This window comes from Hydra viridissima, unplaced genomic scaffold (genome assembly GCF_058129835.1).
Source record: "Hydra viridissima isolate aposymbiotic clone 2 unplaced genomic scaffold, HvirCarnegie_v1 scaffold_6, whole genome shotgun sequence".
NCBI lineage: Eukaryota > Metazoa > Cnidaria > Hydrozoa > Anthoathecata > Hydridae > Hydra > Hydra viridissima.
The window spans coordinates 17,129,241-17,190,883 of NW_028324305.1; the positions used below are offsets into that span (position 1 = coordinate 17,129,241).

At 29.4% G+C, this 61,643-nt stretch overlaps 6 protein-coding genes across 10 annotated transcripts; 5 read left to right on the forward strand and 1 right to left on the reverse strand.

Moving 5' to 3' along the window:
* Positions 1 to 6,716: 6,716 nt before the first annotated feature.
* LOC145189928 (4-galactosyl-N-acetylglucosaminide 3-alpha-L-fucosyltransferase FUT6-like) lies at positions 6,717 to 9,310 on the reverse strand. The gene is made up of 2 exons (XM_080066656.2): positions 9,032 to 9,310; positions 6,717 to 8,863 (listed from the first exon to the last, which is right to left on the reverse strand). Exons 1-2 carry the CDS (start codon positions 9,142 to 9,144, stop codon positions 7,315 to 7,317), a joined length of 1,662 nt encoding a protein of 553 aa, XP_079922782.2. The 5' UTR covers positions 9,145 to 9,310; the 3' UTR covers positions 6,717 to 7,314.
* A 9-nt stretch (positions 9,311 to 9,319) lies between these two features.
* On the forward strand, positions 9,320 to 11,115 carry LOC149887311 (uncharacterized). The gene has a single exon (XM_090089465.1). The coding sequence runs from the start codon at positions 9,444 to 9,446 to the stop codon at positions 11,109 to 11,111; it is 1,668 nt and encodes a 555-aa protein (XP_089945591.1). The 5' UTR covers positions 9,320 to 9,443; the 3' UTR covers positions 11,112 to 11,115.
* Positions 11,116 to 14,621: 3,506 nt separating this feature from the next.
* Positions 14,622 to 17,467, forward strand: LOC149887312 (uncharacterized). The gene is made up of 5 exons (XM_090089483.1): positions 14,622 to 14,750; positions 14,855 to 15,200; positions 15,523 to 15,640; positions 15,734 to 16,025; positions 16,713 to 17,467. Exons 1-5 carry the CDS (start codon positions 14,722 to 14,724, stop codon positions 16,882 to 16,884), a joined length of 957 nt encoding a protein of 318 aa, XP_089945609.1. The 5' UTR covers positions 14,622 to 14,721; the 3' UTR covers positions 16,885 to 17,467.
* Positions 17,468 to 21,428: 3,961 nt separating this feature from the next.
* Positions 21,429 to 29,856, forward strand: LOC145190401 (organic cation transporter protein-like). 4 transcript variants are annotated; one of them, XR_016453083.1, is made up of 11 exons: positions 21,429 to 21,495; positions 21,652 to 22,293; positions 22,471 to 22,568; positions 22,838 to 22,934; positions 23,025 to 23,159; positions 23,929 to 24,118; positions 24,732 to 24,962; positions 28,396 to 28,603; positions 28,725 to 28,928; positions 29,385 to 29,591; positions 29,706 to 29,856. XR_016453083.1 is itself a non-coding variant. In XM_090089468.1 (10 exons), the coding sequence occupies exons 1-9, from the start codon at positions 22,113 to 22,115 to the stop codon at positions 29,593 to 29,595; spliced, it is 1,482 nt and encodes a 493-aa protein (XP_089945594.1). In that variant the 5' UTR covers positions 22,026 to 22,112; the 3' UTR covers positions 29,596 to 29,603; positions 29,706 to 29,856. The 4 variants fall into 4 exon arrangements, 3 of the variants coding, with proteins under 3 accessions (XP_089945595.1, XP_089945594.1, XP_089945592.1); XM_090089468.1 differs by lacking the exon at positions 21,429 to 21,495 and having other exon boundaries at positions 22,026 to 22,293; positions 28,469 to 28,603; positions 29,385 to 29,603; XM_090089466.1 differs by lacking the exon at positions 21,429 to 21,495 and having other exon boundaries at positions 22,036 to 22,293; positions 28,469 to 28,603.
* Positions 29,857 to 31,692: 1,836 nt separating this feature from the next.
* LOC145189802 (bifunctional purine biosynthesis protein ATIC-like) lies at positions 31,693 to 47,891 on the forward strand. Its single transcript, XM_090089464.1, has 19 exons — positions 31,693 to 32,281; positions 33,231 to 33,357; positions 40,495 to 40,571; positions 40,656 to 40,722; positions 41,130 to 41,218; positions 41,304 to 41,382; positions 41,479 to 41,551; positions 41,625 to 41,846; positions 44,410 to 44,470; positions 44,746 to 44,936; positions 45,131 to 45,220; positions 45,296 to 45,424; positions 45,856 to 45,948; positions 46,711 to 46,784; positions 46,872 to 46,917; positions 47,074 to 47,136; positions 47,297 to 47,356; positions 47,429 to 47,524; positions 47,647 to 47,891. The coding sequence occupies exons 1-19, from the start codon at positions 32,263 to 32,265 to the stop codon at positions 47,764 to 47,766; spliced, it is 1,776 nt and encodes a 591-aa protein (XP_089945590.1). The 5' UTR covers positions 31,693 to 32,262; the 3' UTR covers positions 47,767 to 47,891.
* Positions 47,892 to 56,553: 8,662 nt separating this feature from the next.
* On the forward strand, positions 56,554 to 58,884 carry LOC145190526 (uncharacterized). Of its 2 annotated transcripts, none has more exons than XM_080067412.2 (3): positions 56,554 to 57,554; positions 57,710 to 57,985; positions 58,092 to 58,884. In XM_080067412.2, the coding sequence occupies exons 2-3, from the start codon at positions 57,727 to 57,729 to the stop codon at positions 58,580 to 58,582; spliced, it is 750 nt and encodes a 249-aa protein (XP_079923538.2). In that variant the 5' UTR covers positions 56,554 to 57,554; positions 57,710 to 57,726; the 3' UTR covers positions 58,583 to 58,884. The 2 variants fall into 2 exon arrangements, with proteins under 2 accessions (XP_079923538.2, XP_079923539.2); XM_080067413.2 differs by having other exon boundaries at positions 57,145 to 57,554; positions 57,718 to 57,985.
* The last annotated feature ends 2,759 nt before the right edge of the window (positions 58,885 to 61,643 follow it).

The following is a 61,643-nucleotide window of genomic DNA, read 5'->3' on the forward strand; positions in this document are numbered from 1 at the left end:
TAGTAGTAGTAGTAGTAGTAGTAGTAGTAGTAGTAGTAGTAGTAGTAGTAGTAGTAGTAGTAGTAGTAGTAGTAGTAGTAGTAGTAGTAGTAGTAGTAGTAGTAGTAGTAGTAGTAGTAGTAGTAGTAGTAGTAGTAGTAGTAGTAGTAGTAGTAGTAGTAGTAGTAGTAGTAGTAGTAGTAGTAGTAGTAGTAGTAGTAGTAGTAGTAGTAGTAGTAGTAGTAGTAGTAGTAGTAGTAGTAGTAGTAGTAGTAGTAGTAGTAGTAGTAGTAGTAGTAGTAGTAGTAGTAGTAGTAGTAGTAGTAGTAGTAGTAGTAGTAGTAGTAGTAGTAGTAGTAGTAGTAGTAGTAGTAGTAGTAGTAGTAGTAGTAGTAGTAGTAGTAGTAGTAGTAGTAGTAGTAGTAGTAGTAGTAGTAGTAGTAGTAGTAGTAGTAGTAGTAGTAGTAGTAGTAGTAGTAGTAGTAGTAGTAGTAGTAGTAGTAGTAGTAGTAGTAGTAGTAGTAGTAGTAGTAGTAGTAGTAGTAGTAGTAGTAGTAGTAGTAGTAGTAGTAGTAGTAGTAGTAGTAGTAGTAGTAGTAGTAGTAGTAGTAGTAGTAGTAGTAGTAGTAGTAGTAGTAGTAGTAGTAGTAGTAGTAGTAGTAGTAGTAGTAGTAGTAGTAGTAGTAGTAGTAGTAGTAGTAGTAGTAGTAGTAGTAGTAGTAGTAGTAGTAGTAGTAGTAGTAGTAGTAGTAGTAGTAGTAGTAGTAGTAGTAGTAGTAGTAGTAGTAGTAGTAGTAGTAGTAGTAGTAGTAGTAGTAGTAGTAGTAGTAGTAGTAGTAGTAGTAGTAGTAGTAGTAGTAGTAGTAGTAGTAGTAGTAGTAGTATCATTATAATTACTATTATTATCATCACTGTCGTTTAGATAAGTTTATTCTACTTAAGACTTTAGAAAGGTAACTTTGCTAAGTTCTTATGGTCTTCAGTTATTTTTAATTTTAAGCAATATGGAAATATGAATGAACAGGGTTTTTTGAAAGATTTTTTTCAAAAGAGTTTGAATTGAACTGACTTTTGAAGTTTTGGAAAAAATCGAACATTTTTCTTATAATTTTTCACTGTTAAAATGTTTAGTTGTTGTTTATAAAAATTCAAAGTCGGAATTTGGAAAAATTTCGAGCTTTTCAAAAGAGAAAACTCCTTTAAAATCCATAGAAAGTTTATTTTAAACTACAAAGCAGTCGAATTCTGGTAAGTAGTTTTTACTTTTCAAATTCTAATACCCTTTAACATAACGTATATTTTTCGTTAAGTTTTTAAACATAATGGTAAAATAACAGTAGTTTGCGTGGTTTGTGATGTGCAGTTACCGTTATGTTACAAGCAATATAAATTAAATTATTAATTAATTAAATAAATAAATTAAATAAATAATTTAATATAAACCAACGAACAGTAATACCGGTATGAGGCTCTCATTCAAGTTATGCATTAAAATAACGGTAATTTCCCGTTATAAAACACGAAACCTACTTTATAGCCAAAAAAAGTATATAATTTAGTGTATATAAGTCTAAGTTTACAACTTTTTCAGAAAGTGATGACTGAATATCGATAAATTGATAAATTTTCAACTTAATTTTCACTAATGACGCGGGTTTCCTGGATACCTAAAACATATCCATCTTATTATTCGAAATAAGTTTTGTTAAGATAATTTATGCTTAAAATTATAAATTATGCTTAAATTTCTAGACAGTTATCAAAACAGAAGTTATCAAATGAAAGGCAGTTATCAAAACGAAAAATTATATCTTCAGTATAGAAAGATTTTTAATGTAATTTCTATCCATTAGAAATCGGAGATTTTTCCTGTATTTTAACATTTGCTTATCTCAAATTTGTAGAGAAATTTTTTTTAGGGAAATCCGTTTTTGGTGGTTTTACGACCTGAAAACGAGATAAGCATGGTTTATCTCGTTTTCAGATCGAGTTTATTCTATTGGATTTACAACTTTATTGCATATAAATTATCAGTAAGATGTTCAAAAATCTTTCTAGCAATCTTTTTAATTATCAGCAAGTTTCAAAGATCTAAACTTCAAAGAAACAAAAAAGATTGTTTTAGCTTATTGAGGAGATATCTGGTTGTTTTATTATTGTAATTTACGAACGATCTCTGTAAAAAACCTTGTTTTATCAAAAAGATTTGAGTTGATGATTTAACTGATAAGAGTTACACTTGTTAATTTCATAATTATCTCGAAGTTGTTAACTATCCTTTCACAATCGCTGAGTAAGAATCTTACTGTGGGCCCATTAAGAGAATTATATATCTGAAACTTGATGTCTTGTAATAAGTTCCTATGCAAATGCTGTAGACTTTATCTGTAGTTTTTACATATTTAGTCTAGATTATTTGAGAGTTACGTAAGGATTCTTTGAAGAACTATGTGTTTTGTTAATATATACAGCAAAGCAATCATGTATTGATTTCTTGAAGTGTCAACTGCATTATATGAAAGGATATTTTCTTTTAGTTATATTCACTTCTCTCCGTTTTTTTTTTTTTTTTTTTTTTTTTAAATATATGTTTAACGGTTTTTTTTTCAGGCTAATACATATCTATCAAAAAGATATTTCAAAAGTTGAAATGGAATAAAATTTTTGAAAAGCATTGCTTTTAATTTCCAGATATATTTCTGTGAAAAAAAGTTCTTTGGAAATTCTATAAAATTTCTAAAAACTTTTGGGATTCTATGGGAGCAATATAGTACTTCCTAATGATTCGTTAGAATTCGTGTAGACTTTAAAAACAGAACATTTTGTCTTGGGTTCTCAAAATGGATTGGTGTAAGTGAACACAAAGTTTGCTTTTAGTGCAAATGTATTTCATTTCTTTCAGAAGAATGTTTTTTTTTATTTGTTTGAATTTAACTAGTTTAGTCAACGCAAATGGACAAGCATTGAATTTGACGGTCCGCAACTTACACGTTATAAGATAGGTATTCTGAAACCGAAATCACTATATTCAATTACTGTTAATAAGGAGAGCAAAACAAATTAGGAAGAACAGGAAAAAATAGTAAGAACAAAACCGGTAAACAATTTGACAAAAAAAACGAAGTGGCCACCTACGAAATCAACCACCTACGAGAGGATCGCTTTTTTCTTACAAGTAGTGAGCATGATCGACGACTTAAAGCATTAGTTACCCAATTAAAAACTTCAGAAAAAAGCCTCAGTGAAAACCCGGTGTCATGTTAATATTTTACTCCGTTAAAATTTTACTGCGCTCGTTATTTTTTTACTGTCATCAAGAAAAGAAGAGATGTTAAAGTTGGTGGGAGGGGCGGGTAAAAATATACATGTTTTATAAAACTAAAGGTACTTCAATTTTTCGTCCTATGAAACTTTTATTATTTAATGCATACATTAAATGATAGTTTACTTTCCAGGCTAGATTTTGATTCACTTTTTTATGTAAAGTTATGCATTTTCCCTTATTCTTAGCATTAGAAGATTTTACATTTAGGAACATATATCAAATAAGTTTACCAATAACTGAAGGCCATAAATTATTGACGTATATATCAGACGAATGGGTTCAGATATACTTCCAATAGGACTGTATATACTTCTAAAATAACATGAAAAACAAGTGGAATCAACAACATTTTATTTCAGTATAAATTTTTCTCACTTTAAAGTCTTTAGTGACAAAACAACATTAAAATGATTATTGTTTTTATTTTCTAAAAGAATAGTATGAGATGTTAGTTGATCAAGTTTAGTGGAAGCTGGATATTTTAGCCATGTTAGTTTTTGTCCTGTGAATGACCACACCGCTATATCGATTCCAATAAGATTTGCAGTACCAAGAATCTCTACATCTGTAGCCCATATACCATCTGCGGCCATGTCACTTTTGGCGAGATAACTTTCCACGTCATCACCTAAATATCCTGATAAGAGACTGGAGCAGGGTTCTGTTGTCATGTGTTTCACAACCAAATCGCGAACACATACATGTTGACATTCAGAACCTGACAGCAAAAACGAAATTGCTCGAAAAAAATAATTTCCATCAGCTTTGCATGCATGCATTTTCAAAGGTACATCATTTTCTTTTCCATCAATGAGATCTGGCATAACAAGTATTTTGAGAGCAAGTTTTTCAGCAATTTTCTGGCGAATATCTTTGGAGGGATGTTTCATTAGGTTGAGGTGGCGTTGAAATTCATCTTTATCACCACATTCTGAAGATAATTCAGCAATTTTTGAATTACTTTCCTTTTCAATAAATGGTTTAAGATGATGTAGAGAATATTTTTTTTGCAATGTGTTATCCCCTTTACTATTCCTTAATAAGCATGTAGAATTTGATAAAATATCAAGAATCTCATATGGACCCAGCCACGAGAAAGTCATTTTTGCACCTTTCCTATCATCTCTTTTAAGATTTCTTAAAAGTACTTTCTGACCAACACAATACTTTGATGCTGTTGCATGCTTTCTGTCATAGTCAATTTTTTGTTTCTTTTGTGAACAAACAATATTTTTCATGGCTCTTTCTTCAATTCCTCTTTTCATTTCTAAAGCTTTTTGTAAAACCTCTTTATCATATACAGGATTATATTCATCATCATTGAGTCTATCTATGTATTTTACATCGATTGGAAGGCAGGGTTGTCGGTTATACATAAGGAAAAATGGTGAGTACCCCATTGAATCATGCACTTTAACACGTAGAGCAAAAAGGATTCCATCTAAAACTGACACCCAATTTTGAACATTTTCATTTAAGACCTTAATGATTGCTTTCTTAATTGTTTGTTTCTGTCTCTCTACAAGGCCATTGGCTTGTGGATGGTAAGCCGAGGTAACATGCTGCTGAGTACCTGTCATGTCATGTAATGCAATGGATACAGAGTTTACAAACTCCCGACCTTGGTCATTGATTTGTATTTTAAAACAACCATGTCTGCATATAACCTTATAGAGAAAGGATGCTACTGATACTGCTGTTTTGTTTCTTAGAGGTTCAGCTTCAGTCCATTTAGAAAAATAATCAATAAGAACAATCACAAATTTGAATCCATTCGATTCAGGTAACTGAATTAAATCCACACCAACTTGCTTCATTACTTGTTGTTCCACTTTAACAGGTTTTAAAGCAGGAGAGACTTTAAGATTTCTGTTGGAGGTTTTCTGGCATCGCTCACATTGATTTATATGCTTTGTGATATCCTCCACTATTGAATGCCAAAAAAATCTTGAAGATATTTGCTTTCTAACAGCATTAATACCAAGGTGACCGGCTAATGCAACAGCTTTCTCTGAAGTTCCAAGACCCTCATGAACTTCTTTAACTATGTTTAATTGCTCTTCTCGATCTATTACCACAATCACCTTCAAGAAACAAAAGTTTGTTTTTAGACATTTAAATAAAAACAATAATTAGAACTAAAAAATGTTTTAAATGTTAAAATACTTTTTGAAATTTTGAATTAGTTAAAAAGTTTTTCTTACCATGCCAATATTTTTTTTGCAATACATCAATTTGTTGTCTATAATTGCAAAGTTTTTACATTGCCTTTTAAAGTTTGCCTTTTTTCCTCTCTCATTTACACCTTCAGGAAACTTTTTGTCATTCAAGTATTTCCTGATATCATGAAAGTTAATATTTTTGTACATCTTGAAAACGCCAAAAAAATAAACGCCAGAAACTGTATATTAAAAAAGTCAGTAAAAAAATAACGATAGCAGTAAAATTTTAATGGCAGTAAATTAAAAACGCTACACCGGTTGCTGATTGCGGGGTTAAGAGGTTGGAGAAGAGATTGTGGGGTTAAGAGGTTGGAGAAGAGATTGTATTTTAAAGAAAGAAAACTTAACTGAAGGTAATTTAATAGCGACTTGCATGAAAAACCAAAACAGCCCCATAAAAAAACAGTAGACATGTCCTGAGTTCAAAATTACAAGATGTAAAGCCTAAACATGCATCCAAGCTAGACATGAATTTCTTTTTGTTGAAACAGGAAGACGAATTCAAAATTATGGCGTGGTTCTGCATGATTGACTGAGTTGTCAACGATAGAGCATTTGTAGGATTTTTAAACCGGGTTGACAAAAAAATCCTACAAATGCTTGTTTATGAGAATATTTAAAGGAAGCATGGAGATAAGTAAACCTCAATTACTTCTTTTTAAATCAGTAAATTGAATGCCAAAACTATGCAATCAATAATAAATACATGTGGACATATCGAAAATATAATAAATCTAATTTAGTAATTAAGTATTTAGTTTGTATTAAGTTTATTTTTATAGCATAATGGATTTTATTTGCAATTTGCTATAAGAAGAATTCAAAGGAGAAAAAAAGAAACATTAACCCTTTCCGAGTGTAGTGCATATTGTTCCATTTGTAGTTTAAACCATAATCAATAAAATGAATTTTCTGACTTGTTTCAAATCCATTTTTAATTCAGCTTTACTTTGTTCTGAAGTTTTTCAGTTCGGATGCGAAAGATAAAATTTTTGTATGTCTGACTTCTTTTACATTAAAAGTCTTCATAGGAATTCTTAAAAAATTGAAGCCATGTTTAGTTTATTGGATTTTATAAACTAAGATGAATTATAATAAAAAATAACCTAAAAAAGACTGAATTTCGAAGAAGACGGTGAATTACGAGATTTATTTTGACCAAGGAACACAGAGAAACATAATACTATTTAGTGAATAGAATTTTCTACACTTCGGACAGAAACAAGCATCACAAACAAACAAGCATTTGAACAATATAATTTACAAATTTGAAAAAACATTCTCGCGTTAAAAAAAAACCGTAAAAATCATGTACCGATTAAAATAACAGTATAAACTCAATAATTTACAAGTGTAATGAGAAACGCATGGAAAATGTTTTTAAGGAATTTAATAAATATATGAATTCAGTTATCAATTTGTGTAAAATGATATCATTAAAATTTAACAAAAATTGTAACGAAAAAAAAGTAATAAAACAAAAAGTTCAAAATAATATCAAAAGAAGTTGCTAAAGAGGATACTTGCAAAAGCTAATCAAAATAAATCTCAATTAATTTTTTTTCCCTACGGAACTTTTTTCTTTGCAAAAAATTATTTTCAAAAGAACTATTAAATATATAAATACATAAATTAGATTAAAAAAAGAAGAGTAAAAAAAAAAAAGAGTAAAAAACAAAGGAATATTTTCTTATCAGCAAAACTAATTTATCAATCTCCTTTAATTGTGATTCACTTAAGACTGATATGATTGAGATAATCTCATGATTATAAAAACTATATCAAAAATTAACTTTCATCAAAATTTTTAGGAATTATAGACTTTTTCAGAAGTTCGCTTTCTTCTTCTCGCTTATTGGGATTCTCCCAATCAAAATTTTCAGGAAACATACTTCTTTTCAAGTTACTTTCTGGCATTTCACAATCAGTATATGTATTCCAGAATTCAGATAAACTCCAATATGTCTTCTTTGGCAAATCAGCATTTAACATTTCACATATTTTACACAAAAAGTAACTTTCAAATGGCCAATCACCCACCATTGGATGCCATATCTTATATTTCTGTTTCCAACTGAAATACTCATTATATGCACTATCATTTTTATCAAGGTAATTCAAATAATCCCCTAAATCTTTTGCTGAGGAAAATTTTGATGCATCAATGAAAGATCCTGGAATTGCTAATCTGGGGTCACTATAATCAGCTCCTCCTAAAACTACAGGAACAAGACCAAGTTCTAGATACCTCCAATACTTCTCTGATATATAATCAGTGCAGATACCATTCTCAAAGGATAAATAAAACTTATATGGTTTCAAAGTTTCTGCTGGACACCATCGAGAACAATTGATCCAATTTTTAAATTTATCTCTACAACCACCACCAACATAAATATCAGTATACTCTTGCAATAATTTAGCATACTCCAATCGAAAAAAGAAATTGCAATTCGTAACTAACCAAGCAGTAGTCATGGTTTTTAATTTTGAATAGTCATAATTAGCAGGAGGACGGGCATCACTTTTACTGAGTTTTCTATACTGCAAATAAGGGAGATAAATATCACTATCTTTCTTGTATGTCATGGTCCAATTAAACAACCCATTATATGGCACAATATTAGTGTCAGAATTCTTTGGGGTCTCTGAGGTAAAAAATATCCATCTCTGTTGAGGCGTTCTCCAACTATTTAATGTTTCTAATGTGTCAGGACCGGGCATGTTTCTTTCATGAAAAATAACAGCATCTGAAATTTTGAATAAGTTTTTGTCATAGGTCACACGACAATTTTTTGCTTTGCAGAGAATGCTCTTGAAGTAACCTTTTGTTTTACTCTTTGGAAGATTTGGCCAGTCATCAAACTTATGAAGTCCAGTATATATAAGTATTAACTTTTTCTTTGAAGATTTAGAATTATTTAGTTTGTTTTCATTTTGAACTAATTCATCTTCTACAAAAAGGTCTTTTTCAGTCTGATAAATAGATTTACCTTTAGATTCTTCTCTTGCATTAACAATCTTCACAGTACTTGAAACAGGCTTAATAAAACCAGTACTGCTTACACTAAGGGTTGTTAACTTTTCTGTAGTACTAATAGTTTTAGTAACAGAATTCATACTTAACTTCGCATCACTGGCACTTGTATGTGCTTTCTTTTTCTCTTGATTTGTTTTCTTCTTAACTTTATTCAATGTAACATCAACTTTGGTTACAAGTATAGATTTTGAGTTTAAAAAATCATCCCATTCCTTTTTTAACTTTGCTGTATCAACTGTCTCAAATTTTTCACTTTTAAAAGTTAAATTACTTTTTGGAATATCATTTTGTGGAGATCTATATATATAAAAATAAATAAATAAATAAATAACCATTTTTGCATATTTTTTTTTAATTAGGCATGTGTCTGTTTAGTGTTAGGGTCGTGTATGTAATTGAATAAAAAAAAATTCTCTCAAAATATTTAAAAAGAGAATCTCTGCTTTTAAATTTAAAATAACTTACTTTTCTCCGATGACTCTATTTATGAAGTTGTAGGGATGAACAGCAAAGTACAAAACCATAAAAACAATAACTAACAGCGAAATGGCAACAGCACGATGAAATAACTTCATCATTTTACTTTATTGAAAACATATTTTCTATTCTAAGCAAATAAATGTACATGCTCAGGGAAAAATTAAAATTTTGGTAGTTCTCTAACTTTAACCACTGCTTTTAATAAAGAAAAAATATCCAGTTTTAACTTTTAGTTAACAAAACCCGGATTGAGAGCGCTTTTAATAGACATTTCTCTAATTCGATTGCGCAACTAATTTCTCAGCTTGAAAAAGAGGCCAGTAAGGACAAAAATGTAAACAAATAGCGGCAAACAATTTAAAGGATAATTCTTAATAGATTACTTGTCTAATAAAAAATGAATGGATTTAATAGTGACTGCTTTAAAGATAAAAAAATTCAAAATCTAATATTAGATGATATAAATAGAGATCTGAAGATAGAATTAAATACAAAAAAAGATGTATCGTTAAAAGAAGATATGTGCTGGGGAAAATCTCTTGAGTTTCTCCCAGTGTTCACCAGACGTGAAATTGATAATCATATGAACAAATGCGGTAAATTAAAAGGAAAAACTATTAAAAAAACGTTAGAAAGAGGACTGAAATTTAAGCAAGAACGTTACATTTCTACAGACAGCTTATTTACAACACGAACACTCAAACACTTCATTGCAAAATGTACCTGTCGAGCAAGTATGAAAAAAATGATTCGTAAAATGCAAATATATATAAATCGCAAAAATAGTCAAGTTGATAAGGCTTTTTGCAGTTGCCCAGCTGGATTAAGTGGTTATTGCAATCACATTATGGCTTTACTGTTAGAGTTGGCAGATTACTCATTAAATTCTTTTAAAGTTGTTCCTTCTGAAATCGCTTGCACAAGTACTTTAAGAAAATGGGGAGTGCCTGGTGAGAAACAGAAAAAAATATATCCTGTAATGAAAAACGTACTTCATGCTAATTTTACAAAAAAAGGGATTAACCCAACAGTATATGAGGCAAGACGTAACTTCAATTTTATAGATAACTTAAATTCTGTAATGAAGCTACAGAATAATTTAAAAAAAATTAACCCAAATATTGGCTATGCTCATATTATACCAAATAAAATTCTCATTGATTCAGAAATCACAAAATTTGGCATGCAGTGTTTAGGATCCCCACTTTCATATCAACTTTTACCAGTTGAACGAAATTTTATTGTTTTATCACACTTATGTCAAAATGTTGAATGCGAGTCTATTATAACTTCTAACCTTACCTTACCTAGTAAATTTTTAGATATACCTGATACATGGAATTATTCCCCAAAAGAAATGGAGTTTATGAAAAAAATAATTGTCTCACAAGAAGAAAGTATATCATTACAAAAAAAAACTGTAAAACAAAGGCAATGTGCACAATGGTTTAAGGAGAGAAAATATAGAATAACATCATCAAATGCACATAAGATTTATATTAGGAAAAGTAACTTTGAATTTTTGATAAAACAACTTACAGAAGACATTAAAAAATCCAACAATGTTAAAGAAATGCTAAATCACGGTAATATTAATGAAGACATTGCAAAAGAAAAATTTAAAAATGTAATGATTTATCGATTAAACCAAAATATCAAAATACTTGAGACTGGATTATTAGTTCAACCATGCATCCCTTGGCTTGGTGCAAGTCCAGATGGACTTGTTTTAATTGATTCAAAGCCATGTTTAATTGAAATTAAGTGTCCTTACACAAAAAGAAATGAAAATCCTAATGATTTAGTTAAGGAAGAAACATTTTATATTGGTTCATTACCTACAGGAGAATTATTTCTAAAGAAGGATCACTTATTTGGCTATTATACACAAGTCCAAATGGCCATGGGTTTATCTGGACTAACTCATTGTTTGTTCATAGTTTATGTTTATAAAGGAATTATTATTGTAAATGTTGATTTTGATGAATTTTATTTTTTAGATGTTATCGATAAGTTAAGCGATTTTTATAAAAAATATATTTTATCATTCTACGTTTCTCAGTAATAAATATTACATATCTTATATTTTTACTGTTTTATAAGAGGATCCATAAAGTTACACAATAAACAGCTTACAGTCCAGATTTGATTAATTGATCCATATAAAACAAGAGGTATTTCATTTCGTATTTGTTTATTTTTCTTAATTCGTTGTATGGCACGTTCTACATGAATTCTTAAAGCTGCTATTGTTTGACTTTCTATAACCTCTTCATGTGATAGCTGATCTCTCCCATTTAAAAAGGCTGGAATATTCAGTGTTACACCTAAAGGCTTAAGCAGATCATTAATTAAAAAACCCCTATCAGCCATTATAGAATCACCACTCTCCCATAGCTCTTTTTGCAAAAGTCCTGATTGCTTAACTATTTCAATATCAGAAATAGAGCCAACAAATAGTTCACTAACAAATGTTACTGCACCAGAAGGAGCAATGCCAACTAATCCTTTATAGGTTACGTGATGCTTATAATGTGAAAACAGACTTCTTTGAATCGTTAGGTTGGAAGGTCTTTGACAAAGCAACTCAGTACAATCAATAATAACCTTCGTTTGAGGATATGTCTCTTTAAAGCATTTTGGCATATTATGTTTAAGTTGGTCTAAATTTGGCCAAATTGGTATAGCACCAAGTTTAAGATATATAAAATTTGACCATGTAATAAGGTATCTTGAAACAGTAGATTTTGGTGTTTTAAATAACCAGGAAGTAAAACTTAAAGAAAAACCAAGTCTTAGCCATGTTAAAAACATAAATAGTTGATCAACCGATTTCATTTTTGACTTACGACCAGGTTTGGATTCCGGTGTAGAATATGAAGGAGATGAAAATAATTCTTCAGGTAACTTTTCCTCAGAGTTATGCTCAGGATAATAATATTTCATGTTTTCACATTCATTTCCAGGATTTAAATATTCAAATAAAATGTCAAATTTTTCTTTTTTCATGCCAGTAAATGAGTTGAAATACTTATCATCTTTTTCAAAATTTTCAAAGCTAAAAATATTATTTTTCAACTGGTCGTTTATTATTTTTAAAGTTTTATATTCTTCAAGCAAGCTTCTGTAACTTTCATGACATACTTCTATTTTTTTTTCTATGATTGTTTTTTCGGATAATAAAAGTTTACAATTTTCACAATCTACGTTTTTGGTCGAATCGATTATTGTATGAGTTTCAGTATCAATATCAGTTGTAAACACTGGATATTTCGACTTTTTGCATGGAGATTTTCTAGGTAACTTATCTTGTGGTGTCTTGAATGAAAAAATGCTAGGAACTTCATTCCCTGATTTTAAAGTTTTTTTACCGCATCCTGAACTAACTTTTATTTCCTCAGGCCTAAAGTGAAATTCACACACTTTCGTGTGTTTCATAATTTCAAATTTATCAGCACCTCCTTTACGTCTATATTTAAATATTTCCTTACACCAAGCTCTGTAAACATCAAGTTTTTTTTCTTTGTTAGGGAAAGAAAATAGAGCAATGTTAGTCTTTTCCATATTGTTGTTATAAAACGAACTTCCGCACAATGGAATACAGCAATACATCCCTCTTCCACCTTTTTTCTCTTCATTTGGTCTGAAAATGCTTGAGTTGGAATAAGACATCTTTTGGAGCGAAATTATGTTTTTAATTTTATCATTTCGAGAAAGAGTTTGAATCTGTTTACATTTTTGTCCTTACTGGCCTCTTTTTCAAGCTGAGAAATTAGTTGCGCAATCGAATTAGAGAAATGTCTATTTGGATTGTAAATGAAAGCGCGTATGTTGTACGGACCGAGTGAAGTTGCTTAGGTTTCAAAGAAAAAGGTAACTAAGAAATCATGATGGAAGTTCGATGTCACTAGTAAGAATCAATATTACGAAAACCAATTATACCAATTTTTGACTTCTTACGCTAATGAATTTAGGGTATGATATCACATGCTGATATTTTACCTCAAAAAAGATAAAACTGATTTCAAATTCCCGTATTTATTTTTTCCCTTATGTGTCAAAATGGGATAAATACGTAAAATGAGTTAAAATATATCTTGTGTGAAGTAAGGGTCTGCGTCTCGGAATCGTTTTCTCGAAATGAACCGGAACAAGCATAACAAGACGAGAAATGTCCCGGAAAAAATTGACGAATAAACTGTCCCGGAATAAAGTTAAAAACCGGGACAATAAATTTTCTTTCGGAATTTAAAAATTGCATTCCGGATATCATTGTCTCGTCTCGTCTCGAATAAAAAAATAACGAGACGCAGATGCTTAGTGTGAAGAAATTGAAAGCCGAATAAAAAACATGGTGTCGCGTGTCTGCTAATGATCTTTTATTTTGACTAAGATAATTTTTACCTCAACTTTCAAGTTCCTTGAATACAAAAAAGAGATATCTTTTATCTTGTTTATATTTGATAATTAAATTACTTGTGCAGTTTATATCCTTTCTGGTTCACGTGACAAGGCATCAATTTAGCATCAATAGTTAAACATAGACTATTCTTCAGGAGAAAGTATTAAAACAGTATGCGGGAAAAATTTATTCAATGGTATTTATTGAGAATTAGAACAGTGTTAATGGTAACAGGGTTAGCATTAGAAATTTTGATAACCGGACGTATAGTACAGTTTGTTGCTCTGGATCAAATCAACAGAGAGTCACTTTTAAGTCGATTGATAAATTGCTATTTGAATGCTAACATTTCATTCATAAAATAACCGCCCAAAAAAGGAAATTTTTGATGTTTAGGACATAAAATACTTTAACTTTTAATGTTTTAATGTTGAACTTGGTTTTGTTTGATTCATCATAAAAATTTGAATATTTTGGATAGTTTATGGCTTTGAATAAAAAAAGCAATGACTCAAGCAACAACATTAAATCAACGAAGCTTTGCTTGACTTGCAACATGATATCTGAATATTGATTAAAACATTTTACTTCAAATTTTTAGGACAACATAACCAGATGAAGGGAATGAATGCTTGAACTTTTTAATTTGAATTGATTTATTATCATTTATTTTTTTTTGCCATAGCTCTACTCCATGAAAATATGCAAAAAGAAAAAATAAAACAAAAAATATTCCAAATAGAAAGACTTAATGTAATTGGTTTTCATGGATTTTAATTCATTCTCTTCATTTTTTGAGTTACCATATAGTATCCAAATTTCAAAGCTTAAATCATACTATAACTTGAAAAATTGTGTTGCAAGTGTAAAAAATGCTTGATAAAATGCTTGATTTTAACATGATTTTTATTTTTATTTGCTTTTGTATGACCTGTTTTTATAAAAGACCTGCTTTGCGATATTTACGTTGCAAGAGATCTATCAGCTGATTAAAATCAATTATTCTTGAGTTTTAAATCATCCAATCAGTTTCGTCGATTGGATGATTTAAAACTCAAGAATAAGTCAATAGTGCAAGTGTAACGAATGTTACTAATTGAATTACATAATGAAATAAAAGATTTATGCAATTACATTATTATACATAAATCTTTTATTTGCAAAATCTGAAGTAGTATATTTATTGAACAGACCAATGTTAAATTTTTCAAAGTTTTGTCCCTAACTTTTATAAACAAATTCTACTCTTTTGTTCCGGATTTTTTCCGAAAAAATGATCACCAAAAAAGAACAACTCCTATGGTTACCCTAATAATTTTTTTAATTTCTTTATTTAAAATTTATTTGGTTTACATTTTAGAATTATTATTGTTTCTAAATGATTTTCATTACTGCTGCTATTTTAGGATAATCATTGGTTTTCTATATGCAAAAAGCGTTTCAACTTCTACGTGTTTCAGTAAAAATCTTTGCCGCGAACAAACATCTTCATCATCCAAGTATGGATATTTTAGTACAAAGCGCATATTAGGAACTAGATTAAACTTTGATGCATTTAAAACGTCAGTTGAAAGTAGCGAACAAAGTTGTTTAGTAAGATGCATGTTGAATACCAGTTGCTTCTCAGTGAATTTGATCAAAAACGTCACTGCAAACGCAATTGATATGGAATGTCAGCTGCTTAGCCAACAAGCCTACTCTTACAAGGAAAAACTCGTGAAGCAAAATAATTCTACCCATCTTACTGCGAAGGTTTGTAAAAGACTTTTTCTGAGCTACGTAAAAAGTCCACCGGGATATAAATTCTCGAAGGTGTAAGGCCATCACGTTATAAGGCCATCACGTTGTAAGGCCATCACGTTATAAGGCAATAAAATAATAATCAAAAATATCCTTCCGGTTACAGGTTTACTTAGAAAAATTAAAAGTTTTAGTGAATTAAAAGAGGATCTAAACCTTCTTTCCACCAGTAAATTTTCCAAGCCAAGATTTTTATCTTTACAAGTCGCAAAAAAAACCAAATCTTTTTATCACCCAAACTTTAGTTTTAAATTTAAGTTTTTTTGTTTCGCAGAACTCTGGCTGTGATAAGAACATGTGCCTGAATAACTCGACTTGCATACCCAACTATAACAACGACACCCATACTTGTACGTGCCTTGAAACCTTTAGAGGTGTATCTTGTGAACAAGGTACACGTATAATATTAATCTTTTAAAGTAATTGGAAACTTGAAACACAAATTAATTTTTAAATAATTCAAATTGATATAAATATCTTTATAGAGGTAAAGGTAGCATTGTTGAGGTATAACAGAAGTTCTACGACTGGATATACCGTTGATGATTTCATGCAAGATGACAACTTTAAACAAAAAATTGAAAGTTCAAAGTGCATCTTTCAACTGGCTGATTCAAACACAGTTAGAACCAATCAAATAGGACATGCATTTACTTTCTTTACTCCCCCACAGTCTGGTGCATACCAATTTTTAATGAACTGTTCAGGTTTTTGTCGATTATATATCTCTACTCCTGGTAAGCAAGATCGAAAAATACTGATTGATACCGAGTCAGGGTATACAAATTTTTTCACTGATCATTTTCATTTATCAAGATATTTTTTGAAAATAATCATTATTGTTCATCACTTTAACATAACTGTTTTTCCTTCGTTGCTTAAGCAACGGAGTTTACATACCCTGAGTTTAAGCAACGGAGTTTACATACCCTGAGTTTAAGCAACGGAGTTTACATACCCTGAGTTTAAGCAACGGAGTTTACATACCCTGAGTTTAAGCAACGGAGTTTACATACCCTGAGTTTAAGCAACGGAGTTTACATACCCTGAGTTTAAGCAACGGAGTTTACATACCCTGAGTTTAAGCAACGGAGTTTACATACCCTGAGTTTAAGCAACGGAGTTTACATACCCTGAGTTTAAGCAACGGAGTAAAAACTGGATCCAGTACTTTTAAATTTTTTCTAATTACAAATGTAAATCAATAAAAAGTTAAAGCCAATTGTAAATCCTCTCCATGATGTTTTGTACATTTGAAAAAACTGTATGAGACTTCAGTTTATAAAAAATATTACAATTTTTATGAAAATGATAAATTGTATCAATTATTTTTATGAAAATAATAATTTAAATTTATTAATTTATTATTTCATTATAATTGATTTATAATTAATCAATTATTAGAAAATAATAAATTTACAACAAATTTACCAATTCTTTTTGTAAAATTAGTTGTTAATATAGGTTAACTGGTCTAAAAGTCAACATCGATAAATTCAGCACCAGATTAATTGAAGTGATAATAATTGTAAGCAACAGCTCAACTTATGGATCTTTTGAGATTGGAGTTAAGCTTCCCAATGGGTCGATAACGCAACCAATTGAAAGTGAATATCTTTCATCAGGAATATACTAAAAACGTATGCAATGTTGTCATATTTAATATATTAACTGGTCTAAAAGTATACATCGATAAATCCAGCACCAGTTTAATTGAAGTAATAATAATTGTTAGCAACTGCTCATCTTATGGATCTTTTGAGATTGGAGTTGAGCTTCCCAAATGGTCGATGGATCTTACATTACTATATAATGTTATATTTATTATATTCCATTACATTTATTATATGTTATGAAAACTCTGATATAAATTTGCATAATCTTAATAATGTAAATATGGATGAAACCAGTTTGACATTTTTTTAACCAACGAGGATTTTTCCAGTTTAAGAAATAATTTGCTTTAGAATAAAAATATTATTATTATATACAATTAGTTGATTTACAATTGTTACGTCACCACATGATTTTTTTGTAAGTGGTGTTTATGTGCATGTTGATCACTTTATTTCAATACACGAAGTTGTAACAAAATACACGAAGTTGTAACAAAATACACGAAGTTGTAACAAAATACACGAAGTTGTAACAAAATACGCGAAGTTGTAGCAAAATATTGTTTTAAAATTCGGTTAAGGAGCTGTAATCGGAGAAAGGTGAAGAGACATATGTTGGACAATATTTTTTTTTTTTATTGGAAATTAATCCCTAACTAAGCTCCGAAACTAATCCAAACTGAGCCCTACTCTACCAAATCCAATCTAGGCTTCCTTAGTGAAAACAATTGTTAAGTAAGTGCATTTAATTTCGCATCACATGTATCGAGGTTTATACAATATTTAAAACGTGCAGTGATATATACACTATAACACATAAAGATATATACTCTATACCACAAAGAATATATACACTATACCACATAGAGATATATACACTATACCACATAGAGATATATACACTATATCACATAGAAATATATACACTATACCATATAGAGATACATACACTATACCACAAACAAAATAGCTTTCTTAACTATCCTTAATGCGCAAAATGATCATTAAAAGTCATGCATATCCTGAGTTTAAAAACGTTTAAGTTCCTGCAGATATTTTATACTGAAGAGACAGGTAGAAGAGTCTTGTTAATGGGTTGAATTTTAAGCTTCTGCTCTTTTTAGCTGGTTTAGTCAGCGTTTATGAATGACTTTTGATGGGAATTTATCAAATGTGAGTGTTCTTTAGAAATGACGACTTACTAAAGTGATTGTGCTTTAAAAGTGCAAGAGACCACAGAGTTTGAATGTTCCTATGCACTAGGGATCTGCAAATCACAACTTTTTCTTCAAATCGAATTCCTAAAAAAATTTTTCAAAATTGAATTTAACCTTGAATTACGTAACGTTTTTGTCTTTGAAGCAAAATTTACTTAAAAACAACAGTAGCACACAAAAAAAAAACATAGTTTTTAATTTTTATAAAACACATAACCACGTACTCGATGCAAATGGTAAAATACTATTATATAGCAGTTTAAAAGCAGATCTTTGTTAATTTTTGCCCATATTTATGTTTCAGCATTATTGTTTGAGAGATTTTGACAGTCAGTAAGAATTTGTCTATCAACTGAATTAACTCTTTCTGATGAATAATTTGTTGCGTGAATTGCAAGTCTAAAACTTGTATTTCTTTTTTAAAGAGACCTTTTGCTTCTTAATTAAAGACTTCTTTTTTTCTAAAAAGGACTGCAATTTTTGAAAGTGACCGAGCCTTTGAAAAAAAAAAAAAGTAGCCATTTTTCACTGTGCATCTTTTTAAAATGGATTCAGCGTCTTCTGTAATGAAAGACGCTCTTTAATACAGTTTCTTGAAAACGAACAACTGTTTTTGAAATTAATTTTGTAGTGTGGTTTGGAATTTCTGAAATGGATGTGCAAAATTTTTTAAAAATTACAAGGTTCGAGCTTTGGCCAGAATTAGAAAAGTACTTAAGTTCTATTTCCATAATTGAACAAGATCAAGATCATTCTTTTCAGGATTGAACTACTTCGATCACTGAAAAGAATGTTTTAAATGTAAGTTAACTTCTTCTTTAACTTATTCGGAAATGTCTGGAAGTTTCCTGGGCTTAGAATTCCCTTGTACATCACACACTTTCTTGAACATTAAATCTAAATTACTTTTACCTGCTCTATTTACAAGACTCTGTTTTCATTCATATCTTGAATTTCACACTGGGATTCTTCAGTAGTCTTAATGCTGTTGGTATTTTCAGAATTAATCAGCATTGATTCCACAAATAACACAGCTTTGTTTTTTTCTGCATCCAAGAATAAGTAATGTTTGAATCGAGGATCTACAGAAATAGTTGCTAACTAGTGATCCATAATCAGATCAAATCATATCTAAAATTGCTTCAGAAGTTCATCATAAAATTGTTGAAGACCTGGGGAGTATTTGGCCTTCAGTTCCTTCTTCAATATAAAAATTGAAGGAAAAGTTAAACTTACGCTGGCATTTGAATCAGTACTTAAAACTGTAGTTGCTTCTGCTGTCGATTACAAGATGGGAAGATTTTCTCTCAGCGCATTATTATCTCAGTGTTTGAATAAGAGGCTTTAGTGGATTTCTTGCACATTTCTCTTTTGAACCACATCCCACAAGTGCAAGTGCGACGGGATCACAGCTCTGGCCAACCTAATCCAGTTAATAAAATCTACTGTTAAAGCTAGAAATAGCATCTAATGGTGTTTTAGTTTCTTTCATTTCTTGATCAGTCTGACATTTGGCTGTTGTTTGGCCAACTGTTGAAGAATAGAAAAAGCTAGCAATGTGGTGAACATGACCAATAAGGTTTGAATCATCCTCCGAACATCTAAGGCAGCATTTATTGATAGCTACAAACTATGAGCAACATATCGTTGCTAATTAATCCCAAACTGTCTAGCTGTGCAAGGCGCTGTATTTGTTCTGTAGTTGAAAAAAAAACGAAGAGCTCAAGTCGATGGCAAATTTTGCCAACTCTCCTCGAAAAATCTGTTCTGAAGCTAATGATGTGTAGTCAGCAATTAAAATTTTCAAGATTTACCACTGACTGACATTTGGACTGCAAAAACCAATCAGTTCCAGAAACGTAATGGATAATAGGAACAAGGTAATTTGTTTGGTTCTCTACTTTCCATTAGTCAAATGTGTTGTTAGGTCTTGAGCTTTAATTATTTGCTCTTTAGGTTTTTTTTCAAAATGCTCATGAAGAGCATTATTCATGTCAAAAAGCCGACGTGAAAGAGTTGTTGAATGTGATGAGTTGTAGCTGCCATTGGTTAAAACAGAGCACCTAAAAATAATTTGAGCAAGCTTTACAGATGAAAGCATCATTAAGCACATGAAAGTGTTTTTTTATTGTTGACATTATCCAAATGCTGAAAAAGAGCAAAAAAATATTAATTTCACTGACTAATCATCATTTCCCTTTTTGAAAAGTTGCATTTAATTTTTTGAAAGTAGCAAAAATTGGGAAACAATTTTTTTCTACTTATTTGAATCAAAAGAACTTGCAAGCAAAAGCCTTAATTTTTTTTTTTTTTTAATCTTTTTAACAATTCCCTCGATCAAAATTAAATTTCCAGGTTTTATTACCAGGTTTTATTTTATTTAACAACAGAAAAGTTTTTTATTCCATTTTGAATCGAATCTCGAATATTCGCAGGTCCCTACTTTTCACATGAAGGAGCATGGTGTTGTTCACTGAAATGACAATTGCAGTACTTCATTCTGAGCATGCTTATTTAGTTGAACAACTCTAAAAAATGTTGTAGCTTCACAGCTGAAAAAAAATGTAATATACATGTAAGAATCTTTCATAGAATTATGTATATTAATTTTAGAAGGTGTTTTGCAGCCACTTCTGGTCCAGTTGATTGATTTTTGCTTAAGTGGTTTACAAGTGGTTTGTTTACACCACCGCATTGAGCAAGTGTAATAATCGTGATGACTGTCATCGAATGATCTTTAACTTCATGATAACCCTGTAACTTAAAATCTTTTTTTTTTCCATTCAATTTTATATAAAGTTATTCATCTTATATCTTTATTTAAACAATTTTTTTCGCGACTTCTTCGCGCATGGATATACAAATATGTGTAAAACCTTGAAAGATTTGCTGAAAGTTACAATTAAAACGAAAATTTTTAGCATCTTTATGCAGATTTTTTGTGTCCCGTTAAATGAGGTAGCCAAGAGGGACATTAAATGATTTTTTTCATAAGCTTCTATTTGTTAATAAAACTCTTAGCGCTGAGGGCGCCTTCCGTAACTCTTATAACGATTTGGTCTGATAAATTAATAACACTCGACTTTAGATATTTATTTATTGCTGAGTTTTTGATACAATTTTTAATTATTTTTTTAATGATGGAAATTTATTTAACAAAGCTTCATAAATATTTTTCAAAATGCGATAACATTTATGTCATATTTTATTTCAGTACCTTTATTTTTATGTAAATTGCAACACGAAATAGTGTTCGTAAGCGCTAAAGTGATTGTGACGCCAAGCGTCGGTCATTGGTTTTCCTTGATTTGAGATTTTTCAACTGATATATATATATGTTTTAGTTAAAGCGAAATTCCCATCAAAAAACCAACTGAAACAACTTCCAAAAAGTCTGGTTAAAGAACAGGAGAGGTATTTAGTTGTTTCTTACCAATCCATTTTAATATCAAAATATAGTTTTAAGTTACATGAGACTTGAAATCGGCTTTATAAAATAAGTCTTTAGTATCGTGTTGTTTACTTTCACTGATATGAAACATAGCATGAACGCTTATTGTTTTTCTTTAGAAAAAGTCAAGGTTGTATGGTAACAATAGTTTTTTAGCGGTTTGAGTAACAATTTAAAATTTTTGATATAACTAAGACAGTTTGCCTGAGGTTTAAACGGCAAGAGAAGACGTTTTGTGGAAAAATTTCCTTTGATTGCTGTTTATTTAAAAATTAGTTTTTGTTTAAACTTTTTGGTAGTTATGGATAGAGTTAAGTATTTACATTTTTTACCAACAAATCTGACTGGAAACAAAGTTTTGTAAAATATCAAAATAAATATTGCATCACTCGTACCATCGAACTAAATTTTATTCTTTTAAGGTCGATTATATTTTTCAAAGCATTTGTTGATACAGCAAACTATTCAAAAGCAAATGGCGTAAAAAATGTTTTATACTATTTTTGTTTATCACTTTTTAAACTGGGCTATTCTAAATATTTTCAGCATTAATAAAAAAAATATATGGTAGTTTTTAACCATGACTTCTAACTACCACGAGCTGCTAGTCAGTTATATTGGAGAACTTGGATCAGCGCAGCTTTTCCTTGTAGCGGCAGTCGGTCTCCCAAGAGTAGTCATAGCATGGACTATGATTATTATAGGCTTTTCTACAGTAGAACCTGACTGGTGGATAGTGAAGACTCAGTACAATATTACTAGTAAAATTGTTTTGTATTAATTTTTCAAGCTTCTTCTTCAAAATTCTTCTTTAAACTTCTTTATTATTTCCTTTATGTTGTGATTTTTAAGTTGGTATTTTTTGACTAGTTTTAAAGAATCTTTTTTGAACATATCGATATTTATGCTGAATAGTTTCGCTAGATGATTTATTTTAGCCAATTTATCTGATTCTGCGTACATACCAAAGAAGTGTGCGCCTTTAATCAGCGAAGAAAAAATTTATTTTCCGCACCGGAACACGATTGTAACTGAAGTAATTTTTTTTTTAAAAAAAATTGACCATTTGAATATTTGTTCCCAACTGTATATATACAGATTATGAAATAAAATAAATTTATAAAGATTATAAAAAATAGCTAACCTCATTAGACCCTAAAACTTTTTACCTCATTCAATCCTTAAATTTTTTACCTCAATCGACCCTTTACGTAAATATAAAACGTCATATCGACAGAAGTCAATATGGAAAGATTATCCGTTAACTATGAACACCACCTAAGAATGCTAAATAATTTTTTTTAGTGGAATTTAGTATGTGATAAAAAATGGATACCAATGTTAGCTGCTACTCTCTTAATGCTCGGTCTGATGGTTGGATCAATACTTATGGGACAGTTAGGTAAGTGACAAACCAACTCAAAAAAAAAATATATATATATAAATGAAAAAGAGCGTTTAGAGAAATGACTAAAATGTTTTTTATTTTTAGCTGACATAATAGGACGTCGTCGTGGCTTATTGCTTGCACTACTTTTGCATCAGCTCTTCGCATTACTCATGGGTGCTTCCATAAATTGGCAAATGTTTTTAGTGTGCTCGTTTTTTATAGGAACTGCAATTGGAAGTAAATAATATCTTAAAAACATTGCTAAACTAGAATGAAGCGATGTTTGAGCGAATATTTTTCATTCTTTTATATTTGGGATATGGGATAGGATGTTGGAGGTAAGGAGGTTTTGATGTGTAAGAATGTGGGGATGCGACAAAGTTCTGTGTAATGGTAGCACTTAGTTCTATTACAAGCATACATTTCTTTGTTAGCAATACTTCTCCTCTTTCTCTATTTTTCCTGCGCCTCTGTGTATCCAGCTATATTTTTCCCAGCCCCTACATACCTGCCTGCATGTCCTTTTCAACTTCAACTCCTCTTCTTCACATAACAAATCATAACTCTATTTTACTTAATCTGTAGCCTCCTTCTTAAATGTTTAAACGTTTTCTTGTACTTGGGTATAATAGTTTGTAAGTGTGTAAACGAGTGATCGCCAACGTGGGGCCTATGCATAACAAAGGGGCAATTTGATTGTTAATGAGGGAAATTTGATTGTTAATGGGGGTCAATTTGAAAATGGACTTTTAAGTTTCTTCAGTGAACAACTCAGTTTTTTAACTGTAAAAATTATTTATATGTTCCTTATGGGGGTATAAGAGTATTACTTGGGGCATGATACAAAAAAAGGTCGAAAAGATTGGTATGAAATATTTTTAGTTGATTTGAGTAGTTATATAACAGATCCAAACGGTATCTTGTTTACATTTTCAAATACATTTAGTTTCCTCACACTAGGAATGAGGGTTGCTTACAGATTCATACACATTTAATTTTCTTATAGGCTACCTGGTGCTGTGCATTATCCTACCAATGGAATTTGTAGGAGCAAAGTATAGAACAATTATTTTCCTAATTCCATTTTCTGGCATTGGTATTACGTTATTTGGAGGCTTGATGATGGTGCTACCGTATTGGAGACATATATTTTATGCCGTTTCAGCATTGGGTTTTCCAATGCTTTTCTTTTTATGGTAATCTAGTCTTTACTTTACTAAACATTGGGTGTTACTATTGGTTACTATAAAATATAACTCATTTTTGTGAAAACATGAGTTAAAAGCTTTAAAAAGTTGCTTTTTTGTATTACAAAAAAGTTTATTCAGAAACTCTATCAAAGAAATATTGAATTTGGAAAGTTATAATAATCGAGTAGGTGTATTTTAATGTCTCCTTACAGCTGATATATGATTCTGAGTTCAATCTTATTCAATAATTTTTGTATTATTGAGTTTTAACAAGTGTGGATAATTTTTTATCAATAATTGTTAGTTTTTTTTTATATAAAACGTTATATAACTGCCAATATTATGCAGCATCTTCACATGTAAACATTTAACCTTTGCGGTTTTCTATTACATATTTGTTTATAAGAAAATTAAGAACATGATGTTAATCAAATATGTACATTTTGATTTTATCGTCACAAAGTAAAAAGTGTAAATATTAATCCAAAGTGAGCTAGGTGTTTCAGGTCGCAATATTCATTCAAGCCTCATGACTTCGATTAACTTTAATATCGTATTTTTCTTTGTAAGATAGAAATCAATTATGAATGAAAAAAAAGTTTATGAATGTTTTTTTAAGGATGTTTGTTCCGGAAAGTGTGCGGTGGTTGCTCACACAAGGAAGATATAAAGAGGGGAAAAAAATATTAAAGACAATGGCCAGACGAAATAAACTTGAAGTTCCAAACTTTTCACTATTAAAAGATACGCCGGATGGGCAAATAGAAACCAGTACAAAAATCTTTTCGTATATTTCGCTGTTTAGGCATAGGCAATCGCGGAACAAAGCACTTATATTTTTCATGACCTGGTAAGTGTTTTTGATTGATGCAATCAAGCAACTGGTTTTTAAAATTAAAAGATGTTTATGAACTCCTCGTTTGCTTTTAGTTATTTTGATCACCTTCTCAATCGCATAATATTACGTAACTAAGGGATGGGAAGTAGGACAATTTGTTAGATACTTTAATTTATTTTCAGATAAAAAAAAAACAAAAAAATGACACAAATATATTAGGTTAATATAAACACAAAAGAATTGGGTGCATAATGTAATTACGATCTAAATTTTAATTCACTACAGTAAAACATTTTTATTCTTGGAAAGGTGTCTATGATGGCATGGTTCTTATGGTAGCATACTGATCATATTTCCAAAAATATTGGCTTTCGTGCAAAAGTGATTTAACCTACATGCGTATTTTAGTATTTTATTACTTCTGGTGAAAGTACGCCACTATTGCACAAATAATAGTTTTGTAATCAACAAGCGTAAATTTTGCCATGGAATGTTTTAGCTTTAATGCCCCTATATATTTAAGATTACGATATTTTATTACGAGTACTTTTTTAATGAATACTAAGCTCAAAATATGTCGACTATTATACTAATTACCTTAATATTTTTTATATTTATATGTATGTATGTATGTATGTATGTATGTATGTATGTATGTATGTATGTATGTATGTATGTATGTATGTATGTATGTATGTATGTATGTATGTATGTATGTATGTATGTATGTATGTATGTATGTATGTATGTATGTATGTATGTATGTATGTATGTATGTATGTATGTATGTATGTATGTATGTATGTATGTATGTATGTATGTATGTATGTATGTATGTATGTATGTATGTATGTATGTATGTATGTATGTATGTATGTATGTATGTATGTATGTATGTATGTATGTATGTATGTATGTATGTATGTATGTATGTATGTATGTATGTATGTATGTATGTATGTATGTATGCAGCAGTTAATAATATGAAAAGATACCAATAGGAAATAGCAGCGATAGAAAACGCCTCAATAAATATTAGGAAAAAAAAAGATTGCTATAAGCTGCCAAAACTTTAAATGTTCCTGCCTCAAAATTGCATTAACAATTAAAAAAAAGTAATGATGCTGCATTTTTGGCTTACAGATATCGGAGGTCTTAGAGCAAAAATAAATTGTGCTTTTAATCAAGCATAATTTTTATCAAGAATTTAGGATGGCTGGTTAAAAATGGTCCAGTGGATATCTAAAAATGGTCAAGTGGGTATTTAAAATGTAATCCATGAATCCCATTGAAAACACCAGAAAATACATCATTTGCTCATACGCAAGCTTTTAGTAAAAAAAAACATCAACTCTGTCATTGTAACTCACCATCTGTAATAATGGAACAGTTTAAATCTCCTCCTGAAAACATACAGAATGTTAAAGAACTTTTTGAAAGAACTTTAGGTTAATTAAAGAACCTAAGTTTAAGTACTCTGCAAAAGAGAGCCCAAAAAGTATTGGCTTCATGAGTAAAAACAAATAGGGGCACCAAGTTGTGTTGAACGTGTTTAGCAATTGACTGTTTAGCATGTTTAATGAATGCAATTGGAATATTTGTGACGCCGATCTTTATTTTTCTCTCAAAAAGATTAAAAGCTGGCTTATGAACCAATAGGCAGTAAAGCATCTTGCCAGGAAAAAAGTGAAGGGTGGAAAGCGGAGGAGATGACTAGTGAGTGAGATTTTTTTAAAAAGTAAGACAAAAAAAAACAAAAAATTTTTTCTATTAGCCACAAAAGTCATAAAAGCTTAGCAGTTTGGAATTTGCAAAAGAAAACGGTGCTATCCTAATTTATTTTCCTGCATACCGTACACACTGTGTTCAACCACTTATTCTTGGATTTTCTGGTCCATTACAAATATATTTCAAACTTGGCTAAGACATCATCCAGGTATATTTATGACAAATTTTCAATTAACTGCTCTTTTAAAAAATCCATAATTAAACAGTGCTATATCAGCCATTTCTGTGCATGTTTTAACAAAGCTGGAATATATCGCTTTAAAACTAAGATCTAGTATACAAAAGTTATCTCCCGTGCCTTTCACAACTCCAAAAAATTAATTAAAAAGGGCATGAAAACGTGGATAAATTGTATCTCTGAATACCATACCAGATATTATAGAATCAAAAGGCAAAAGAGAGAGATAATGAAGAAAAGAAAAAATTTAGTAGAAAAGCAAAAGAAAGATGATATCTGAAGAAAAATGCTGCAGTGAAGAGAATAAAGCAAGTCATAGCAAAGCTGATTTTTAACCTACTACAGCATGTTTGTATTTTGATGATTTTTATTTGCTATCTCGCTATCGTCAAAAATGGAGATCTTTATATCATTATTTATGTTCATGCATCGATTGAAGAAGAGTTTTTATTTGAAAATGTTTGTATTTGAACTATGCTTATGGACCAAACATTTACTTTCAATTTTGTCTTTATATTTGGTTATGTTTCGATTGTTAAAAAAACAAAAAAATTTGAGCTTATCTAATTTATTTAAAGTGTGCCACCTTAGGAGTAGTTGGTTGTCTGTAATTGCATAGTTCTATTACTTAATGTTAATGACATATAAAAAAAGCAAATATTTTATTAAAAATTTTGGGGACTGCATGTTAGGGGGAAGAATTTTAAAGAGCGAGAATTTTTGAGAAAAATATTGGGACAAACAAAAAGTTTTATAAGAAAACAAAAGAGAAAAAGAAGAAAAATTTTTGCTAATCAGAAGAAGTAAAGAATAAAATAGGAATCAGAAGAAATATTAATTTAAGAAGAATAACCAGAAGCTTCAAATAAAGAAGAGATACTCGTATAGAAAAAGAAGAACAAAAAAGAGGACTAATTGATAAAAACATCAAACACTACAAGGAGAGTAAGAGAGTATTATTTGTATTTATAAAAACGTTATGAATATGTTACCATTACAAACGAATAGAACGTTTATTGAGTTATATTGCATAATAGAATATACTGAGGACAGCAAACACAACCATAACTCTTTAATGATTAAATCTTGCCCATTCCTAACCAAACTATCCCAAACCTTGCCCTTTCCAAACCAAGTAATCCCCAGACCCTAAGCCTCGATCCCAACCTACTACATACTAAAAACAACTAACAAATATTAATTATTTAATGCGCTCATTTCAAAAATTATTTTTTAGGTTTTTAGGTAATGACTTAGCAAAGCGTTAAACTTATGCCATCAGAAACATCTCTTCCTTTTTTGAATTTTTGGATGAGTTTACATATAAAAAAATTAATTCTGTTTTTATAATAAAGGGAATATTACAAATTCCAGACGGGAAATCGTTTTTTGGTTTTTAAATTTAAAATGAAGGTTTGATATAATTCTTTTCCCGTGCGAATGCTAACCCTAATCGTTTTTTACCATATGATTGCTTAGCCTAGCCTAACCGTCATGCATTTCAAAACATAACGGAAGTTAAATCACTGAAAGAGATCAATTATGATCTCAGGTGTATGTCTTCATTCATTTATTATGGGCTTACTCTGGGTGTGGGACGTCTACATGGTAATCCTAGCATAAATATGATCTTGATGGGAATTGGCGATTCTATGCAAAGTATCATTGTTTGGTCTTTAAGTAAATGGTTAGTTAATTTATATATATTTAAATTCTACCAATGTTGAGTACCTTAGTTTTCTGTAAACAACTTTGGAGAAAAAGAACATAACAAAATCTGAAATTAGCTGAATTTAATTTGATTTCAGTTTTGCAAGAAAGAACACGACAATTCTTTTGATGTTTGGCGGAGCTTTTTCGTCTCTTGGTATTACAGTTGCTTATTTTACTTCGACTAAAAACCAGTTTGAAAAGATATTGAGTTATTTGGCAATTTTATCGAGAACTTTGGTTACTGCAGGGTGGTCATCGAGCACTCTTTACACAGCCGAATCATTTCCTACAGTTGTCAGGTAAAATCTAATAATATCCTTCAAATCAACAACCAAAAGATCGATTAAAAAGTATTTTTTAATAGTTATCAAAAATCTTTTATTACATGTTCTTCATCTTTTGTTAAAGGTCCCAGCGAAATAAATCCTTTATCCAATCAATTTTTGCATAGTTTTGAAGCTCGAATCGCATTTTAACATTTGAAAAATTTGTGAAAGTAGAACAAACCATTAAAAAAGCCTATTTTTGGTTTTACTTTGATTATTTATTATAGAATCATTAAGTACTGAAGTATCTAATAGTAACATGCATGAGAAAGTATCCAACATGTATAGATATTTAAACAAACATAATTAATTTCAGTCTTCTGCAAATGCTAAACCATGCCGACACTCAATTACGTCAGCCAGTGCGTAACTAGCTATCAAAATTCAAAATTGTTTTCTTTGATGATACAAAATCTTTTTTTTTTTAAGGGCCTTAGGATACAGCGTTGCATCTATTGGAGGTCGAACAGGTGGCATTCTCGCACCTCAAATAAAATTATTAGGTGATATATCACCGCATCTACCATTCACAGTAAACGGAGTGTTAGCTTTTTTGTGTGGATTACTTTACTTACCGCTCAAAGATACTTTTCACCACCCGATGACAGACCATCTAAAACTAGAGGAGATAAAGAAGTAAGTAAAAGAGTAAGTGATCATAAAAGTTAACAGTGATCCGTTTAACTATTTGTTCCTCAAATCGTCGTCATGGCAATAAGACTCAATACATTAAGCTTAAATTTTGTTTAGAGAAAACAGCGTGAAAGAAGTTAACCAGCTTTTGCAACCAGCTAAAGAAGAAGAAGATTTTAACGGATGAGAGATTTAGATATATTTATATTTAATTTATTATCATTCCACAAAAAAGTAAAAATATTTATGAAATATAGATCAAACAAGGTATTGTAAGATGTTTTTAAAGGACCGAACATATAGCCAACTTTTTTTTCTACTTTAGTATAAATAACTAATAAATGACATAAATTTAGTTCAGAATAAACGCGATTTTCATCTTATCATTCCGCTCTCGACTTTGTTAGTAAAATTATTTTCGTTTTCGGTGTTTTTGATATTTACTTAACAAGGTTTTATTTTGTTAAAATATGAACTTCATTTTTTATAAAGTTTTAAAGAGTTTAAAAAAACAGTCCTTTTGTAATATTTCAGTTTTGTAACTTTACCTTTCAATCTCTTGTTGACCATCCTTAAAAAAAATAAGAAACTACCAATCAAATAAAAAAAACAGGATCTTTTTTTTAAAATTACTTATCTTTTACACTAATTTATTCACTCCTATCTTGGTATTGAGTCGGAAATCTACTTAAAAACCAACCTTTTTTTATCAAAACTTATTGAATTTTGTAACCCAGCCTCACTTTCTTGTAGCCTCACTTTTTGTAAGCATCACTTTCTTTGTTGTTTTGTTTACAAAGTTTTCTTCACCGAAAGTTTTGTCTATATGAATTAAAAAATGTTATTATAAATTGAAGCCGTCTTTAACTTTAATTGAACAATTTTACAATTAAAAGTTGGTAGCAATTTATGCTGAAACAGCATAACAAATATGAATAAAATGAAGAACAAAAGCAATATTTGTAGTGTACTTAAATAATTTCAAAGTACTTTTAAAAACAGCAAAGTTAAATGATTGGATTAAGAAGTTATCTCAGATTAAAAGACAAAGACTCAGAAGATTACCTAATATTAGTGATATATCTTAACAGATCGCGATAAATGATTAAGAGATTGCTAAAACAAATATAAAAAAGATGTCTTTCCTACTTGAAAGAAATATTTAAAAAATGTCTTTACAATCATTTAAAACAAATATAAAAAAATATCTTTCCTACAACCATTTAGGTTTACTAAAAATCCGATTTAGTTAGAGAAAGGTCTCGGAAATGTATCCAGTGAGCAAATTGCTTCAGGGATTCTAAAAAAGAAAAAAAAAAAAAAAAAGCATAAAACCTGCACCGAGTTTTTGTGGTAATTGCAACGGTTGGTAACAGACGAGCTGTTTTTAAAACAGCTTACGCATTTAAAGCAAATGTCAAACCCTCTGTCACCAAAAAGCTGTACCTATTTTTAGTGGAAATTCATAAGACAAGCTACTTTCAACTATTGATTAAGTCTGAAATAGCAGTGTAGTCATGGATTACTTACTGGAATGTATATATTTAAGTAATTATAGCTGGAGTCAGAAAGCTGAGTAGTGACACAAGATTTTTAAGCATACCACACTATATGACTTGTTTTAAATCAGCATGTTTGAAAATGACAACAATAGATAAGGCCATGTTCTTCAAGTGATAGAGGCTCTAGACTTGTAACTGAAACACATTTATCGAAGACGGTTTCAAAGCCTTACTTATAACAAGTTAGCCTGTTTCCTTGCTGTAGATCTTAAGTTTGCAGTTTTGCAAAGTTAATAACCGCAAAGGTGAGATTACCTGATTTAATCAGGCTAAATTTATACGTATCAAAATTATCATTAAACTTATCACAAAACTGAAAGGAAAACATTCTGAAATTGTGTTTTCTCAGGATATTCTTTCAATATCTCAGGATATTCTTTTTAAAAACAAACTTTTCTAAAAAAAAAAACGTTTAAATACTAGGAATTTTCTTAAATTGTATTCCAAGAGCTATTAAGTGACCAGAGAATATCATGTTTGCAATTGGCTACCCAAGTTGCGTATTGTGTGACGACATTGCCACGAGCAATGATCGTGATTTTAATCAGTTAGTACATGAAAGGGAACACAAATCATTTTTAAAAGACATTTTTTATTATCTAATCAATTTAAAAAGCTACAAAAGATTTGGTCGAAATTTTAACGCAAAGAAGAACAAGTTAATCGATGAAATGAAATTAAGTTTTTGAAAGTTTATGTTTTGGAATTGTCACTGAAAAACAAAATAACTACTACGTAAATAAAATGATGACCGCATTGTACCCTCAACCTTAAAAATATAATTTCACTCCTCCTTTGGTATTTTATGATGAACTATATCATAAATTTTTCTGGACATTTAATACCAACTTAATCATTAAATGAATTAAAAGAAATGCAATAAACTTAAGAAATAAAGAACTGTCAAAGAGAACACAATGTTTTGGTGATGTAGCGTGTAGAAACTTTACTTAGACTTTATGAAATTATCCTTATAACTCAAAATCTTGTAGCTGCGATGGCAACAGAGCTGCGATGGCAACTGAGTCTATTTAAATTCACGTGCGTACCGCAAAATCTGGCTTCTTTATTATCATTTATGTACCTAGGAGCAACATCTGGAATAAACGAGCATGGATCACAATCATTCAGGTATAGTAAAAATTGTGTATTAAGTGAATTTAAGAAGTGTTTTATCTAAAAAAAATTTTTTTTTTAAATTTTCAAAATCAAATGTCTTCATATATACACTACTAACTCAGTAATCTAAGGTATTTTGTCACTTGTGTTTTTTTTTTTTTAAAAGTTACTATTCTAATAATTTACGTAATTTAAATAATTTATATAAATATTTATGATTGCAGTTTGTTTCAAGTAATTACCTCTAAAAGTTTAAAAGTAAGGTTTTCGACTCAAGAGCTTTACCTTCGAATGATCTAAATTTAAAAATTACAAGTTGATTTCTTTTAAATCATGTTTTCATAAGTTGAAGGATTGTCTTCTGACATGCTTTTATTAAAGTATTAGGCGGAGGAACAAAAACTCTAACCTAATTATGAAAAGACTTAAATATAATTTTATGAGACAAAAGTACAAGTGGGCAATTAACTAATTGTGCTGAACTGTTTTTTTTTTTTAATATTTGTTATTGTAATCCAAAGCAAAAATTCTTAAATAAACCTAAAAACTCAAGATTTGTATATATTTGTAAAAGTTGAAATAATTTTTAAAAGTATAAGTTATAAAAATATATACTTATAAAGTAAGTTAGTCATGGATTTGTATGCTGCATTGTTACAATAAAGGTATGTTTATTGAAGATCATACACTTAACTTATTTGGGCTCTATAAAACAAAACTATAATACATTTTTGGTATTAGAGCTATCAATTTTATAAGATGGTAAGAAAATTTTAAATGATAACTAAAAAAAAAAAAGTATTGATAGTTTTGATAAACTAATATTTTATTACATATATTGTTTTGTTACTGTAGTTTTATTACTGGTAAAAAATACTATTTGCGTAATCAAAGAACACTTTCTTATACTTTAAAAGTTAAATATCATTTTTATTAATTGTTTAATCTTTTTCTTTGTTAGTTATTCTTAGTGTCAGTGACAAAACTGGACTTTTGGAATTTGCAAAGGGGTTGGCTGATTTGGGCTTTATCCTTTATGCATCAGGAGGCACAGCAACCGCCATTAGGAATGCTAATATAATAGTCAAGTTAGTTAAGTTTTACTATTTGAATTAAAAAAAGTTGAACCAGCATTTTTATAATTTGTTAAAAGGTAAAGCAGGTATTTGTAGTGTAATTAGTAGTAATATAATAGTGCATAAATCATTATATTTTTAAAATGTCTCATGACAATTTTTTCTAACAGCTTTATACAAAGTTTATCACCATATTGCTGTGCGATGTTAAAAAAAAACATTAAGTTTTAATGCATGCATTGATAACTGTGTTTTGAATACTTGGTGATGTTTATGATAATTATGCTGTATTACTTGGTGATGTTTATGATAATTATATTTAATGTAATATAAATACATATAATGATATATAATTCATGACTCTTCATTTATTACTTACAATTTTAGAACTGTTTGTGTTGCTGGTGATGTTTTCTTCCTAGGCTTGTAAAATAATCAAGTTCTTCAGTTGTCACAAAAGTTAAGAAAAGTTTCTCTTGCTCTGATATCACATTTTCAAGTTTTGAAGAGCTGTATGAAATCAAGATGCCTGCTGCAAAAAAATACCATTTCCTGTACTTAGTTCCCAAAACTGTGGCTCTATCCTTGCTTAATCATAATGTTTAAAAAAAGAAACAGACAAAGGCTAAACAGAGGAAAAGAAAAAAATCAACTGAAGTTGTTCATGCAGCACCAAAAATGTGATTCTCTCTTTTCTAACATTGAATTTTTGTCTTAATTAACTCCTGGTACAAACACTTTCTTTATGAGATTTTCTATCAATACCAATTTCCTTAACAAGACCTTTCAAAATGGAGGGATTATCCTAGTTACAAAAGTAAAATTGCATATTTTGAGAAGGCAAATGTTATTGATATTATAGAAAAAGTAGTCATACTCATTCAAAATTCCAAAAATATTTTCACAAAAGATAAAACTGTATTGAAAGATTTTCATCTTCAAGTTTAAAGGGTTTTTAGAAATTTTGAGATTTTTTAAATTAAATTTGGATGTCATTTAATGTCTTTTTTTAATGAGTTAGTATTTTTTTATTTTTAGTTTTCAGTATATTAATGAGAGCTGTCAGTTAGTTCATTTAGTATTAGCTGTCAGTTAGTTCATCAATTTTTAGTTGAATGATCAGTAAATTAACCAAGTGGTTAATTTTTTTGTTAAAATGATCTGTATTTTAAGTAAAATGATCTGCAATTTAATTAAAGTAATGTTAACTTTAACTGAAATAATTTAGTAAAAACTACAAATTATTTCTATCTGAGCACTGAGCAAGGAAAGTTTAAAAAAATGGAAAAATTTGTACCACAATACAAGTCCTCTAGCAAAGAAGAAAGTGACGCAATAGAAGAGCAAGCCTCATTGAAACCAAGGAAAAAGAAACAAAAATATGAGTAGATAAGATGTGAAACATACCCTAACAAGAAAGATGCAATTGCAGCTAAACAGTTTTTAGTTCATCAGACAACTAGGTCTTAGACAGTTAGGTCCCATATAGTTAGGTCAACAGACTCTTAGGTTTGAGAACCTTTTAGATCTATATACATTTAGGCTTGTTGCATATTTTTATGGAGAGAGAAGAGAGAGACTTGAGAGATGGACAGGAGAGATAGAAGAGATAGTGAGGAGAGAGTGGAGGAAATGTGTTTTGCTCTCTCTTTTATTTATTTTTTAAATTTTTTTCAGCAGTAGCAGTAGAAGATTAATGGAGTTATCATTATTTCAATTACTCTAAAGATGGAAAAAAAGTATACTGTACATGAAAAGTCATTCAAAAATGCAAAGAATGTGTTGCTGCAGTTTATCTTTTATTTGAGTCAGCAAGTGACAATGTAATCATTTACAAAACTGAAAATGGACATAAGCATGACAGTATCAATATGTTCAAAGGAGCCATTCCAACATATTTAAAAACTGAAATAAATCAAATGTGTGACTTGTTTATGAAATCAAAAAAAGTTAAGAACACTTGTAGAAAAATGGCTACCAAATCCAAATGAAAAAACTATATATCTGCCTACAAAAATACCATTTCTCTTGGTAAATTAGAACAATGTTGCATAGACAATAATAATGTTCCCAACAGTGAGGATGAATTTTTTGTAGAAAATTACAAGAAAATGATGTCAAGAAAATTCAAAATTTCAAATTTTTTTTTATCAACAAAAAGACTATGTCAAGCTTCAAGAAAAGAAAACTTACATATTGATACTACATATAAATTAAACTGGCAGGAGCTCCCTGTCTTACTAGTTGACACCACTGATATGGATTGCCATTTTCATGTATTGGAATAACCATGTGTTCCAATAAAAAAACTACAGACTTTGAGTTTATATATAAAAGTATTTTTTATGGTTTGGCAAAAATCAATCAAGGAAAGTATGGACCTGAAGTATTAATCTCAGATGGTGAAAGTTCAATTCAAAATGCATTCTCTAATGTTTTAGGCAATAAAGATATGGTGATGTGTTGAAGCAAAGTGGTAGAATTTTCATCAAATTTGGTAAGAAGGCTTTAGACATTTCACACCAATTACTAATAATGGTCTTGATACATTTAAGAGAGTGGTGAAAAATAAAGACACTTCAAGGAAAAGGCCATTCTCAAAATTTAAAGAGGTTGCATTAGAGATGGTTGCATTAGAGATGGTTGGAAAATGGTCAAATGAATATACAACAAACATGAAAAAATACAATCAAGAACCAACAAATCAATCTCATCTATGCAAAAAGGTAAATTAAATGAATATTATTTACCTGTAGAAGATAAAATAAAACTACTCAGCCTGAAATAGATTGCATGAAACAAATGAAATGGAAGCCATTTGATCAGTTCAAACCAATTTTTTAAAGTCTGAACCTTAACTTTGATCAACAACGAAGAAAATTGGCCACCTAGTGGATGTAGTTGTCCAAATTTTTTTTAAGAAGTTCATGTGCAAGCATTTTTGGTTTTGCAATGTGAATGATGTATTGTAAACCCCCACTACCAGCTAAAGACATTCCTATTGGTGAAAAAAGAAAAAATGGGAGACCAAAGAAAGCTACTGAAGTATTACTAAGAGACTGATTATTTCACTTCAAATTAGCTATTATCTTGACATTGTTAATTATTTGGAGATCATTTATTGTTCAAAAGTGTAAAAATAAATTTTTACTGAGTAACTTGTGATTTTACTGATTAATTTTAATCTTTATACTGACCATTTTTGATAGTTATACCAATTTTCATTTTAATACTGTTGTTCTCATTTTTTTACTGACCAGTTTTATTTTTTGCACTGACAAAACTAAATTAAAATACTGACCATTTATCTCAAAAAATACTGACTTAAAAAAAAATTTTATCCATTAAATTTCACAACATGGTAGATTCCATGGTTACTAATACTTTTGTAAATTTTATATTTAAATTTTAATGCTTTTATTTTTTAAGTATTAATGGTTGCTTTTATTTATATATAATTATAGATAGTTTTGATGTATATGTAGCTTTTTCAGGCTCCTTGTTTTTTCTTGAAAATAGACAGTATGTATTGATTACTGATATAATGCTGTGTTTTGCTATTTTTCAATGCTAATTAAGTTCAAATTTCTCTAAAATCAAAAGTTAAAAATCTCCAAAATACTTCAAACTTTCTGGAGATGTTCTGTTGTAGATGTTCTGGTGGAGATGTTCTGGTGTAGATGAGTTTTTTATATTTATTAGTTGCTTTTCGGGAATTAATTTCCTAGAGCATTTATTGATGTAATGTTTTGATTTATGGTCTCTTTTTTTTTTCTTTTTCTGATTATTTGATAATTGATTTTAAAAAAGGAACATGGAATTTCTGTTAATAAAACTCTGATTTAAGAAAACTACAAGGCATTGCCTTTCCAAACCTTTCTATATTTTCATTTTGAGAAAAAAATTCAAAATTTTTACTTCACAAATCATTAACATCTAATATTTATGCTTCAAATTTCTGTTATGGAAATTTTCTATATTAGAAATAAAGTTATCAAAGAAGTAGATCTTTCAATTCAAATTAGGTTCTACTTTTCTCAACATTTTTCTTACTATTTGTAATCTTGAAAAAATGATTCTTCTTTATTCCTACTAATGATCTCTGACAATTCGTTTAATTGCATTTTTTAATTTGGTTGACATTAGCCAAAATAAAATTGACTTCCATATTTTCTGCTGTTTTTTACAAATTGTGATGAACATTTGCATAGTTAATGTCTAAAATTTGCTTCTTAAAATTTGGTCTCATACTTTATCAACTATTTGATAGTATGTCACCAGTAGCAATTTAATTTTATGGTTATTGAACAAATGGTGAAAGCCTGGTCAATAACCAAACTTTCGCCATTTGTTCAATAACAGAATACTCGGCTACCATTCTACTGTGTAGAGAAAAAACAAAATTATAATGCACCGCTAAGTGTGAAAGTGAGAAAGTTTTTTTCTCTACATATAGCAAGCTCTAACAAGTTGAAAAATTCAAAAACAGTACTGTATGTCAGCTTAAATTTTAACTACATGTGGTCCAAAAATTTATGATCTAATTCATATTTCGCACAATAAATCACTTATTGGTCCAGAATTTGGTATTTTCTCATTATTGCAATAAATTTTAGGGGTTGTCTCTAGATTCTGTTTTTAACAAGTTTTTTTCCATGTAACTTGAACTTAAATTTCATCTTTCAAAAATTGAATTTGAGAAAAATCCATAGCATATTTGGACTGGTTCATTAAACGCACCACAAATGGATTCTCACTTAAAATTTAATGCTGTCAGTCAGCAAATAATCAAATATTAGATGCAAATTTTTTAAAGTGGTTGATTTTTAAATGCATATTTCATGTAGAGAACAAACACAAATATTATGTGGTATTTTTGTGACAAAGCATTACATGGTCTCAAGTAGAAAAACTTTGTTACTTCAATAATGATACTTGAATTTTGTTTCAAGAACATGCTGTAAATTTCTTTAATAGGGTAAATCAAATGGACCTGGGTCTTATTCTTTTATTGTGCAGTTCACTCATTTCTCTTCTGAATTTTTTATTCTGTTTTTAAGTTTGAGAATAAATCACATTACAACCTTTGTTTTGTTCTGGATTATTTTTTCTCCATTTTGTGGTATTTTCTTTTGGTGTCTTACAACAAAATAGAAAACAAAATTAATTTGATATTTTTTTTTTTGAATGATCTCATGATGCAAACCCAACTAAAATCTATATAAGCCTGAATTTACTGTAAAATTTCTTTTTTTTTTAAATTTTTTAGTATCTTAAGTAAAGAAATGTATTTGTTAATCAAATTAAATTTTTAATGAGACTGACATTTTTATTTGACAAAGACAAGTATGGCTGATCAAATGCAACTAAGTATCAAATTTTATAGTAACTTATATTTTAAAAAAATTTTAATTTAAAAAAAGTAATAATTCTTTTTGCTTTATATATTTAAAAGTTGAAAAAAATGAAACTATATCAATCTAAGAATTGAATAATTTGATTGGCATTACTGAAGAAACACAAAATTTTGTAATTTTCAAAGAAACTTCTGTAACCTGTGCACTTTTTGTGAAAAATTGCTTACTCAATTAAATTAATAAATATTTTAGGTAAATTGTGGCTATATATATTTATATTATTAAATCATAAAATCTATTTTATTTACTTTTGAAAATGTGAAATTTGCTAAACTTTGGCACTGTGAAATTGGTACATTGTACAAGTTTAGATCGGCTGTTAAGATCCACAGGGTATATAGTTAAATAATCCCTTAGCAAAAACAATCCAAAAAATGTTTTAAAACACATTTATTTTGAAGTTCCTGTGGAATCCAACATATGAGTTTCATTTTCTTGAATTTTTTTCACTTTTTTTTTCAATTTCAAATATAAGTTCTCTTCAATGAGTTTCTTGCCAAATCTTTTAACCTCTCTAAATGGAAACATGATATTGTTACCTTTGTACTATCAAATTGTTTTTAGCGTCTGTGCACAAAGAAGATTTTTTTTAATGTCTCCGGTATAAAGATTTTTGCAATTTAATTTTTCAATTGTGATTTATCTTATGTCTAATTCTAAATTGCTTTTGTTTTTACTGTTGAAAACTACATTAAAGGTGTTATGGTCTGTTCTAGATTACATTAAAGGTGTTATGGTCCATTAAAGGTGTTATGGTCCATTCTAGAACTTTCTAGATACAACAGAACATTCGAGAATCTTCCATAGAATCCTCTAGATATAATAACGTTCCAGAATATTCTGTATCTTTCTAGAAACTTTCTATTTTACTATAAATATTAAGTTTGTGATATTATTTGTATTGTATTGGTATTACTGAATCAAAAATAAAAGCTTTACTGAAATCGAACTTTTCTTTGGATCTGTCAAGAAATATAACAAAAGGTTTTTACAGAAGGTTTTTTTAATATAGTTTTTCTCTACACTTGCTGCTATAAAGTAACCTAAAGTTATGTTGCTAGCAACAGTTACTTTTAATAGTTACAGACTTAAAACTACAAAATTAGTTGCTAAAACTACAAAAGTAGTTGCTGTCGCATCATCAGATTGAGAAGTATAATGGAGATCAACTAAACCTTTCTTTCATAAGCATTACACTGTCAAGCAAACATTTAAAAATTAAGTAGCATGCGACCAAGAAATCCTTATATCAGTGATTGACTAGATCATGATCCTAAATATCCTATTTCTCTGACCTACTACGAACTTTTCAGGATAAGTTTGTCTTCTTATTTTTTTAGATATTTTGTAGCAACTCATGTTATAGTTGAGAAGTAGAACTTTTATCTTTTGATTAGTGCTGGAGATAACACAGATTCTAGTCATTATTTTATTTTACCTAAAATAATTTTATTTAGATTAAGCCTTGTGAGTGGTTGATTTTAAGGTTTATCAAATGATCTTTAAGTACATGTTGCACAAGTCAAAATTATGATTGTCACTCTTAAAATCAATAAACCCTTTTCAAAATAAAAGTTATAAGTAAAAGTGAATTACAAATAGTAAATATTAACAAAGTATTACAATATAAGTTGAACTTTTAAAGTATAAATTAAGTATTTTAAAAAGTTAATATTTATTAAAATATATATTTTTTTGATTTTAAAAACTCAGGTGTTTTTTTTAACATTAGAGATGTTTCTGATCTTACTGGTGCTCCAGAAATGCTGGGTGGTCGAGTAAAAACACTGCATCCAGCTGTCCATGCTGGTATATGTGATATTCATGTTAAAGATTTACTTTTATTTTTTCTTTTTATCACAAATTTTATAAATACTATCCAATGTTTTAAAGGTATTCTTGCAACAAATTCTGCAGATGACCAAAAAGATTTAGCTAAGCAAGGATATTCAAATATCAGGTATCTGTGTTGTCTTGAGTTATAAATTGTAATTTTAATGCTTGCTTAGTGATTGTAAAAAGGCCCTATTAAAATTATGGCAATAATATTATTTTACTTATGGTAATAGCTTTTTACTTTTTTAACTGTTACATTGCTGTTAGTTTACTGTGTTGTTTACATAAAGGAAGGTTGTAAACTATACACAGTAGATAAAGTTACCAAACAATGTAACTTTTTATTATCACAAAAGTCCAAAATAACCAATGGTTGAATTGAGGTTTAATTGTGCTGTTATTGGTTGAAATAAAGATTTTTAACTCCACAGACAAGTCCTAAAACAATTTAAAATTTTATGCTGTTTTTTGTAAAATTTTGTCTCAGGTGTTATTAATTTATGTATCTTATATTTTCTTTTTACAATTCAGACTTGTTGTTTGTAACTTGTACCCATTTCAGAAGGTAATCTCAAAAGAAACTGCTAATGTTGAGGAAGCAGTTGAAAATATTGATATTGGTATTTCTTTTAAATTTTGAATTTATTATTTTTTAATTGAAATTTTTATCAGTCCAACTTTAATTGAAACTTTTATTTGATTTAGGTGGTGTGACACTTCTTCGGGCTGCTGCTAAAAATCATCTATATGTAACAGTTGTTTGTGATACAGTTGACTATAATAGGTATAAGAATATTCTAAAAAACTCTCATAAGTAGTATTTTAGCATTTATAAGCCATGTCACTTATTAAAAATTTTTTAAAATTTTCCTTTTTGTAGTGTTTTGAATGAAATCTCTTTGTCAATTGAAAAAAAGACTTCAGAAGAAACTCGAAGGAAACTGGCACTGAAGGTATGTATTTTTTCTTAGTTTTGATAGACATAAAAATAACTTGTGGCTTTAATTTCTCTTATTTTTTAAAAAGGCATTTACGCATACTATGTTGTATGATGCAGCAATAGCAGACTACTTTCGCAAGCAGTATTCTAACTCAGTTTCACATCTTCCTTTGCGTTATGGAGCTAACCCACATCAAGCACCTGCTCAGTTATACACTTTTCAAGCCAAGCTTCCTCTCAATGTCTTGAATGGTGCACCTGGTTTCATTAATTTATGTGATGCTTTAAATGCTTGGCAACTTGTCAAGGTATGTCAACTGTCTTTTTTTTTTTTGTATGACTGTCGTTAGCTCATAAGTTCTTCAGTAAAAAATGTAAATGTTTTTTTTAATAATTAAATGACAAAAAGAAAGGAACTTTTATTTTGGTCAATTATTTTGATTAGCTCCAGTCCCACACTCTAGGACAATTTTTTTGTCTTTATATAAAACAGAAATGATTTTTCAGTTCTTGCAGCTGCAAAATTTTGAAATAAGTAAGTTCTTCTAGTAAATCCGCATGTGTATAATTAATACTCCATAATAATATTAAATTCATATTGTAAAAATTGTATAAATTAATGACATTTATTTTATAACTCCAGTAAATTTGGGTTTATTTCTGTTAAAATTTGATGTTTTATTTTAATCAAAGAGGTTTGATGGAAGTTCAAATTGGTTTAATTAACATTTTGTTTCAAGTGAAAATGCTAAAAAATTTTAAAAAAGGATGTATTATTTTTTTAAGAGTGCTTTTTGTTGTGCAATTTTAAATAGATTGTGGTTTTACTTTTATCCTGCTCTCTAATTTAACACTATGATCTGCTTAGCTCTACTAAATGGGTGCATTTGTTCTAGCATGATCAATGATGATGTTATACTTTAAGCTCCTAAGTCATTTATTATATATTATTAAAATTTCATTACTTGTAAATATACCTGTTAAACAGAAAGATAACACTGTTATGAAAATATGCCATAATGTGTTTTGGTACTGTAAGAAATTTTGCCAACAAATAGTAGGAATGCCATAAAGTGACATATAGTTTTGTTACTCTTCATCTGACCATCATATCAAGCACTAATTTTTTTAATTTGTTTCAAGCAAGGGGTGTAATTTATGCAAACACTGGGGTGGAAAAACAACAGTAACACCATTAGACTTAGAAATTTAAACATGTTTGGCACTGTGTTTTGACTTGCTGTTAGAGTAGTAATAACACCTACCAATAGAACTCATTACCAAATTTAATTGCTCCCGCTTGCCTAAAACCCTTAGATCCAGCTATTTTGACAGGGAGTTTTATAGATATTTTGGGACTCAAAATCCAAATGCTTTATGACATCTTACAATTTCAAGAATGTATTATGATTTGCCTGATAAAAGGTCTTTGATAGACATTCTGATTACTTCTAGGCTTCTGATGCTAAGATTCTAGTGAAAAAAATCCAAACCAGTCAGAGCCATCCATTTCATTTCTATGTTACACAACTATGTTATTTTGTAGTGCAAATTTATCTGCAAGCTTTCATATCTCTTTTTGAAACTTTCTCAACATATTCTGATAAAGCTCCAATTGGTTAAAACTAATGTTTGTATAATTCTTTTTTTTTTTTTTTCTTTTCTAAAGTTCTCACCTTTCTTTTTTTTAAGAAAATAATCTTGTCAATTATTGAGATTCATTATACCATGTACAACAAAAGATCAAGTTAAAGAAAATGAGATTCATTACACTATGTCCAATGAAAGATCAAGTTAAAGAAATTTGATTATTTTTTAAGATAATTATGATCCAAAAAGGCCGACAATTAAAACAAGTTCTTCAAAGTTTTAACAAACCACAACAAATACTGGAAACAATTTTAAAGTAACTGTATACTGAACACTTTTGCAATTGCACTCTCTGTTTAAGAAAACATTATATAAAGGTGTAGTTTATATAATAAACTCTTCTTTAAACCATCCATTAAAGTTTTTTTTTTCCTGCATTTGTGTCTATCTGTGTTCAAAATTGTGTTCTATCAATATTCTACCACATATTTTGAAATCTTTTGAAAATCAACTATGTCTGGTTCTTGGTTTGGTGATGTTTTATTTTGTTGAACACTCCATGTAGTGCTATTTAGTTAACATGTTGACAAGTCAATTTAAGATTCATTAGATTATGAGATCATATGAAGTTTCTAAAGCTCTCGCTTCTAAAGCTCTCACTTCTAAAGCTCTCGCTTCTAAAGCTCTCACTTCTAAAGCTCTCGCTTCTAAAGCTCTCGCTTCTAAAGTTCTCGCTTCTAAAGCTCTCTCTTAATGGATGTGCAATTAATGATGAACTCATTTGGATGTAAATTAGCACATTCTGTAGTTTTAACTGATTTTACATTTCTCAATGCTTATTTTATTTTTTTTTACTTCTATGTGATCAAAACAAATAGAGATTCAAAGCATGATTTAAAAAAGTCTGATAAAAATTAAAGATCAGCTTTTTGGATTTTATTTAAAATATTTTAATGTTCAACAAAAATTTTTTTTTTTTTTTGGTTTTACTATTAAAAGGAGTGATATAATAAATGTATTTTTTACCTGTATCTGCAGTAATATTGGTTCCCCCTCTTCTCTCCAATTCCAATTTTAAACAGTGTCTCCTTTTTGATACAGTTTCCAGTGGACATATGTTTTTATACTCTTGCACTTTTTTGATGCATTTACTTATGGTCTTTAGTTGGTATACAATTCTAATTGTAAATTCAAATAGTGTTAAATATTTTGAAAATATTTTATGTCATCACCTAGTTTTACTTTATACAATAAATATCAGCCTGGTTTCTTTGATTTTAGGAGTTAAAGGAGGCATTAAGCCTTCCTGCTGCTGCTTCATTTAAACATGTTAGTCCTGCAGGTAGTGGAAAATATGATGTTTTAGCCTTTTTTTTTTTTGATTGCTTTGTATATAAAAGTAACTATGGGTTTGTTCCTTTAAATTTTTGGAAAGATTCTTTGTCTTGATTATCAAAATAGCATAAATTTCATAAAGTTTCTTTAAATTTTTGGAAAGATTCTTTTAAATGGATGTTCAAAATAACATAGATATGTTCAAAGCACATTAGAAAATACTTACATGTGATTCACAGCTTAATGTTCAAATGTTGCAACTTTTATATTTGGTTTTTTTAGGAGCTGCTGTTGGAGTTCCTCTAACAAGTATAGAAGCAAAGGTGTGCATGGTGGATGATTTCACCTCATTATCTCCCTTAGCTATTGCATATGCGCGAGCTCGTGGTGCTGATAGAATGTCTTCTTTTGGTGATTTTATTGCGCTATCAGATGTTTGTGATGTTTCAACTGCCAAAATTGTATCAAGAGAGGTACAAGTTCTTTGTATGAGAATTTTAGAGCAAGAACTGCTTCAATTTAAACTTAGTTATTGAAGATCTTTAATTGTTTTTAGTTGATTATTGCTCTTATTGGTTGTTGCTCTTATTTGTTGTTGCTCTAATTGGTTGTTGCTTTTTTGTGTTTTTTAAACTTTCATAATAGTATCTTTTGTTTGATTTTAAAGGTTTCTGATGGAATCATTGCACCTGGTTATGAAAAAGAAGCTTTGGAAATACTTCAAAAGAAAAAGGGTGGTCAATACTGCATTTTACTAGTGAGTTTTTTCAATAAATCTTTTATACTCTATATATTATATCTTTATTATAAATAGAATATGCATGTATTCTAGATAGATCCATCTTATGAACCAACTGCAACAGAAACACGTACTTTATATGGATTGCAGCTAGAACAAAAACGCAATGATGCCCTTATTGATGCTGCTATGTTTTCAAATATTGTTTCCAAAAATAAAGAGGTTTTTTTTGAATATTTACTTTTCAATGAAAAAGGGAATTATGTCTTTCAAAAATGTCTATTTTCATTTCAAGTTATTGGTTTTTCTACAGCACAAATGAGGCTTAATAGTGAGAGAATTCTTATATTGTTATAGACAATCATAATTAAATTATGCAATTAAACTCTTTCATATTAAAATCCATAAATACTCTTTAAAACTTCTTCTCTCAATATTTATTGCGTGGGAGATGCTTAAATTTCATTTAACTCTTGAGTAAAGTTAAATTTTAGGAATCTGATATGAACCACTGATTAGAATTTCATTCTTCCTTTTTTTTCTCTCTCTCTTCAATGGCTATTAACTATTGTATTTATTTTTTTTTTGTTGCTGTTTATTTGATGTTTAAAATATTTTCCCTTTCATTTAGGTTTCATTTCCCTTTCATTTAGGTTCCATCAGATGCAATTAGAGATTTGATAGTTGCAACTATTTCTGTCAAATACACTCAATCAAACTCTATTTGTTATGCTAAAAATGGGCAGGCATGATGTTAATATTTTTTGGATTACATTATAACATTTATCTTTTCACCAACTAATTTAACTAGGTATTAAATTTGCAATACATTGCAATAGAAACACTTAAGGACAATCTAATGCAGTAAGCTTTGTGATTACTTAAAAGTTAGTTAATCTTAAATTCCTACTCAGAATATCAGCAATAATACCAGCTGCATGATTATTTTTGTATGGTTTCTTAAATTCCAGATTTTTTATTGATTATAAACTTCTGTACTAAGTAATCTTTGGCAATTTAAAAACTCAGCATTTCTTCTGTAAAAGAGCCATTAGAAAGTTTTGGTACCAAAATTTGATCAAAACTCATAAAAAACACCATCAAACCAAGCATGTTTGAATAAAAAGTTCTATTCATTTCTATAATTCTAACACTCTTAACATACACCACCTCCGAAAGCATGAAATATAATATAATTAAACTATAAATTATATATAAGTAAATAGTTATAAATAAAATATGTAAATAAAATTATAATTATTTATAATATAAATCATAAATTATAAATAAATTATAAATAAATAAAATATAATATAAATAAAATATAATATAAATAAAATATAATATAAATAAAATATAATATAAATAAAATATAATATAAATAAAATATAATATAAATAAAGTATAATAATAAATAAACTCTTAGATTTTGTTGTTAAGATTTTTGAATTTTTTCACCTTTTTTGTTAACATTTTGTTGCTAACATTTTTTGTTGCTAACGTTTTAGGTTGTTGGAATAGGTGCTGGCCAACAATCTCGAATCCATTGCGTTCGACTTGCTGGAGAAAAGACCAACCTCTGGTATTACATAGATTTTCATTTGTTTTGGATTAAATTTAAATAAATGTAAATGACTTTTGAAATAGCTTTTCAATAAATGTTTTTTAGGTGGCTTCGGCATCACCCGAAAGTTTTGTCTTTGAATTTTAAAAAGGTTTTTTGCTTAATTTATCTCTATTGTAAATATCAACTTGTATTACTTGAAAATGTTTTGATTTCATTTTAACCATAAATTTTTTGCTTTAAAAGTTTTAAATTTTTTTTTTTTTTTTTTTTTTTTGTATTTAGAGAATTCTTTTTATTTTTTTAGAACTTGAAACGAGCGGATATATCGAACTTGATAGATGTATATGTAAACAATACTGTTGGTCAGGTATACTATTGTTGTTGTTTTTTTCTGATTTAAATCTGGGAATTAAAAAGGGTTGTTTTTTTTTTCTGAAAACGATATAAAAAATATGCAAAAAAAATTTTTATTTTTTGATGAAAATTAAAAGTAAAAAGGAAAGTTTTAAAATTTTCTCATACTTTAGGATATGAAAAAAATCGATTTTGAAGAAAATTTCGATGTTTCGCCAGAAGAGTTTACTGAAGTAAGGATAGTCTTTAAGCTTTTTGTTTTTTGTTTAAAAACTTTTTACGAAAAGCTGTAATATTTTCTTTAGAGCGAACGCAAAGATTGGATTAAAACACTAAAAGGAGTCGTACTTAGTTCAGACGCTTTCTTTCCGTTCAGAGATAGTATAGATCGAGCAGTTCAGGTATTGATTGATTTATTATAACTTTTCCTTAGATCTCTACTCTTTACTGAATGACATGTCCAAAAAATAGATTGATCTCTGATTTTAGTTTAATTGCTTCTTTATTGTTAATATTTTTTCAGAGTGGCGTTAAGTATGTCTGTAGTCCAGCGGGTTCTACTGCAGACAAATCTGTAATCCAGGCTGCAAATGACCATGAAATCGTATTGTTACATACTACAACACGACTTTTTCATCATTAAATATGCTCTTATTTTTAATGATTAATTTTGGAAAGACGTAAAAGAAGAAAGCGAATTTTATAACACTTTTATAACCTGTATTTTATAAAAGATTCTTATGCATATAAATAAAAATGTGAATCTACCTTGCGGAGATTCTTATATATATAAATAAAAATGTGAATCTACCTTGCGGAGATTTTATAAATTGAGAACTTCGTTAGAGGACTTTAATCTTGTTTTCTTCTTACAACAATTTCAGTTCAGCAATTACAGCAATTACGTCACCTTAACATTAAGTATGACCAAAAGCATCTTTTAATATGACCAAAAGTATAGAATATAAATATAGTATAAAAATATAGGATATAAGTTTTCTGATAGTTGTTTGTCGACTTACTTAACACCAGTTATCATTATCGTTAAAATCTCAATAACTGACAAGGAAGCTATTTGTATCAAGTGCTTTTTTCTTGGTCTAGCGAGTTAAGTTATCAAGTACTTTTTCTTTGGTTTAGCGAGTTAGATAATGAGTGCACTAGTAAGCTGGGGCATCAGAAGCTAGCACGCTTAAAATCAAATTAATGTAGCATATGATTGGTCTTCTAAATTGATCAGGTAAAAAATGAGAGTGATATGCTTTTAAATTGGTTTAGAAAGACTTTTCGGATATATATTGCTATGTTAATGTAGTTATTGTCAAGTTAATCACAAATAAAATGGATTTGGAATTTTTTTCAATATTACCGATAAGTTGAAACCTCTTCATTTTCAATTTCCTGATAAATTAGGACTAAGGGATTCTGTAGTCTATTAGGCGAAACCGTTCCTTTAAAAATTAATGAAAATAGGTTTATCGTTCTAACTATATTAAATATTTATAAAATTCATCAAGACTTTCTTAGAAGTTGGTCACTGATTTGGTTCGTTCAAAATCAAGTGGCAAATTACTCCAAATTGGGATGACACGATTGATAAAAACATTTCTAAATGAACAACTACTGTTCTCCGAAATAAATCTAAGTTTATATTCATGAATACTTTTAGCTGGTATTTTTGGTTGGTAAAAGTTCTTCAAGGGATATATAACTGATAAAAATTGTTAACAGATTTTAAAAAATTAAATCACCTCTTCTCTCCTCTCCTCTTCTCTTCTCTTAGATAAGGTGATTAATCTGAGTCTTTTTCATCTTTCATCATTTCTAAACTTTTAATATCCTGAAATAAGTCTTGTTGCTCTGTTGTAGTCTTGCAATAAAATTGATATTTTCAAAAACAGACTCTAAATAGACTCGTATTCAAGATGAGAGCGTACTAGCAAAACGTATAACAAGCTAAATATATCAGTATTCAAGAATGAAAATGTGTCTGATTAGACCTAAAATTTTGCTTTTGAATCTTTTGAATCTCTCCGAAACTCATCGCCTAGAAATAAACTTTTATTCGAATCTTTTCAGGCTCGTGGTGCATCTCCTGATTCAAGAGGCTTAAAAATGTGTTCAATAGAAATACTTCAACTCTCAGAACAAATATTTGTAACAAATATTGCATACATACAGATGAACTTCATCGTTTCCAAAATCTTTATTTTAGACTAATATTTTTAATTGAATGGGAAGTCCATTTGCTTCTGCCTCAGGATAGATAGTCTCCCATGCCCGGGTTTTTGCAAAATAACCTTTACTGTTTTCGAGCCATCTGTGAACTTGCCGCCGAGCCTTCCCATTAAAACTTTTTTGTATTACATAATCCAGTTTGCCAAAAGAATTTTTTGCAACAAATTCAATAATACTTGAGTTGCATAGGCATCTTTTTGTGTCTTCTTCGATAAAAAGTATTAAAAGTACATTAGATACAATGAACTAAGTGTGGGAATGGTATTAAGTATAGGGTCAACACAGACAGTCAACAATCACAATAAAGGATAACTTTGATGTAGTGTGATAAAAATTATTTAACATGACGTAATAGTTTCACGACTTTAAAATTACTGTTTAATTGTTGCTGTGTGCCCTTCTGTTTGTTATGCATTAGATTATTGGAAATTCTATGATATATTTATTGTCTTTGATATGTTTATAACATAGAAAAAATGTAGTGAAAAAATTACTTATAATTATTTAATGGTAAAACAATTCGTTTAATGAAACATTCACTAGCTGAACTTGTAAATTGATAAAGAACGTCTTAAAACTCCTAAAACATTTTTTGAACGTAGGACTGTGCTGTCTGGCTGCACAGAAAAACTCATAGTTGGAAATAATTACAGTGTGCATTTAATATTGGGTTTGATTACATTTCTATTTTCAAAGTTTGTTCTTTTGTGACATTAAGTTGAGAGTTTACACAACTGTCTATGATGTAAACAAAACAAAATGTATAACAATACGTCAGGTTAGAATTAATTTGTTCTACCTCCCATTTTAAACGTTAAAAGAAAGTTTTAGATTTTTTTTTATAAGTAAAGATTACTTAAATTTTTACAATTACTTTTTTAAAAAGTAACTTATTTTTAAAATAATTTATGTTTAAAGAAACTATTTAGGAAAAAAAAATTTAAAAATAAAATGTATTTTAAAAGTGATCATTACTTAGTAAAATTAAAAATTCATTTTCTCCCAACGTTTAAAATGGGAGATAAAACAGAATAATTCTAACCTGACGAATAGATTAATTGGATAATCTTTTTTTGTTTTGAATGCATCCGCTAAATTTTTTGCCGGCAAGTATTCACGATTCGAAAAAAAATACTGATAGTAAAGCTAATTTGTGGTCATCGGGTTTACGTCAATTTTATCGGATCCGAAAAAATCCCTTGATTTTACGATTTTTATAATCCCAATCGGAATAAGTTTGATAGTAGCATCTCAAGGTTAAAATTCTCCCCATTCCTAATTTTTTTACATTAAATCAATCATATCCATTAAGATACAATAAATGTTGTCAAAAAAATCTGAACTAAATGATAAATATGTATATTTTCAGAATTAAAACGCTTTTTTTTTTTGCTTTTTTTCTTCCGAAGTTTTATTAATCAGTCATTATGGTAGTCAAAATAATTTATTATCAAATGAATATTATTATGATTAAATTATTTTTTTCAGGAAAGTTATTAGGAATATAACAAGTTATGACTACACCATGTGCTTTTACACTTAAATTTAAGATTATTCAAAAAGTGGAGTTCATCGATTTTTATAAGCATCAGAGTCTCGGAAGTCTCGTATGTACGATATTACCATAAACGATAGTTCGAAGTTTATATCGAAAACGTCCCTCCTTCTGAGACCGATGCCCATTCTGTACTGGTATGGGTATCGTCGGACGGGTATCGTAAAAAATGACCGATCCAGTGACCACACGATACTTTCCGTACCAAGACTCAGCCGCTTGGATTTGTAAACTGAACGGCTCATATCTGCCTGATGATATAAACTTTGACCATATTCTCTTTTTTTGATAAATTGCTAAATTTCAGATGATATCCACCCTTTGTCTTGGTTGTCTATATTTTTCAGATTGTGAGATAAACTTATCACAGACATATACATTTATAAAAAGTTATCAAAGTATTTATTAATATTACGATTCCCAAAGATTTTCTTCCAACCGATAGAATCAAAGTAACTAATCATTTTGACATAGTTGGCTTTTCAATACAGAAAATTTTGAACAAATTTTTTTAGTGTTACGACAGTATAACGTGTGCTAAACTGTTACCTAAAGGCGGATTGGTAGCAAGTTCAGAAATACTATTTGAAGATTCTGCAAATATAAGATAAAGTATGCTAGTACAGGCGCGGATCTAAGGGGTGGCCATTGTGGCAGTTGCCACATAGTTTAAACTTAACGGCAGCCACATTAGTTTTGGGTTTTTTCGCTTAAGGAATATCCCTAAAAATTTAAATTTGTCTGCCTTAATTTACGGATTTTGTCTATAGAGATTCCTGCTATGGCCACAACGGTTCTTATTACACCGTTACCGACGTTTTATTCAATCAATAAATGCTATGAAAAATTATTAAAATACTGATCTTTTATCAAAATTTCAACCGTGAAAATAAAATTTGGCCACACAGTTACAAATTTCTGGATTCGCGCCTGTAGTAGATTCGGACTTCTGAAAAACTGGGAAGATTTTGATTTATGATAAAAAAAAGATTCATTAATAGGGTCTGTAAAATAAAACTCACTATTTTGATTTGAACTTACTATAATATCACTGTCATCAATCCATTTTATATTTGGAAAATAAAATCACTGGTCAACAAAAAAGCTTGAAGAAGCTTCACTGTCATATATACATGTTGCAGCTGGAATTGATTTATTTAGATCCACGCCATATTTGTTTAATCTCTAGATTACATAGTATATAGATTACTTAATTCGATTGATGAGATCGATTTTTTTATCAGCAACTGAAAAAAACTGGAGAAACTTATCTACAGCTTTTTGGATAAACACTTTATTTAAAAAACTTGTTTTAACGAAAGTTTTTCCTAATAAATATTTCGCTTTTTGTAATATTTCGCCGAGGGTAAACATTTTACTGTCGTTATTATCGCGCAAGAGAATCATAGAATCGGCTGCAGGTTTTAAAAGCGTTTATCAAAAATTTAAAACCACAAGAATGGCCAAAGTCACTTTTAAATTACTTAGTAAATACTTTGAAACCTCGCAGTGGTTGATTTGACGTTAATGAAAAACAGGTATACGTTTCTAAAAGTGTAACTTTTAAAATCTAAATTATCAAACTTTTTAATATATTGCGTAGTTATTACATCGTGAAGTCCATGTCTAAAGTTTCACATAAATCATGTTTTTGTATCATACATAAGTTTTCAAAATTCATGAAGTTCATATTACTTATGAATTTTAACATAAAAGCAGTGGAATCACAATCAGGGAACAAAACAATTCAAAATATGATTGTTGTGAAGTTTATTTCAAATACTTAGGGGTATCCACAAAAAATGATAATTTTGGTTATGTTTTATTAAAAACATTTTCTCTCAAAATATTATATCATGTGATGTAGAGTATTTAATTATGCGCAAAATAATAATAATCACTTTTTATTTTAAAACTTGCGTGCATATGTAATTAACGTTCTAGAAAAAACGCTCTTTTAAAAAAACATCGTTTAACTGGGAAAATCAGTCAAGAAAATCACGAGAAATTGACTGTTCGGAATAGGTTAATCAATTTAAACACGGCATCGAAGACCTCAACAACTAAGGCCAACTATAGTACAACGCCATAGAAAATTGAGACAGTGCGGCAACTCATCGATGATTATCCCCATATTTTTGTATATCAGCTTGAAACCCGAACATCGTTGTCCTATGGTACCGTCGAATCATTCACAACCATCTTTATCTTTGAAAACACGCATCACAATCGCTCCCCAATCAGCTGAGAACAGCTTAAAAAGCAAAACGTGTAACCTTTTGCCTGTAGATATTCGCCAAATTCAATGAAGGCAGATAGCGGTTGTGAGACGTCTTCACGAGCAAAAAAATCTATATATACTTTAGATAAGTTGTTGCAAACAATTAAACTCATCATGGGTGGGTGTTGGAGGATCTCTTAAAACAGTTGTCCATCGAGGTCACTTCGATTTTAAATTCATGGTTATCATCATGTTTAAATCGACAGGCCCCTTTTCTGACTCACAACCAAAATAATAATGGAAAAACCATTACTACTTATATATGCATTGAAGACTGCCTCAAGCATGTTGCTAGTGCCATTGAGAACCAAAGATCAACGTAAGGCACTTAAAACATGAAAATTCTGCCTGACAACGAAAAACTTCATGTTACAAAAGTCTTTCAAGAGTACCTGACAACGAGAGCATCGAGATAACTGACCATCCCCCATACTTACTGGACCCGGGACCTTATGATTTTCAGCTTTTTAGCAAAATCGAGCAACACTTAACTTGACATTAAAGCTGCAATACCAAAGAAGAGTAGCTAATTAAGTTCGAGAAGAAATTGGAGAGAACTATGAAATAACAATTAACAGAAAATAAGCGCAAGTAATTTGAACATTTAATTGATTAAAAGTTATAAACATCTTACTCTTTTGTTCTTTAAACTCATTATATCATTACTTTTACATTCCCTTAAGTAGACACTTCTGGTATGCACCCCTTGATTTTATTTGCTGTTTTGGTAAATAAAACTAAGTATTGTCTATATATTATCTATATATTAGATAATATGTAAACATAATACTTAGCTTTGTATGCTGTATATATAGACAATCCAGAATGTTAATCAACGATTGGGTTTTACAAAATATTTCGAGAAGCACTTAATCGATAATGACTGTTTTATTGCAAATTTATCTACTAATACAATAAAGCGTTTTGAAGACATTTTTTGTAAAACTTTGTAATGTTACACCCCGAAATAGGCGGAATTAATTGATGTTTGCCGTAATTTTGCCTTTCTTACGCAGCTCACGTTTCATGTTAGCCTAAAATTTGTCAATGGGACAAAGTTGTGGCACTTGTTGAATTCAGGTTTTTTGGGACAGCATCAACACCATTTTGTTGATACTATTTGATAATACTTCTTCAGTAATGGTAAGATGCAAGATCAGGCCAGAAGATGGGCAGATCAACGTGCTTTTGGATCATAGCCATAAATCGCTTTTTTAAACATTCTTTCACATAAACTTCAAAGTTTATCTTTCCGTTCATGAAAAATGGCTGAGATTTGAAACCACACGAACTGATGGCTAGCCGATTCATAACTTTCTTGCAAAATTTTCCGGCTTTAGTTGCTTTTAGAAAAACGTCAGGCTTTTTATAAAACCTCTGGGGTCTGGGACCATGGGACCGTTAAGTTTGTATTAAGTTTCATTTTCCATTAAAATGTATTTTTCATTTCCGTGAAGCTTTTCTCGTAGCAGTTTATTTTGTAGCCATATCTCTTTTTGACTTTTTGGATTGTCGACTTGGAAACACCAGTTTTGTTTTTTGCATCAATCCCTCTGATCTTTTTTTGATTAAGTTTTAAACTTGACGAAACTCATTCTCTGTTTATTGACACTCAGCTTCTTTCTTAATCTGCCGCCTTCACGGTATGACTAAAGTTTTTAATTTGCAGTCTTGAAGATACGACTGACAGTTTTCATTTGTACTTTATACTCTTTATCCTTTTTTTTTGCTAGCGAAATAATTATAGAATTATAATTTTTAAACTCTCATACGAAATGAATTTTCTCACTTCAACTTGCAAAAATGTTTTCTTTGTTTACAATTAACTTTTTTAAAACTTATAACTATTGCTTCACCACTTACAATACCATTCTTTGGAAATTCTCTTCAACTTCAAAGTGATCCGGTAAAGTTTAATAAACAAATATGTGAATGGAGTAGAGCTTACGGCAATGTATTTTGTATGTGGCTGGGCTTAAGACCAATCATATTTTCGTCTTCAATAAAGTTTTCAAAAACACTTTTGACCAGTCAAAAAGTCGTCATATTATTTGAAAGAGAGATAAATTTCTTTTAAAAAAGTTTTCAAAATCGTTTACATATAAAACTTTTTACAACTAAATTTGGCATCATCAGAAATGTCAAGCTGTTTTCCCATCTTCCTCGTGCTTCTTTTTGGATTTATCTGCACTCTCTTCTAAACGATCTAGATGATTCTCTTGGTACGAAATGACACTTTTTTCCTGGAATTGAAAGTAAAGCTGGCTGTACCTCCGATACCTTTGCCATATATTGAAAACTATTTTTTTGCAGCCACCTGTTTTACAACGTACTCATTAACTTAAATCAATTGTTTTCAAAGTAACGATTTGAATGCATCTCTTTTCAGCGGACACTTTTAATTTTTGATTATAAAAGTAAAACAAAAGTTTGAACACATTTAAAGTGCATCATTAAAAACTATTTATAGAGTAGTAAAAAATTTAATGCATGTGTGATTTTTGCTAATAATTTAAATTTAAGTTAATAGCTAAATATGTGTGCTGCACCTACCACACAAATAAATGTGGTTGCTAAATATATAACTGACAAGCCGGTTCATTTGCGGTTGTTTAAATAAAATAATCAAAGCAACGCCCCTGAAATTTATGGTAAATTAAGGTAATACTGGGCTGATTTGTCAAAAACTCTCATTTTAAAGTTTTTTTATGGATATTTCATGCTATTGTTGTTTATATGTGTTAATTAGTACCTCCTTCCTCTCCCCCCCTGGAGCTCTAAGTGTAATTTTTTTGAATGTTTTTTTTTTAATACTTCATGTAACTTTTTGTTATTTTGCCAGCGTTACATATTAATGTCTTACTCTTAATAATTACGGAGATGTAACTTTTTGTTATTTTGCAGCGTTACATGTTAATGTCTTACTCTTAATAATTACGGAGATGAAACTTTGAAGAAAGTCTAATAAAAAAAAAACAAACGCGAAACTCTTTTTTGATCTCCTGTAAAAAAGTAATAATATTAGACCTGTTCGAATATTCTCAGGTGGACATGACAGTCGTTGTTTTTATTTGCGGTCAACCTCCGTGTTGCATTTTGATAATTTATAATATTTGTATTTTTGTTTTCTCTGTAGATTAAGTTTGTTTTTATTTGTACTTCTTGCCATAGTAAAACATTTATTCTCTATTTGCGTTTTAGTTCCCGATTTAATTTGAACCAATCTCATCCGCAGATCAAAATAGTTATACTGCTAACGCTGTGGTTCATTAAAGTTTAATTTCTTGTCCTTCACACAGCAGTTTTTCTCATTTTTAAATTATGATAAAATCCTGAATACAGTTTAATGAAAATTCAAGAATAGTAATTTTTTACATGAAGCAAGCAGCTACTTCAGCGATTAAATGGAGCAAATAATAATACATTACTCCAGGGGTTGATGTTTGAAACCCCCTTGTATGTGTACTTATACATTTACGATATCGTACTCTACAGAAAAAAAAAAAAAAAAAAAAAAAAATTCAAAATTGATTTTTAAAATTTTTAAATAACTTTGTCATTATATAGAAATCAGAGAAATTAAGAATTTGTGATTTTCTTTACAATCACGTAGACATTTTAGTAATATGATTATTTTCCATCTTCACGAAATTTGAAGTGTAACAAAGGCCTAAGTTTTAAAACACTGACCCCCAGATAACACAATCGAGAAGGAAGAAGAGCAAGAAAGAATATTAGGAATGCTCCGTGATTACCCTAAAACCTTGCTTCGACGAATTTAGTAATGATAAAATAATCCGAAACCAATAAAAAAAAACATAATTCCCTTTAAATTGTAACGGTTTCTAGCACTTTCTTCACGCTTCATTTATCAGGTGAAGTTACGTGACAGGCGCTACTTTTCTCTAAATTTTTTTTTTTTTCTCTTGTACTTACATTTTTCCTGTTTTTTTCGGTTTGTCTCAGCAAGTAAAACGATTGTTTTGTTATTAGTTTTATTGCTCGATTTTTTCGTACCGAAATGCGCTGAAGTGAATAGCGCATGTCCATGAATTTTGTCAAAAAACTCTGTTAAAGGATTAAAATTGAGTTCAAAGCCAAAAAGATATGAATTTTTACTTGTGCAACTGATTTCATCTGTTCAAGTTCAAAATGATTCTTTTAAATTCATATTTCAACCTAAAAGGAGGAGATTCTTAACTATTATGCATTTCTTGATTATTAGGAAAGCTCGGGAACATTCTTTAAGAAAACCACAGAAATTTCTAAATTTAGGAAATTTGCTATAAATATCTGATGGTTTTCAAAATTAATAGAACTAGTTAAAAAATCTTGTGCGATAACAGAGCTGTACTTGGTAAGTTTATTTCTCGAGTGGATTTTTAACAGTTGTTATTTGTTATGCACGTAGATTTGTGCATGCATTGAGTAATAAGACATGCTATTGTTTAAACTAAAATAGGTTGCAGTATTAACCTCTTGATGATGATGTACTCATTTCTAAACTTTCAGTTTTCTAGAGAAAAAGAATGTCTTTGTGGCATATCCCTGTAGTACCAACAGATCCATTCTTGAATGATATGATGGAGATGACGTTTCCTCCTTTAAGATACTTCCCTATGTTCAATGACAGGCCTTTTCAAAGAATGATTAGAGATCAAGATCGGCTTTACAAAGAGCTGGTTGACAGTACATCTTCCAAAAGGAGTGCAGCAGCTAAAGGTGGTTTTGTTGCTAATCTTGATGTTAAACACTACAAACCTGAAGAAGTTACTCTAAAAGTGGAAGGTACTTTTTTTATTTTTGTTCTTAAAGAATTCGATTTAATATGTAAGGCTTCTATAATTTTTTTTTTTTTGAAACAGTAGTTTTTCAAAAATATTGTAATATTTAGGACGTGATCTTGTGGTGTGTGGTAAACATCGTAATGAAAATGAGAATGGCTTTGAGGCTAGTGAGTTTCATAGAAAGTATACCATTCCTGATGATATAGATCTGACTGCGCTAACTTCAAACATTAGTCAAGATGGTGTCTTGCATATTGAAGCTCCTAAAAGTTTACTTACTAAATCGGATTCCGAGGGAGAACCAAACAAGGATATTTTTAAATACAGTTTAGATGTACAGGGTTTCAAACCAGAGGAAATTTCAATTCAAGTAAAAGATCGAGACTTAATTATTCATGGTGAGACCAAAACTGAAAACAAAGGGGAACATGGCTTGAGTTTGCATCACAAGCAATTTACTAGAAATGTATCTTTGCCTGATGATGTTGATCCATCTCTGTTGAGTTCTCGTTATTCTAAAGATTCCAAATTAACTGTTGAAGCTCCACGCTCTCTTCCTCCAGCTCCACTTAAGCTTGAAATCAAGATGGAGGAATAAATAATTAAACAAAACTCTCTTTTTTAAAGAATTTTTTTTTAAACACTTTTTAAAAAAGAATTCTTTGGGTAACAACTGCTGTAACATTTCTTTTGTGAAAACCTCTTCTTAAGACTAATCTTAAATATTGTCTCAGTAATGGTCGGATAAGTGCCAAACCTTGTTATATTTGTAACAGGTATTTTATGATTGCTTTTAGCATGCAGGATTTTTTAAATATTTATATCCAAATCTTATTTTTTGTGAAATATCTTGTAAAATTTGAATTTTTTTGTATTTAAATAAAAGTATGGTTTACAAAACGTTTGCTTTTTTTGTGTGTCTATGAATCTGTCGGAGATGATCCTATCTGTTACAAAAGGAATGTAACCACATTGGGTTAACATCGCCTTTAATTGGATAAAAACAATAACACTACTATAAGTGTTATAAATTGGTTTTTGTTAATTTCTTGCATTTAAGTAAAACATTTCGTTTAATAACAGACCAGATAACCTTCATAAACTGTTTTAAGAGACTCAGGAAGTTTGGATAAAAATAGATTTGATCTTGTAATTTCAGATAATTCGAATCTGTTTTAAAAAAAAAACTCGTCTCGGAATGAAACGAACTATATTATAAACATGCGAAAAGGCAGAACTTCGGATAGTGGTCTGTTTTAAAAAAAAAAACAATCGAAAACTTATACATGCGAATTAAAGATAAACAGTTTACTCATTCTTCAATTTTGTCAAGTTAAAGCTAATTTTTATTAAATATCGTTTGATTTTTTTAACTTTTTAAATTTGTTAATTTACTGATTACAAAATTAAATTCACTTTTTTTTCACTGAACAAAAAACATAAGCTAAAAAAAAAAAAAGGAAAGAGTTAGTTAAATGATAATAAAGAATGTACAATTTTTAATAGTTTAGAAGCATTGAGTTTTCGTTTTTACAATTATAGGTTTTTTAGTATTTTGCGTATCCACCTTTAGTTAGAATACAAACACAAACTCTTCTCGGTATAACTAAGTTGTTTATGGGACTTTACACTATGCTCTCTCAATTCGTATTTTAGTTTTTCAAGATTGCTTAGAAGTTGTTTTGATAATTATTTATCAATTGAATTGACTTGGCCACCCTATTCACCAATTCCATTGGGTGAATAGGGTGGCCAAGTCATTTTTCATTATTTTCTGCAAGTGATGCTTTGGTGTAGTTTGAAGTGTGTGCAGCTGCTCCATTTTGTTGAAAAATCCAAAATTGACGAAAATAAACATTTTTTCAAGTACTTCAACTTTTCAGAGTTAATTCTTCTAGAATAAAAACAGCATTGCCGAACACCCTGGTAGCTAAAACCCATCCCCCCAAACACCAATAGAACCTCCTCCTTTTTGAACATTTAGCAAATCTTGAAATGTACTTGTCCTGAAACATACTTTTGACTTGATTGATTTTTGGTTTATAATTTCAAAGTCACTTTCATCATTTCAAATAACTTTTTTTTTTCAATTGCTCTATGATCCAGCTTTTACACTCTTCGCATCATTTTAATATATATTTTTTTTTATCAAGAGATTTTACAAGTTTTAACAGCAAAATAAACACTTTTATACTTTACTTTTTACTTAATATTCTTTTAATAGTTCTCAGTGAAATAGATCTATTCCTGGAAATAAAGAAGCGAGCTTTTTAAAACTGGCTCAATTATCTTTTTTTTTTTTAAAACTGAATCAAGGATTTTTTTGGATAAAGCTTAGCATTTACTTTTGAAACGCTCTAAAAAACTCGTTGTAGTAACAGACATATTGCTTATGTCTTTTATTGCTACTATATATAAAGAGCTAATTATTATATAAATAATGATGTAGATACAAATGATACTATATTACTAATATAATTGCAAAAGTAGATAAATATTTTGAGATTAAATAGAGTTTTGAAGACCGTTAATAAAGATCAACTAAATAAATAATACTTATTTTTCGCACATTTCTTTTGTATTCAACACTTAACATATAAAAAAAAAACGGTCTTCAACTTCGTTTTGTGATGTGGAACTCTCCCTATGGCTTTTTGGAGAATCCTGCATCACAAAATGAAGTTGAAGAATCGAATGAAGTTGGATTAAAAAACAACGCAATTTTTAAGCCGGCTGCCAGTTTAAAAAATGTATATTTATCCGCTGAGATCTAACTGTTATAATACAGTTGGCTAGACAGAGGGCGAAATCTATAAAGTAAGATTGCTCTATTAACAGCAATAATGTATTTTATAGATGGTAGCATTCCTGTTCGTGTACGTCAAATTCTATGCAAAAATTTTCTCTTAAATTTGAAGCTCTTGCCCGAAATGTGTATTAATACACCATTTTCTAGAAACCATTTTCAGCATAAAATCTCTCAATGCTTTAAAACCGATTAAAATCTCTCTTTGTCTTTTCCTTAAAATTCCCATTATTACACTTTTGTTTTCATTTCCCTTAAAAATTCTCATCGAAAACCTCTTTAACCATTCAATCATTTAATCCTTTCTTTTTTCATAGTCCGAGAATAAATATTCGATTGAAATTACCTAACTTTTGGTATTATTACATTCTCTTTTGATGACAGACTTGAGATCATTGAAGTTGTTAAATTTTTTTGTCAAACGTTTTTAAAATTTAAAAAAAAATTCCACAGGTATTCAATTGAATTATCATTTGAAAATTGAGATTGTACATGAATTTAGACCGTGGTGATGTATCCCTCTCGGTGATATTTCATTGGTAATCTATTTAGTATTGCATCATAGATACCGTACGTCTTTAAATTATTAACGTCTTAAAATATTTGTACGTGGTTCATCAAATCTACACTACAAAGAGAACATTTGTTATGTTCCAGTGACACATATTTTATGTAAAATTTCATTTTTAAAAGTTTGGTCAGGAGCTAAATGAAACTTTAATCCATTTGAATCACGAGCTGAATTTTATTAACTTTACTTATTAAGTTTAACGACATACTAACTTTACAATTTTAAATGATATTTTTCAAGATGCAGATATTTTCCTTTTGACCCGTCTTTTTTTTTGTTTTT

Bases quoted from the DNA above. Each gene is read 5' to 3' on its own strand.
- LOC145189928 (XM_080066656.2), bottom strand. From the start codon at position 9,144: ATGATGAAGTTATTTCATCGTGCTGTTGCCATTTCGCTGTTAGTTATT. The intron at 8,864-9,031 runs GTAAGTTATTTT...TTATATATATAG, and splicing joins AATAGAGTCATCGGAGAAAA to ATCTCCACAAAATGATATTC.
- LOC149887311 (XM_090089465.1), top strand. From the start codon at position 9,444: ATGAATGGATTTAATAGTGACTGCTTTAAAGATAAAAAAATTCAAAAT.
- LOC149887312 (XM_090089483.1), top strand. From the start codon at position 14,722: ATGATCACCAAAAAAGAACAACTCCTATG. The intron at 15,201-15,522 runs GTTTGTAAAAGA...TTTGTTTCGCAG, and splicing joins CTACCCATCTTACTGCGAAG to AACTCTGGCTGTGATAAGAA. The intron at 15,641-15,733 runs GTACACGTATAA...ATATCTTTATAG, and splicing joins AGGTGTATCTTGTGAACAAG to AGGTAAAGGTAGCATTGTTG.
- LOC145190401 (XM_090089466.1), top strand. From the start codon at position 22,113: ATGACTTCTAACTACCACGAGCTGCTAGTCAGTTATATTGGAGAACTT. The intron at 22,294-22,470 runs GTAAAATTGTTT...GATTTATTTTAG, and splicing joins GACTCAGTACAATATTACTA to CCAATTTATCTGATTCTGCG. The intron at 28,604-28,724 runs GTTAGTTAATTT...ATTTGATTTCAG, and splicing joins GTTTGGTCTTTAAGTAAATG to TTTTGCAAGAAAGAACACGA.
- LOC145189802 (XM_090089464.1), top strand. The intron at 40,723-41,129 runs GTATCTGTGTTG...TTTACAATTCAG, and splicing joins CAAGGATATTCAAATATCAG to ACTTGTTGTTTGTAACTTGT. The intron at 45,949-46,710 runs GCATGATGTTAA...CTAACGTTTTAG, and splicing joins GTTATGCTAAAAATGGGCAG to GTTGTTGGAATAGGTGCTGG.
- LOC145190526 (XM_080067412.2), top strand. From the start codon at position 57,727: ATGTCTTTGTGGCATATCCCTGTAGTACCAACAGATCCATTCTTGAAT. The intron at 57,986-58,091 runs GTACTTTTTTTA...TGTAATATTTAG, and splicing joins AGTTACTCTAAAAGTGGAAG to GACGTGATCTTGTGGTGTGT.